Source organism: Haliotis cracherodii, unplaced genomic scaffold (genome assembly GCF_022045235.1).
Source record: "Haliotis cracherodii isolate W230 unplaced genomic scaffold, xgHalCrac1.p SCAF_8, whole genome shotgun sequence".
NCBI classification, from domain to species: domain Eukaryota; kingdom Metazoa; phylum Mollusca; class Gastropoda; order Lepetellida; family Haliotidae; genus Haliotis; species Haliotis cracherodii.
The window spans coordinates 54,297,612-54,360,318 of NW_027266341.1; the positions used below are offsets into that span (position 1 = coordinate 54,297,612).

Here is a 62,707-nt window from a genome sequence, read left to right on the forward strand (position 1 = left end):
AATTGCTGATAATGAATGATAATCATGTGAGTTACTGATTTATTTGTTTACAAAAACTTAAAGGGCAATAGCAGTTCAAATCTCAGTCCCCTTGCCGGGCTTTATTTTATGTGCCTGCATAATCACCAGATGCCAATCTGGGCTGAACACAAATGAAACCAGTCATGATTACAGGCCATAATAAGCACATTTGGAAATGGTAAAGAAAAAGCCATCCATATTTCAATACTTTCAAAGTTTTCAAAGTTTTCAAAGTGTTGCTGCCCTTCATGCAACACCAATTTTGGGGTAGGAACAGGAAAGTTTCAGTACTTCACATTTCCGAATAATTTGTTGATTTGTTGAAAAGTTCAAATGAAAGGGCTGAAGTGAATCACTAGCTGGAATCTCTCCTTAATCTCTTAGCAAAACAAGGGCAGTGCATGGACTATAACCCTTCCTTTTCAATGTCATTGGCGCATATATTTGCAAACATTTGGATCTGACATGTCTGATTTGACATGTCAGCTCAAGTAAGCCCACCGTTACAATGTCATAACAGTGAGATCCTTTGTACGCCATGGACAGTTCGGGACATATGGGGCTGCTGCTGTCATGAACATCACAGAAGCTGGTACACGAGAGAAGGAGTGAGGTGGATTTTACGCCACTTTTAGCAATATTCCAGCAATATCACGACGGGACACCAGAAATGTGCTTCACACACTGTACCCATGTGGGGAATCAAACTTGGTGCTTTGGCGTAACGAGCAAACACTTCAACCACTGGGCCACCCCACCACCCCGTATACATGAATGAACCTGATCATCACGAGTGAGTGAGTGAGTATGGTTTTACACCGCTTTTAGCAATATTCAAGCAATATCACGGCGGGAGACAACAGAAATGGGCTTCACACATTGTACCCATGTCGGGAATCGAACCAGGGTCTTCAGCATGACGAGCGAACGCTTTAACCACTAGGCAAACGACCGCCCCTGACTATCACGAAAGACCTGAAACCTTTCACGACAAATGTACTAGAATGGATGCAATGAATAGTTGATCTTAGTTAAACAATGCCAACGTCCACTCCTGTTCGTGAACAGCTGTTCACAAGTCTGCTGGGGGGACAGTCAGTAGTCCTGTCTGTCTGAACACATCTACACCTTTGTGCAGCACACACACCCGCGAGTAGCCCAGTCGAATCAGCTCCGCAGCAAACTGAAACAAGATGGATCATACTCTCATACGCCATACATTGTAAAGCATTCAGCAAACGATTCTCCACACCTATGGTCCTTGGTTTGCCAGCACTACACCCTCGATGGTGGGTTTCAACAAACATTTAAGACCTGCAGCACTTTCGACCTTACTCCCACTTCAAGCAGACACTCAAAGATCTGAACTACGGTTCAAAGTGGCATTAAACCAACCTGACTCACGCATTCACTAAGGTGGACACAAACCTATCATTCCTAAGACATTCAATCATTCAAGCTGATGTTATGTTTACTAGTGATAGACAACAGAACTCGATGCTCCAAGTAAACGTTGTTATTCGTTAGAATTATCTCCACACGCACAATCGTTCCTAAAACACTATGACAACACACAACACAATCAAAGTAACATTCTATACTTACAACTGTCAACTTCACTGATATGATTCACATGCTATCATAACTACACAAGAAACTTCCAGAATGAGAGTTATCTCCCTTGCATCACTAGGCTACTCAAACTGTGAAAGTTGGTTTGTTGTTTAACGCCGCACTCAACAATATTCCAGCTATATGATGGCGGTCTGTAAATAATCAAGTCTGGACCAGACAATCGAGTAATAATATCACGAGCATCGATCCACGCAAATGGGATCGATGACATGCATCAACCAAGTCAGCGAGTCTGACCACCCGATCCCGTAAGTCACCTCTTACGACAAGCATAGTCGCCTTTTACGGCAGCATGGATGCTGAAAACATATTCTACCCCCGATCTTCACGGGTCAACTGTCAAAGTTATGCAGCTCAGAATCTGACACTAAGTAAAACAATCAACTTGAAAATCAATAAAGTATTTCAACTTGTTGGCAAATACATGCAGCTAATGCATGTAGTGCATAGTTATCACCTATTTTCTTTTTCAAACAGTGAGGACCCGTGAAGATTCCGGGGTAGAATAGGTCTTCAGCAACCCATGCTTGCTGTAAAAGGCGACTATGCTTGTCGTAAAAGGCGACTAACGGGATCGGGTGGTCAGGCTCGCTGACTTGGTTGATGCATGTCATCCATCCTAATTGCGTGGATCGATGCTCATGATATTAATCACTGGATTGTCTGGTCCAGACTCGATTATTACAGACCACCGTCATATAGCTGGAATATTGTCGAGTGCGGCGTTAAAACAGCAAACCAGCAACAATCAAACAGTGAGATTAAACTTCTCCGAATGAGACCAAATCTATCTTAGAAAGAGAACACTGAATTCTTTCTGAAAAAGTTGACTGAGCACAGCCACTCCCCCTACATTTTAAATGGCCAGTCCCATACACTTACATTTGCAGCATTTCTGCCTCTGTTGCCGATGATGACCCTGACTTGACCCCTGCTGGCATTGAGGGCCTGTACGGCCGGGCACATGACAAGGTCACCTTCAGGGGAGAAGGCTGTATGGAAGGGAATGTTGACACTGTTTGGGATGGTCCCTCTCTTGTATCTGGGCAAGGTCAAGGTCAAGCGCAAACGATTTGGTTTCCTCCTGCACAGGCTAATAGTGAGTCTCTACCTTCTGGTCATCTACATTGCCGTCATTATCATAAACATCATCATCATCATCAGCCTTCAAATTTCAAAAGCTTGATACATAGATTTGCGTAAGTAGAAAAAACACGCAACCAGAATATTTTTGGGGTTTCTCGAGTAATTTTATACAGGCAAACTAATTGTTAGCTACAACAAGTTTTAATACAGACTTTTTACTCCCCCAATAAACTAAACCTTGCTTATCTTACTTATTGTCTTTAAATATCACTGCAACTGGCCAAAACAATCTTAGCACTACTATGATGATAATCCTATTTTGAAGTATAGGAGTTATGATCACCTCAGTGCTAAGGATCACTTTGTGGTACTGGACCCTGGATGCAAACTCTCAACATCAACATGAATGGACCGTCTCTGTGGTCTGTTGGTAGAGAGGAAGGTCCAGGGTTCGATCCCGGCTGCGTCATACCAAAAGACATTAAAAGATGGTATTTGTTGTTACCCTATCTTGCACTCAGCATTAAGGGGCTAAAGCAAGGACTGGTCGGCTCGGAGTCAGTACACTGTGTCTGAGTGGGGTATATATGTTAAACTGAGGCATGGTATCTCAGTGTGCTAGCACTGTACATCGGCATAAGTCCACACACGCACACCCTCAGTTGCATGCAAGTCGATATAAGTGCAGTAATCTTGGATTCAACATTAAACCCCATTTCACCTCTGACACCTAACCTCACCATGGATGTGTCAGTCTGTGTGTATATCGATCAGGTGAGCTTCAGGACGTTGGCGCTGTGTTACATAATCTACTGACTAAAATCTCCCACTGGACAGAAAGGATACTCCTCCACACTCCTCACATCCACCACCAGGATCATGGGCTTGCTGTTCTGCTTCTTCTTGGTGGGGCTGCGTGTCGGCGCGGAGCCCATCAGCTCCCCCAGCTCTATCAGGTCCTCCGCCGATATCCGTGATGCCTTCTCCGACTTCAACTCCTCCAAAGTCAGTGCCTCCATAGACTGTGGGCAGAATCAGCAAGGATTATAATGTCTGTGTCAATAGTGGGTGGACTGTGGGTAGAGTCAGCAAGGATTATGAGGTCTGTGTCAATAGTGGGTGGACTGTGGGTAGAGTCAGCAAGGGTTATAATGTCTGTGTCAATAGTGGGTGGACTGTGGGTAGAGTCAGCAAGGATTATAATGTCAGTGTCAATAGTGGGTGGACTGTTGGTAGAGTCAGAAAGGATTATGAGGTCTGTGTCAATAGTGGGTGGACTGTGGGTAGAGTCAGCAAGGGTAATAATGTCTGTGTCAATAGTGGGTGGACTGTGGGTAGAGTCAGCAAGGATTATAATGTCAGTGTCAATAGTGGGTGGACTGTTGGTAGAGTCAGAAAGGATTATGAGGTCTGTGTCAATAGTGGGTGGACTGTGGGTAGAGTCAGCAAGGATTATAATGTCTGTGTCAATAGTGGGTGGACTGTTGGTACAGTCAGAAAGGATTATGAGGTCTGTGTCAATAGTGGGTGGAGTCAGAAAGGATTATAATGTCTGTGTCAATAGTGGGTGGACTGTGGGTAGAGTCAACAAGGGTTATGAGGTCTGTGTCAATAGTGGGTAGAGTCAGCAAGGGTTATGAGGTCTGTGTCAATAGTGGGTAGAGTCAGCAAGGGTTATGAGGTCTGTGTCAATAGTGGGTAGAGTCAGCAAGAATTATGAGGTCTGTGTCAATAGCAGGGGTTGTACAAGATTTTACAAACTTATTTGGTTTCTATGCCAGGAGATCATGATTTTACAAGTTATAAAGGCTTATTTTTCAGTGAAATATTTGTTACAATTAGATCTACCAGTGTTTATGACCAGCATCAGATTCTCAGTATGATAACTTTAGGTTCAAGGTTGATAATTATTGTGACAAGCAAGTAACATCACATCACATCACAAACTATGATGTCATGATGGCCGACCAGCCAACTTGTTTGGCATTTGACAAGAGAGTGACTTAATAATCAAAGGCGTGATGATAATACTGTATGTGCAGTATTACAGGTGGAAATTAAAACTAACTGAAAACTTGATGTAATAAATGAATGTTATATGAGATTTGTTACAAGGTAATAATATTATAAAGATGATACAGTAAGATTGCTCTCTCTGACCAGGTCATTCTGTGGTGACTCGTTGTAATCCTGACTGTAGTAGGACAGTTTAGGACGCGAGTCGGACGACCTGGTCCGCGCGGGCCGTGCATGGTGGCGGTAGGTTGCACTCTTTGGGGTAGTACAGAAAATCTTTACTGAATCTTTCACACATCGCTCAATGTCAATCTCTGGAAGAGACACGAATATATATTATTGTAATCACAATATATACATTAAAATGGTTATGTAGTTTGAGTCTATAAAACAATAAAATATTTCATTTCCACATGTGTACCTAAAGTAAAAAACAAAATGTTCTACCTAGAGAAGAAATTGTGTATCAGCGGGGTTTGATAACATATTTTAAGTCAATCTATCCCCAGTATGAAGAAGTGCAGCTAAAAATCATGAACTAATTGTCAAATTGTATAAAATATAACATCGTCTACAAAACAGTGTGAATAAATTCCAATTTGGCAACAGGTTGCATATTGTTTTATGGCAAAGGTGAATGTGAGAAGCGTGGCAATGTTCTTTTACGTTAAACCCCATTTCACCTCACCTCAGATCTAAGGACACCCAAACAGGAGGTCACTCCAGGTGAATGTTCAAAATAAGACAATAAAGCATCGAGGCTTCTAAATTCAAGGTACAAGTGAGCAAAGCATTCACACAAGCATATCTGATTCCTCCATCGCAAAAACAAATATAATCAAGAAAATCTGAATGGGAAAAAATAAGGTAGTGCTATTATATAGTTTTGGATATTTTATATACTGTGTCATCTACATGCACAAGGGTGTAATATCAAGGGAATATGTATGTTCTGTAGCAGTTTCTTTGGCAGAGATCAAAATTTCTGAATTTTGGTGGAATGGAAATGAAGTTGAATTGTTTTGTAAAGCCGAAATCTGATTGGTTCAAGAACCCTCCCATCCTTCGTTTTAATTGGGTGGAAGTTCAATCACAGATCTTGATGCAGAGCAGTATCGTATTGTATGACTCATCGCGATATCGGTAAATCTTGTAATCCACACCCCCTGTTGGCTGTTTACTAATGAAAATCTAAGCACGATATTTCATCGCTTGATCAAATACAGGACTCATTGCTGTATGTCACGGCTACTCGTAAGTATTCATGTTAACTTTTTAATGATAGTTTGTGGAATGTTTTTGAAGTGGAATTACCCCTAACTCCATTGGATATTGGTTAGAAAACAACCCATTTGTTTAGACGAAATGATTGGCCCAACCTAGGTAGTAAGCACTAGGGCTGGGTCGAGTCCAAATTTACTACCCGGGTACCTGCCCCCTATTACCCTACCCTACCCGGGTACCCACCCCCCTATTACCCTACCCTACCCGGGTACCCACACTAGGTTTCAGGAGATGTCTCAAAATGTCCGATTGGGAACTTTTTTAGCATAGCCCTGGCAAAACGTATTTAGATACATGCATGAAACAATCTGTTCATGCACACACTGAAGTTGAATTAAGTTATATCTTTATTCAATCATATGAAAAATCAGAAGGAATGAGTGCATAGTCAGAAAGAAAAGCGAACATTAATGACTTGTAGTGTAACCATAGAGTTCCAGATAATTTTAGTCATTAGACAATATATCACATGACTAACCACGGGTCCAGGTAGTCCTGTGGGTACCCAGGTCCTACTCAGTACCCACCCGACCCGGGTACCCGAGTTACCCGTCCCAGCCCTAGTATGCACACAACCTAGGATTATGCATAATCCAAAACAGGAAGTGATGTAAAGCACATATTTCACACGTATCACACCACAAAATAGCCATGCTGTGATAATATAGAGTTGCCCTCCCTTGAGTTGCTAATGACAGGTACTTTGGTCACTGAACTCGGTAAAGAGAGTCAGCATCGATCAATCCTAATCGATGTGTCATAAAATTTGAACAAAGAAAGAGAAACATTTTGCATATGACATATTTAATAGGTTAGAAAGCGTACACCATTATAAATTAATGATAAAATACGGTACCATCCTATTGGAGCAAAAGATCTGACTTGATGTGTCATAGTACCCCAATGGTGTGAATATTCATACACTGGTTTGCCAGTCCAAACTTAATCAATAGGCTGCCGTGATGCTGCTGATATTACAACACACATAAAACACTACCACCAACCTGGCATATCCGAAAAAAGCAGGATGCATTCATTGAACCCAAATGAGAGAAGGCGATCCCTCAACTGCTGGAGGATAGCTACCCCAATGCATAGTGGGAGTGATGAGTTGCCTAGCAACAGCGTGTCCCACAGATGCATGATCTTGTGAAGTGGGAATACATCTACAAGTACAAGAAATCCATGTCAAGTACATGACATCTGAACAGTCACATGAAGTCGTCGTCATCATCATCATCATCATCATCATCATCATCATCATTTTGTCACAGAGGTGCCATATCATGTCTGTATGTTTTCATGGCTTCCGGTATATCTTATACTATACCTTTTTTTACCTCATCTTAGACAAAACTATTTTGTAAGGAAGTTGCTTTTAAATCGGGCAATAAGATGCTTGTTATTGTGACATTTTACTAATGGGGGCTATGTCTGAGAAAGGAAGACAACACAATTCTAGTACAGCATATCTACATCTCGTCTAAATGATAGTACTGTTAACTGTTGGCCATCTCAGCAGGGCTACTTACGGGCATACATTGTAAGGAACCAAGGAATGGCATACAGCTGAAACAGAAAAAGCAAACATTTCAAATCAACAAGAGTGAGTGAGTGAGTGAGTGAGTGAGTGAGTGAGTGAGTGAGTTAATACTTAACGTCACATCGGCAATATTTCAGCCATATCGTGACGAGAAGTTAGACATTAATAATACATATATTTAAACTTTATAAAACCTGTCATCGAAGGACAGTACGATAACTAGCATATCACAGATTAGATTTAAAACTAGTTGAGGCACATTTAAAAGAAGAAAGAATGAGTTGACAACACAATATGAAAATGGGCTAGAGATCGTCAGTAACTAAAGGGAGATCACCATACCAGGGACCATGGGGACTTACAGTGCCTTTGCTTCCTGCATGGACCCTGGCAGGATTTATATCATCCCTTCAGTCACTGGCGATAGTATACCAGTAAAGCCTTGTGTTAAAATGACGAAAATACTACGTCTTAAAATTCTGGCATGCATAAAAATACCTCGAATGATGTTGGACTTACGAAATCAACAAGAACAAATACAGTATATGGAAACTGATGGTAAACACAGCCATATGTCTTGATGCAGTAATAAGCCTTGATGCCATGTTACCAAAGGTAACCAACCACAGCCTTCGGTTTCATTGTATGGACAGTATGTTGACCACATCTATAGTAGTGAGTGAGTATTTTTTTACGCTGCTTTTAGCAATATTCCAGCAATATCACGGCAGGGAAACCAGAAAATGGACTTCACACATTGCACCGATGTGGAGAATCGAACCTGGCTCTTCGGCGTGACGAGTAAACGCTTTAACCACTGGGCTACCCCACTGCCCCACAGCGATAGTAGCTATATACATATGTGCCATAAAGATCTACCTATAGGCCTACGTGCCAGGCTACCCAGGTAAAAGCTGTAGGCCTACATGCCAGGTTACCTTGGTTACAGCTATATACCTACATGCCAGGTTACCCTGGCAACAGCTATAGACTTACATGACAGGTTACCCTTGTAACAGTTACATACCTATTAGCCAGGTTACCCTGGTAACAGTTATATACCTTTTAGCCAGGTTACCCTGGTAACAGCTATATACCTATTAGCCAGGTTACCCTGGTAACAGCTATAGACCTACATGCCAGGTTACCCAGGAAACAGCTATAGACCTACATGCCAGGTTACCCTGGCAACAGCTATAGACCTACATGCCAGGTTACCCCGGCAACAGCTATAGACCTACATGCCAGGTTACCCTGGCAACAGCTATAGACCTACATGCCAGGTTACCCTGGCAACAGCTACAGACCTACATGCCAGGTTACCCTGGCAACAGCTATAGACCTACATGCCAGGTTACCCTGGCAACAGTTATATACCAGCATGCCAGAATACATACATCAGGGATAAAGCCGATGCCATCCAGATGGTTGCCGAGCTCCGGGTCATGGAATGAGATGAGGTGGGTGAAGACAGCCAGGTACTCTGTGGACAGCCAACCAGGAAACACATGATACAGAGATCTATATATGTAAGAAGTCTTGAAATTACAGAACGTTTTAGTCTCTTCAACCGCCCCTATCATCAACTTACAACAAATATTTATGTATTAATATTGTAAGCCATGTTTCATATATACAGAGTGAAGGTTATCGTAACACATCAGTCACATATACCGTATTCGACATAATAAGCGCCTCGCTCTAATAAGCACCAACGATGATATTTGATATTATATTGGCTAGTTAACAATCCCAATTAGCACCCCTTCCGATTGATCAATGTACACAAGACTTTTTTATTTGTGTATAATACGCACTCGTGTGTTATATGGACCCTCAATTATGTGCAATTAAGTTCTGGAAAATATATCTATCGTGTATAATACGCACATACGTTTTACAGTTGAAATGTATAAACAGCCTTTTAATATGCATGTTCATTTTTGACTGGTTAAAAGTCACACAAGAATTCAGATGACAAATTCCATGATGTGAATCGACCCTACAACCTCACATTTCATGTTTAGCATTGTAACCCACAGATTTCCCACTAAGCCACTATGCCAAGTGATGAAAGGACGTTCAATCTTACATGTCATGACTTCAGTTGTCTGCATTCAGCACCTTTTCTCTCTCCTACTCATTTGTTTTATACAGCAACTAATGTTTTGTTTCAATATACGGTATCCTTTCTGTTATTTCTTGCATTTAGATGGTTCATAAGAAAGAAAAAACATTCCTCCTCAGTTTTGGTTGAAAATGTGAAATTTTGGAGTCATGATTTAACAATAACGTGACTACTTATTCCCCTTCCTATTTAGCTCTTATCAAAATCATGGGACTTTTCTTAAAATGAAGATTCTGATAAAATTCCACTGTTAACTGTGCCATAGGACTATGCACTTACCTTGAATAACAGCTGAGTTGTCCTTGAGGAAGAACTTGTGCAGATACTTGGGGATGAACGAAGACAGGCAGGAGAAGGCTAATGCTGGAAGACGGCCACAAAGTCAGCAGCAAGTTAACATACTAGAGATGACTACAATAACTTCAGAACAATATCCTTGGTATTTATAACTGACTAACTGATGTTTCTAACTGACATCAATATCGAAAATACATCAAAATTAACTATTAACAAATTATATGTGATTTCCTGATAGTTTTCATAAAGATAAACAGAAACAAACAGTAGAACAAAAAAGAGCACCGATGGAGTTCTGGAGCCAAAGTTACTATGTGTTTGTTTGTTGTTAACACCACACTCAGCAATATTCTAGCTGTATGATGGTGGCAGGTAGATAGTCTTGCCAATACAATCCAGTGATCGATATTGTGAGCAACAATCCATGCTGACAGGTTACGATGACACACAATCAGCCAAGTCACTGAGCCTGACCACACGACCAGCATAGGTTGCTGGGGAACAATTCTAACCCAGGGTGAGATTTGTGAGACATGTTTTGGGGTGGAGTGGGCAAGCGGTCAAAAGTGCCAGGTGCTGAGATCGTATCCCGCTAGTGACCGGGTTGTTATTCAGCCTTGGGACCAACAATGTTTACAGGTCTTTACAGTGTTGTCACTACCCCTAGTGTACAGTACATACACCCTGTGCACTCAAAAGATCCACTTGTCCAATGGTAGGTGACCAGATGGTGGAAACGAATACATACATACAAATGAAACACAAGTGTCAAAACTTGTGGTGTCACTCTTGACTTAGTTCAAATGTGCCTCTGTTCACCCAGCAGGGAATGGGTACCTATTATGTGAGGTGAATGTAAAAACCTTCTAGCGCCCCTAGGTAGCTTGGGTTGTATATACTCCCCAGGGAGTTGAGAATGATAACTGAAACTAGTCGGGGAACAAACATGACCGCATTTGAGCAGAAGCTGGTACCTGGATACCTGCTGTATATAATAATAATAATAATAATAATAATAATGATAATAATAATACTGTATTCGACATAATAAGCGCCCCGCTCTAATAAGCGCCCACGGCGATATTTGTTAATATATTGGCTAGTGAACAATCCCAATTAGCACCCCTTCCGATTGATCCATGTACATAAGACCTCTTTATTCGTGTATAGTACGCACTTGTGTGTTATATGCACCCTTAATTATGGGCAATTAAATTCTGGAAAAATATATCTGTCGTATATAAACATTTCAGGCTGTCACCAAAATACTATTCTAATAAGAGCCCCCTGTTTCTAATTTTGAGAGCGCCCTGGGCGCTTATTACGTCGAATACCGTAATAATAATAATAATAATAATAATAATATGTTTACCTTCATTGTTGAAGTTGAGGGCCAGGAAGGGGGCACACAGGGAGTCCAGCCCCTGCCAGTAGACATACTCCGGATGACTAACAACCCACGCCTTGAGGATGCGGCGGAACTTGGTGTGAGCTGCTGGTGACGACAGGAGTTCATGGTACTGGTGACAGCGCGGAATGTCAACCTCGATCTGTGGAAGGAATTAAACAAATGAGAACAGAGACTATTGGATGAAGGCAGTGTGTGAACTATGTGTGTCAGCAATATTTCAATAACATATCAATGGCCTGTAAAAAAATCAACTTTTGGCCAGGCAAACCTGTGATATCAGCCAGGGTGCTGTACAAAACAACCTCAGCACTAAGTCGTAAGCCGTAAGTCTATGTTAAGGTATGGGAGTTCCGATCCCCTTAGCACTAAGATCGCTTTGTACTAGGGCTGGGACGGGTAACTCGGGTACTCGGGTCGGGTGGGTCCTAAGTAGGACCCGGGTACCAATAGGACTACCCAGACCCGTGGTTAGTCACGCGAGATATTGTTTAATGACAAAAATTATCTAAAACTCTATGGTTACACTATAAGTCACTAATGTTCCCATTTCTTTCTGACAATGCACCCATTCCTTCTGACTTTTATATGTTTGAATAAATATAACTTCATGCAGTAAACTTCAGTGTATGCATGACCAGATCCTTTTACACGTGTATCTAAATACATTTTGTCGGGGCTACACTCAAACTTTTCCAAATCAGACAGTTTGTACCTATCTCTAAATATCTACAGTGGGTACCCGGGTAGGGTCGGGTAATAGGGTGGTGGGTACCCGGGTTGTAAATTTGGACTCGCCCCAGCCCTACTTTGTACAACGGCTCCCAGGTCCACAACTATTCCACATTATTCAGCTCTTATAAATATGGAGTACTGACACCCTGTTCTGCCCTGAATTTTGTACATGTGTTAGGGATGAAAGTGATGCCATTGGGAATTTAAATAAGCTGAAATGGTAAAAAACTAAATATATGTGACTAAATGCTTCTCACAAAAGAGCTGGAATATGAGAGAATCTGCTCAACATCCTGTAGCCAGTTCCAGTCTGGGTGTAAAAATGTAAGAAGTGCCATACATGAACCTGACATATGACTACATGATTTTTTGGTTTGTTTGTTGTTTAACGCCTCAGTCAGCAATATTCCAGCTATATGACGGCGGTCTGTAAATAATCGAATCTGGACCAGACAATCCAGTGATTAATATCATGAGCATCGAATGAGCATATGGATTGATGACACGCATCAACCAAGTCAGCGAGCCTGTTTGCCCGATCCTGTTAGTCGCCTTTTACGACAAGCATAGTCACCTTTTATGGCAAGCATGGGTTGCTGAAGACCTATTCTACCCCAGAATCTTCACGAGTTTATGACTACATGACTAAAAATATCTATTCAGTTATTGAGGGGCGGTGGGGTAGCCTAGTAGTAAAGCGTTCACTTGTCACGCCGAAGACCAGGGTTCGATTCCCCACATGGGTACTAAGCCCTTTTCTGGTGTTCCCCGCCATGATATTGGTGGAACATTGCTAAAAGCGGCGTAAAACCTTACTCACTCACTCACTCACAAGAAATCCAATTATCAGATGAACTAACTGGGTGACTTGAACCGATCTTGCTTGATAAGGGACTGCCAACAGAACTAAGTCTATCCTCCCTTTGAACTTCCCCAGTGATTACTGTGGATCTGTGTGTGGCAGAACTCACCTGTCTGTCTGTGGCTGTCGGGGTCTCTTTGTCGATGGAGTCATACAGGGCCTCGATGTCACCCTGGGTGGCAAGTAGAGGAGTTATAGCATGTAAACAGGAGCATTTGGCATTGAGATGAGATGAAATGTTTTAAAGTTGCGTTCAAGATCATTTCACTTATATAGCGATGCAGATGTGTGTGGCCGCTTGTACAAGTCCAGACCATGCTGAAGTTTTACATGGGCACCTCACTCAGACACATTATACTAACTTCAAGTAGACCAGACCAAACACCAGGAATGGTAACAGCAAGTACCATCTTTTAATATCTTTTTGAATGGTATGACCAGGGGATCAAACCACTGACTTTCCAATCTACAGGCAGATAACCAAGGCGGTTCAGCGTGTTGGTTTGCTTGTTGTTTAACACCACACTCAGCAGTATTCCAGTTATGTGACAGCAGTCTATAAATAATCAAGTCTGGACCAGACAATCCAGCGATTGACATCTTGAGCATCGATCTACACAATTTGGATATGATGACATGCATCAACCAAGTCAGCGAGCCTGACCACCTGATCCCATTAGTCGCCTCTCACGACATGCATAGTCACCTTTTAAAGCAAGCATGGGTTGCTGAAGACCTATTATAACCCGGATCTTGTTGGGTCCAGGTCAGCATGTAAACAGGATCATTAAAGTCTAAGAAATACCATGGAGACATACAGCACCTTGTAACATGACACAGATCATCATCAGGATCATCGACAAGAGCTTTTCCTACCTCCACCTCCAGGAGAGCGGCCCAGACGTGTGCACGGACGAGGGGAGGGATGTCCACCCGGGCTTCCTGCCAGATGTGTGGCCGCTTGTACGGGTACGCCTTGAGTAGCCTCTCATACAGGATGATGCGGTGAAACTGGGGAGCATCATTCATAACTCATCTCAAACAATAAATTCTAAATATGCATCCAGTATCTTCTGTCTTATATAAACTTGGCGTGTCTTAATTTCAGTCGCTTAGGATTATATTTGTCTTCCTTGGCAAAATATTTACCCATCTGCCCTTTCAAGGCTGTGCCACTCATGCCCTCCGTTTTCCAATGGAGTAAAGTTAAAATACTTATGGGACATTCTTCATTAAACAGAATCACTCACTGAACAAAACAAGACAGTCTGAGATTTTTAAGAAAATGAATGGGAATTTATGGATCCAAATCACACCCCTGCATGGAATGATTGTCACATAACTCATAACTCAATCAAACAGTGACATTTATATTAAACTTCACAAAGAAATAATGCCATCATACTTCTAACATCAAGGCATCATGCTTTGCATTACACTCAAATATATACTACTCAACATCCCATAGGGATATTTCTGAACACTTAAGGCTTAAAAAAATAAAAGAATTGGTTCTCAGGCATTGACTTTTGAGTGCAGGCATGGTTTTTTTTGGTTTTTTTTGTTCAGACTAGTATGTAACCAAACAAACAGTTGTGTACCATCAACCTACATAGAGAAGCATACAAATACCTATTGCCGCCATGATCTTAACACAAGATGTGCAGTAAAGCAGTGTTGGGTGGCATGTATTCCCTGCATAGTAAGTTTGTGAGTGAGTGAGTGAGTATGGTTTTACGCCGCTTTTAGCAATATTCCAGCAATATCACGGCGGGGGACACCAGAAATGGGCTTCACACATTGTACCCATGTCGGGAATCGAACCCGGGTCTTTAGCATGACGAGCGGACGCTTTAACCACTAGGCTACCTGCCCGCCCAAGTTTGTGATTGAGTAGGTGAGGTTAAACAAGGTTTGGACTGTATTTCAGCCTGCGTGTCTTAATGTGGAAGGTATTCCTACAGCAAACATTTTACAATTTAACACATGAGCATGGCTGTCAAATCAAGGAGTGAGTGAGTGAGTTGGGTTTAACGCGGCTTTTAACAGTATTCCAGTTATATCGCGTCGTTACAGCTTAATGTGGGAGGAAAGCCTGAAGTGATGCAGGTCTCGGACGTTTACCACTTCGGTGAAACCCACGAGCACGGGTATGGTGCTGATAAACCTAGAAACATAATCAGGGCGAACCGGAATTCGAACCCACAATCATAGGTTTTCTGGCGCGCCCAAGGGATGCAACTCTGCACAGCGAATCCACCAGTGCCCCCGTCAGATCAAGGATCATAACCAGGCAACATTTCGGAGCCCCTTCACAAGATACGCTCTCACCTTCAAACATGATAGTCCTGTACATGCTGTTCTTACTAATGATTACACTGAGAACTCCACTGCCCTCAAACTACATTATATTGTTAATGAAATTATCTGAACTAAATTGTCACCTGATACTCCACATCCTTCTCACGGATTACGAGAGGGAGGCTGGCAGTGTCAGTCAGGTCACCGCTACTTGGGGACGTCGGCAACCCAGCAGATGTCGTGCTTGACCTGACAAAACAATTACATGTCTTGTACATCAAGTATGACAGGTGAGGTGAAATGGGGTTTTACGTCGCATTCAAAATTATTTCACTCACATAGCAACCTGCATCCACCATGAGTGTGGCTGCTTGTTTTAGTCTGCTTGTTTTATAGTGCTAGCCCACTGAGATACCATGTCCCAGTTTAACATGAATACCCTACTCAGACACAGTTTACTGACTCCGAGCCGACCAGTCTGTGCTTTATCCTCTTAATATGAATGTCAGGCAGGGAATAACAAGTACCATCTTTAAATATTCTTTTGATACGATGCAGCCAGGGGATTGAATAAAGTCACCACAATTTGGTGTTTGTCTTGTACCACTTATTGATGTCTCCATGTTGTCACTGTGGTTACAGCAAGAGATATGAGGTTCTCTTTTCACATCTATCACTGTAAATACTTCAACATTGTACAAGGTTGAAACTATCTGAATACTTCACAATGATATGCTGTTTGTTGTTTAACGCATCACTCAGCAATATTCCAGCTATATGACTGCAGTCTGTAAATAACCGAATTTGGACCTGGCAATCCAGTGATTGATATAATGAGCATCAATCCACTCAATTGGGATACAATGACATGCATCAACCAAGTCAGCGAGCCTGACCACCTGATCCCGTAAGTCGCCTCTTACGACAAGCATAGTTGCCTGTTGTGGCAAGAATGTGTTGTGGAAACCTATTCTATCCCGGATATTCGCAGGTCCACAATGACATGCACAAAGATGTGTACAAGACAACTTACTCATCTTCCAGCAGGGGGTAATAAGCTGTCTCCTCGATGTCCTTGAGTCTCTGTGGCAGAAATAATGATTGATTCTAGAATCTAAAATGATTTAATCACAACAGATGTATGGAAACCTTGGCCTTCATTAATCCCTCATTTACAAACCTTGGTAGAACTGCAGGAAAATAATCTGTATTTCTTAAATATGATGGAGACAATATTCATAAAAATTCAACTTTTCCTTGTTTCTTGAGGTTGAAATAACAACATTATGATCTGTCTAAAAGCTTTTTTAATAATTTTCACACTGTATTAGAAATACAACCTTGCTTCTTATTTTACTTCAGCTAATGTTCCTTACACTATCATCACCTACATCTCAGAGTTATCTCCCTTACACTACCTAAATTTCTGAGTTATCTACTTTACACTATCAATACCTAAGAGTTATCTCCCTTACAGTACCTACATTTCAGAGTTATCGCAACACCATCAACATTTCTGAGTTATCTCCCTTATACTACTTTTGGGGTTATCTCCCTTAAACTATCTACATTTCTGAATTATCTCCCTTCTACTATTACCACCTACATTTCGGAGCTGTTCCTGTGACAAGATGATGATGGTGTTGTCAAGAAGTTCTGCGTCGTCCCTCGGCTGGCCGTACACTTCCCCCTCGGGACTCACATAGCTGAACACAGAGAGGTACAGACTTTATTATTACCTACCATACAATCTAGCTTCACCAGTCAGTGTTTCCATACAATACAAAATGTTGGCTTGCCAGTACAGACGTCGTGACGTCGGAAGTGATATGCTTGTCATGTCGCAACTGAACCTGTTTGCACTTGGAGTTACCATACTGAGAGTCATTTGGTGGTCACAAAATCAATCTAATATCACAGAAAAAATATTTCACTGAAAAAAGATCTTTGTAACCATGGTAACTTTAGTCTCTGTGAAATCATTATGTTTTATAACCTATACAAAAACACATACTTAGAAAAATAGTTTGACGTCACAAGAATACTTTATTACCTTTATAGGTGGGTTATAAAAATTAGCATCAGTTATGAAGGCCTTTTCATTGGGGTCGCCTTATAGGGGGTGGTCGTTTTATAGACTGCAATATACGGTATTTCTTCATATCCACACAATGATGTTCCTCCTGATTAACACTAAACATACTCTCCTTTCATATCCCAGCAATACACATTTTTCTTTTTTAATGTCACAGGAACGTTTTTCTTACCATGGCAGTAAAGTGATGGGAGGGTTGGTCTTGATGAGGCCGGCTTTCCGCAGCGCCATCTCCAGGTCTCCCCCTGCGAGTCGCCACAAATAGTATACCTCCTCCATGCTTCTCTCCGACAAATGGTCGTCACATAAATCTACAGAATTCAGTCAAAAGGACACATTTCAACATGCATCAGAAACATCACATGGGCTACATGATACATCATTTCTCATGTTGCATAAAAATAAGTTTGCTATGATCATATATAGAATGTCAAACCTAAAACTCAGAAATACATTGAAGTGTCCACAGAGAATTAATGCTATGATCGTGATAGTAGTCCATGGTACAACATTCATTCACTTGGGACAGAGGAGCGGTGGGATAGTCTAGCGATTAAAGCATTTGCTCGTCACGCTGGAGACCCGAGTTCGATTGCCCACATGGGTATAACATGTGAAATCAATTTCTGGTGTCACCTGCGATGATTCTGTTGGAATATTGCTAAAAGCGGCGTAACACCACACTCACTCACTCACTCACTCACTCACTAGGGACAGATAATTGATAATCCCTCATATTTTTCTAAAATTAATGAATCTTAGAATATAAAGCAGCAACACAGACCATTCATGTTACCATCCTCATTGAGCACTGGCAACTCCAGGTCGGCACATCGCAGGTGGGCAGTGAACAGAGGGTAGCCATTCTTGTACGGGACCTGTAGCCAAGACAACACAAGTCAAGCACCATACAACAACATTATACTGTGGCCTCTATATCTTATATTGACTTTAACCTACCCTAACACAACTAACCCTAAGGACTGATTTGTTTGTCAGTTTGTTTGTTGTTTAATGCAGCACTCAGCAATATTCCAGCTATATGACGGCGGTCTGTAAATAATCGAGTCTGGACCAGACAATCCAGTGACTGACATCATATGCATCTATCCACGCAATTGGGATGCCATGGCATGCATCAACCAAGTCAGCTAGCCTGACCACCCGATCCTGTTAATCGCCTCTTACGACAAGCACAGTCGCTTTTTATGGCCAGCATGGGTTGCTGAGGACCTATTCTACCCCGGATCTTCATGGGTCCCTACGGATTCAGGAGGACTGCAACACCAGTAAGGCGAGAGCCACAACCAGCAGTCAGTTCAATGTAATATAACTGCACCCCTAAATTCATATGTGTCTTGGTCATTGATCTTGATCTATCAATATCTGTTTGTGTTATTGCCTGAAATGTGCCTCACACAAGTCTCAACTTGGTCATATTGCCATTGACCTTACTATGGGGGAAAATGTTTCCTAGGTCAGATATTTGCCCTGAATATTCACCTCTTTCAAGCGTAAATCTCGTAGGAATGGATGCTTTCTTAAATCAGTTGGACTTGGTCTGAAAGAAAAATATGAAGTTACCTCACAGAAAAAATTGATATTATTATATCTTATGCACCAAAGGAATTAGTAATAACACTTAGAGAAGCAAGCATGTAGGACTGGGATCGGTAATTCAGGTACTTGGGTCGGGTGGGTACTGAGAAGGACCCAGGTACCCACAGGACTACCCAGACCCATGGTTAATCATGTGATATGTAGTTTACAGTAAAAAAATCACTATATCTCAATGGTTACACACAAGATACTATTGTTTGCATTTCTTTCTGAGTATGCAGGGGTACTGAGGTAGCCGTTAACCCGGGTTCAATTCCCCAAATGGGTACACTGTGTGGTTTCCCTGCTGTGATATTGCTGAAATATTGCTAAAAGTGCCGTAAAACACAATCTCATTTAAATCAGATCTAAGTTCTCGCTACCGCTACCGCTGGGAGGACATCCCATTATGGGTCACGTCAGACCGAACTGTGACCGAACAATGGAATGACCAATCAGAAGGCAGCTTTCTCGTGCTTTACGGCACTAATTTCAAATTGGTGACTACGCTTCAAAACATATTTTGACAAATTCTCGATTACAAATTTGAAACCTGAACAAAAAAACATTCTTGAATGGCTAATAGATGGTCTAGAATGTAAGGATTCAGTCGTTACACCCGTAACTATCATTCGGAATACCCCATGTTAAAGTTTTCGAGGTTGCATGATTAGACATTCCGACTGTCACTTTCATAATCTGGTAAGCGACGCACTGATTGGTCGGATGAAAGGTCGTTCTGAAGTGACCCCTAAAGGGATGTCCTCAGATCCTTGTTTATCGGTTGCGAGAACTAAGGTCTGATTTTAATGAGATTGCTTAAAACCATACTCATTCACTCACTCTGAGTATGCACGCATACCATCTAACTTTCATATGTTTCAATAAGGAATAGCTTCAGTCAACTTCAGTTTATACATGACCAGATTGTTTTATATGTGTATCTAAATATTTCCAGGCTCCAGTGAAACAATTCCCAATCAGACATTTTGTACCCAGCTCTTGAGACCTACAGCAGGTACCAAGGTAGGGTCAGGCAATAGGGGCTCAGGTACCCGGATAATAAATTTGAATTCGTCCCATCCCTACAAGCATGAGTGAGTGAGTGAGTGAGTTTGATTTTACGCCGCTTTTAGCAATATTCCAGCAATATCACGGCGGGGGACACCAGAAATAGGCTTCACACATTGTACCCATGTCGGGAATCGAACCCGGGTCTTCGGCGTGACGAGCGAATGCTTTAACCACTAGGCTACCCGACCACCCCTCCCTACAAGCATGACAAGACAAAGGTTCTTAACAAACAATAAAAGGATTAGTTTCAGGTATTGATGAATTCTCACCTCTTAGATGGCAACAATGTCAAACACAGACGAAGAAAGTCTAAACCATCCTTGGAAAGTTCCTGAAAAAAGAAACAAATACATAATCTATCATTTCAAAGGAAGAAAATACATTCATCCAACTGTTAACTTGATACACATCTATTTGTATATACCAAATATCCTTGAATAATGCCTATCTTGATCAGAGCACGTGAGTTGGGCTCAAAGCTGCTTTACAAGCAGTATTCAGTTCTATCACTGCCGACCCGTAAAGACCTGAGGTAGAACAGGTCTTCAGCAACCCATTCTTGCCGTAAAAGGCGACTATGCTTGTCGTGAGAGACAACTAATGGGATCCGGTGGTCAGGCTCGGTGACTTGGTTGATGCATGCCATCGTATCCCAATTGTGTGGATCAGTGCTCATGATGTTAATCACTGGATTGTCTGGTCCAGACTAAATTATTTCCAGACCACTGTCATATAGCTGGAATATTGCTGAGTGAGGTTTTAAACAACAAACAAAATATCACTGCCTCCCACTCAGCATCATACAGCCAAAAAAGATGCAGGTTTTAGACATTGACTACTTTGGTGAAACCCATGAGCACAGATTTGGTGCAGACAAACCAAGGATCAAATCTTTCAATCCAACAATTCAAGGATCCTGCCATGCTTAATGGAAGCAACTCTGGAAAGGGATTGGTCAAGTTGACCACAAAGAATAACATATCGGTAATAATGTATTTCGACCCCTGATCTATTGTCTGAAGAAATGGGTGTATATGCTCAGTACTCACATGGAGTTTTTTCTCTATGCCCTGGTCCTGTGCTATCACATCTAGAGGGTCCATGTCTGGAAAACGCCATGTTGACAGGACATCATGGATGTATAATACAACTTACACAGTAATGTTTCAAGAACACACAAGCATTGACATAAAACATTCTGGGCTACGGAAACTCACAAACTTATAATATTGTGAAGTTTAATGATACATCCATTTAATGGTACCATTTAATGGTACATTCACATTCGACGTTCACATGTTTTTTTTATGAGACTGTCATTTAGGCGTAAACACTGTCAGACGATTTCCACATTCTTGGGAAAACCCATGGAAATTTCCTAGCATCAATAGATCCATAACATTTGTTAGTAATCATTTGGACACTTTCGTTTTTTCCCCAGGGATTTTGCATACTTTGGAAAAGATGACATGTTCAGTGACAAGACATTTGAAATCTCTCCAATCACATTGTTCATGTTGAACAAAATCAGTTAATTTTTAAAATGCGTTCAGTCATGATGTAGCAACTTCTTTGGATAACATGTATTTCCAGTGTATGCTGGTAATAATTTAGTACGCTGACATGAGGTACTCAGTGTACTCACTGGAATCTAGAAGCCTTAACACCTTCTGAAAAATGTGTTCCACTGGTAAGTTTTCCCACAACTCTTTTCCCTGAAAGATGAATAATGATTTATCTCATCAAAAGATTAAATTGAAAGTAGCAAACAGGGTATAGGGTAAATAAAACAAGGCAATGTTTCTTGGGAATCAGCGAGTCACTTTATATCCTGTGAACCAGTCACTTTTCATAAATACTCGATATTTTTCAATCTGATTCGATTGGTGAGTCACAGGTATCAAATCACAATGACCCCCTCTAACAGTTGATTTGACTGACGTCTTTTCTGAGGCAGTGTTTATACAGTTGGGTAGATTGGAATGGAGTTAGACTGGAGTTGAGAAGCCTGTACGTACACTCCAGTGTAACTACATCCCAATCTACTCAACTGTATAAATATAAACACTGTCTCCTGTATATATACTTGTCAACCATACTCTTTACCTCACTTGCATGATAAAGGTGTTAGAGCCTACACCGAAACGTCACTTCTAATTGTAATCCATATATCTTATCCTTACTCAGTACTCCAACTCTCTAAATGTCTCTCAAAGAAGCTATTATTAGGATGAAGCCCCTACCGTGAATGCCTCCATGAGGATAATGCCGAGTGACCATGTGTCCACCTTGAAGCAGGACAGAGGCTGGACACTCGTCTCACAGGTGTCGTCCGTCTCTGTGGGGCCTCCACACAGTGTCTCCGGGGCCATGTATTTGAGCTGACTGAACGGCAGAAGGATGGAAACAGTATTACAGAATCAATCGATTTGAATAAAATAATACTTTGAATATTAACAAACTGCCCTTCACCAACTTGATTATCTTCCAGCTTCTAAATGCCTATCATAGACTTGATTATCTTCCAACTTCTAAATGCCTATCATAGACTTGATTATCTTCCAACTTCTAAATGCCTATCATAGACTTGATTATCTTCCAACTTCTAAATGCCTATCATAGACTTGATTATCTTCCAACTTCTAAATGCCTATCACAGACCTGATTATCTTCCAACTTCTAAATGCCTATCACAAACCTGATTATCTTCCAACTTCTAAATGCCTATCATAGACTTGATTATCTTCCAACTTCTAAATGCCTATCATAGACTTGATTATCTTCTAAATGCCTATCATAGACTTGATTATCTTCCAACTTCTAAAAGCCTATCATAGACTTGATTATCTTCCAACTTCTAAATGCCTATCACAGACCTGATTATCTTCCAACTTCTAAATGCCTATCACAAACCTGATTATCTTCCAACTTCTAAATGCCTATCATAGACTTGATTATCTTCCAACTTCTAAATGCCTATCATAGTCTTGATTATCTTCCAACTTCTAAATGCCTATCATAGACTTGATTATCTTCCAACTTCTAAATGCCTATCATAGACTTGATTATCTTCCAACTTCTAAATGCCTGTCATAGACTTGATTATCTTCCAACTTCTAAATGCCTATCATAGACTTGATTATCTTCCAACTTCTAAATGCCTATCATAGACTTGATTATCTTCCAACTTCTAAATGCCTGTCATAGACTTGATTATCTTCCAACTTCTAAATGCCTGTCATAGACTTGATTATCTTCCAACTTCTAAATGCCTATCATAGACTTGATTATCTTCCAACTTCTAAATGCCTATCATAGACTTGATTATCTTCCAACTTCTAAATGCCTATCATAGACTTGATTATCTTCCAACTTCTAAATGCCTATCATAGACTTGATTATCTTCCAACTTCTAAATGCCTATCATAGACTTGATTATCTTCTAAATGCCTATCATAGACTTGATTATCTTCCAACTTCTAAATGCCTATCATAGACTTGATTATCTTCCAACTTCTAAATGCCTATCACAGACCTGATTATCTTCCAACTTCTAAATGCCTATCACAAACCTGATTATCTTCCAACTTCTAAATGCCTATCATAGACTTGATTATCTTCCAACTTCTAAATGCCTATCATAGACTTGATTATCTTCCAACTTCTAAATGCCTATCACAGATTTGGTCCCTTAAGCAACTTCCGTCCATCCCTAAACAGTTGAACCTATAGGAATGGCTGATGAAGGACCGATCTCTCACCCGATGGGGAATGACACGGATGTGCTGGCATCTGTCATGTAGTACATTCCATATTCTGACAGCTTCACTTTCCCCTGAAAGAGGGACACACAATATTAACGGCTAAATGATGATTAGAATAAAGAAAATATTTAAAAAATTACTGATTCTTCCTTTTTTGATAACTGAAGTTACTCCTATCAGTACTTTCTGTGAATGCAGAATAATTATGAAATAAGATCACATTTGTTAATAATCATAATCAATCATAATTAAGAAAGCAACAAAGGTGGATCCAGGATTTTGAAAAAGAATATTCACCCATGTTACTCAGTGAACAAAAAAGAACTGAAAGGAAAATGGAGACTGTGCGCCCCTTCTGAGTGAGTGAGTGAGTATGATTTTACGCCGCTTTTAGCAATATTCCAGCAATATCATGGCGGGGGACACCAGAAATGGGCTTCACACATTGTACCCATGTCGGGAATCGAACCTGGGTCTTTTGCGTGACAAGCGAACGCTTTAACCAATAGGCGACCCGACCGCTCCTCGCCCCTTCTGAAATTGCTGTGAATAATAATGAACAACAACAGATAATTTATATTTGATTAGGTTCTCCCTCAAGGCCTTATCAATAAATTTATCAATGACATGTTGTTAGGTAATTTTGATCTATGAATGCTACTGACTTGAGAGGTAAAGAGGATGTTGTGTAGAGCAAGGTTGCGGTGTGTCACACCTCGACCGTTCAGATACTCCAACCCTTGAAGAATTTCAAATATCAGTGGCGAAAGGGTGGCTTCACTGAAAAAAAAGTAAATTAGTAATGCAGAGATATTTAAAAAAAATAAAACAACTAGATCATACTACACAAAAATATTATTATAAATACCCCCGTCCCCAACCCCCGACCCCCTGGGATAAAATACTACAAGTAAACCCAACTTTAAAAATAAATAAAAACATGGTCATAGATATCCTTGTCAAATCTTTATGAAATATGTTTGCACAGACTAAAGGGTTGCATGCAATATTGTGTAATATGACAAATATAAGCTTAAATAGCAATCAAATTTTACACATCAACTCTTCATTTAATGATGCAATAAACATGGAAATTCTTATATCAGTAGAAAATGTAATCGTCAAAAAAAAAAAGATAAGAAGTAATAAAAATATCAATCAATTTTCGATCATGAACGTCGATACTACTTAATTTAGTTTATCCAATATACTCGTTAATCCGATATAATCACAAGCAACCAACACTGTCAGATTAACGGGACTTGACTGTATTAGCAGAATTAAAGACATAGTTCTTCTTACATATATTTCTTTTCATTTTTAATTTATTGATACCTTACCTGGAAAATTTCCCAGTTTGGAACACTTTGGCCAAATTTTCTGTGTAGTGTTCTGATACCACAATCAGTCTCTCTGGAACAGGGACATGTGGTCAATATAAATTCTAGTGCTGTAACACTACAGGGGTACAGTATTGTATCCCGATACACATCCCATGATACAATACATCAATTTACAACCCTGTACCGCAATACATACCTTATATTACAAGTGATATTTGTGTAAAAACAATAAAAATGATAATAGGAAGTGTTCAATAACCAGCTAACACAAATTGTTTCATATTTCCTGGTTGGCTCAATCTCATCAGATCTAAGTTCTCGCTGCTGCTAAAAAAGATCTGAGGACATCCCATTACGGGTCACATCAGAACGACATTTAGCGAACTTTGACCAACCACTGAAATTACAAACGTCAGCCAATTAGAAAGCAGCTTTCTCGAGCTTTATGGTACTTGTTCAACCTGGCGACTTCCATTTCAGAATACGCTTGAAAAATATGTTGGCACAGTTCTCCATTAAAATTTTGAAAACTTAACAAACAAACATTCCGGAATGTCTAATATATGGTTGAAATTGTATGACAGTACTTCCCATGTACTGTGCAACGCCTCCTCCGTTCAAATGTTTTACCCACGGAAGCGAGAGATAAACGATATTTGACGGAATCAGTCGTACCGGCCATAACTGTCGTTCGGAATACCCCGTGTTAACGTTTTCCTGGTTGCATGATAAAAAAACACATTCCGAATGTCACTTTCATGATCTGGTAAGCGAAGCTTTGATATGTTGGATGAAAGGTCATTCTGACGTGAACCGTAATGGGATGTCCTCAGATCTTTGTTTAGCGATAGCGAGAACTAAGACAGATGTATCATCCCAGACCTAAAATTTACCCACTTATCTCAAATTCAAGACAAAAAGACACAACGCAATCTCGAAAAATGGACTCGGTCCCAACTGTGATTTTACTATGGAGTTTCCTACCTTTAGTTCGAAGTTGTCATTTGACACATTAACAGTTTTGAAAAGCGCAGAAATGCACCTCACATAGTGGTGAGCACTTCTCCTTGTTACATGTATATCCAGCACCTTTCCTCACACATGTAACACTATTGTAAACCATACCGTGCAATTTGAACAAACTAAAGGAATCAAAGTAGCATGACACTACTCCCAATATTCAAGGAGTGAAAAATAAAGCTTGAGGTTAGAGTGACACTGTTGTTTTTGTCCATTTGATGGACTGTCACGGAGGAGTGAGGACACAAATTTCAAAGCGCTTGCTACCTTGTCTAACCTAGTTACATACACATAAGCAAGTGACTATAAATGCAAACAGACATCAGTAACTGACTTTTTCCATAAGAAACATATTCAACTTCTTGTAACCATGGTAACTACTGTACGATGATCATGTGCCACCCACTTTTTTCCTGACTTCTGATACACAAAATAAGGTAGATGTACGCCTTTTGTTAATCCTAGATTTACATTTAATTCCACTGTACATGATTTGTCACAATTCCCATTGATGATTGCCACTGAAATACACTTCAATTTGTCACCCCATACCCATGTTGTGTTCGTATTGTCCTGTGAATGCAATCGTACATACGATTGATCTTACTACTGTTACTTGATCCGGTCTGGACTTCCATGCCTTGTTTTCTCAAATGTTCTTATATATCGGTGTTATAACACAGTCCCACTAGGTTTGAGGGTTCAACTGTAAATAGGAATATTACCGTATTCGACGTAATAAGTGCCCCGTTCTAATAAACCTTCACGATGATATTTGCTAATATATTGGCTAGTGAACAATCCCAATTAGCACCCTTTCAGATTGATCAATGTATGCAGGACTTATTTATTTGTGTATAATATGCACTTGTGTGTTATATGCACCCTTAATTATGGGCAATTAAATTCTCAAGAATATATCTATTGTGTATAATACGCACAGATTCTTCTTTTAAATCATTTCAGGCTGTCAGAATAAACCACTAAATTTACAATCTTTCAACTCCATTTTTTATCTCACCAAAATTATATTCTAATAAAAGCCCCCTATTTCTAATTTTCAGAGCACCCTAGGTGCTTATTACACTTATTAATTGTGACTATGGTTTTGTGTTGCTAGCAATAGTCAAGGAATATCATGGCAGAAACACTATGAATATTGCAGTAGGCTTCAGCATTGTACAATGTGGAAAATAGAACCAACAAGTAAATGTTCCAAACACTAGGCTACCCTATCTTACCCTCATTACATAGATCTATATCGCATAGCTCCCCATAGTTACTGGACAAGACAACATATTTTGATATTATTAGCCTTGTCATGATGTATAGACATGTAAATATGTACTAACAACAAGAAATTCAATATCCACCTACCATTTTTGGTTTTAACTATATCCAGATACTTGCAAACAGCAGGATGCTCAAATGTTTTTAGGTACTGGAAGCGTCCAAGGACTTTTATGGAGTTTGGTGTGAGCGGCAGGCCATTGGCACCACATTTGTCATTTGGATGACTTGCCGCAAAGAATGTTGAAACTCCAAATTCGGCTTCACCTAACCTACTCATGGTTGTACTATGTTATGAAACTCTTGTGGATCCTGGTACAACCTGCAATCAAAGTAAAAAGAACCATCTCAATACTTTTACTGCACTTGTAACTGCCTAAAAGCTAAAATGTGTGCAAAAACCTGTAGTCTTAATATTGATATTTTCAGCATTTGTTGTCATTTAAGAATCTAAACATATATTTTTTTGAGATATAATGTGTAAACTTTTATTGAAAGACGTACAACAATTAGGTATTGACAGTTAGGTCTACTATGGATTCTGAACAAGAAAAATAGCAATGGTAAACTGAACCTCTGAACTACCTGTCTTTGAAATACACAAAAACATGAATGACCTAAGCTTACTATGACCGGCATCAGCTGACTCTGGCATGAGCTGATGCACAATAGGAGAGATAAAATAATATCTAAAAAATCACCTCCAGCGATGTGTAACAAATGACATACTTGGACAAAAACACTGTGACATTCTACGATAGTAAACAAACACAATTGAGATATCTTACACGAATAAACTTGCTCAAATGCACACATTTCAAGGTAGACAAAAAAATTCACACCCCTTTCCCGGAACTCAGTTATCTCCCTTGAATACATCTTTTGCGGAAAAGCTTAACAAAGTTTTACTTCCTGTTGAAACACGTGGGTCGAGTCAGTATACGTCCCTTTCCCAGACCAGGCCACAGCGCTACGTTTATCGAGTGGTATACATCTTGCAAGGGCACGACTCTTCCCTTTAATTACTTGCGCTCAGTGCTACTGTCATGGCGGATCTGTTTACGCATTTGTTTTCTGTCGAAGGTCGGCTTGTTGTTATATTAACGTACAGATCGCTTACTATAACTGCCAGGAAGTCTCTTAGGTGGGTTATGGTCGGTTTTATTGTGGTTGTGTCAACAGTGCGAATGCTAAAATTTGTTTGCCACCAAGTATGATTAAAATCGATATGGCTCAAGACATATCTTTTAGCATATTATGTTATCCACGCGTGCCTCTTAGATCCTTTGGGTTAGTTGTGTCAGATTTGTTTATTTGTTGTTGTTTAACGAAGCACTCACCAATATTTCAACTAAATGACGGCGGTCTGTAAATAATCGAGTTTGCTCATGTATTGTCATTTAAGCCATTAACAATAAGCGGTACTGAACATTTCAACCAAACCTTGTGAAATCATTTCATACCACACGTTATTATTTTTTGTGTATCATGCACAATTTTAGACAAGGGGATGTGTTGAAAGTCTCTATGTTCTAACAATCATATGTTGAGTTTGTGTTCTGTTTCCAAAATAGAAAACACTACCATTTAACACTGCAATTAAATCCAGTCTGACATTTTGTTACCTACTCTTGAGACTTGCAGTGGGTACCCGGGTAATAGGGGATCGGCTAACCGGGTAGTAAATTTGAACTCGTCCCAGCCCTACTGCAACTATATCACAAAATAAATGCCTCATTAACTGCAAACTGTGAAAAGTTTTATTGTGGCATGGTACTTAGTTTTAAGGCTTAATTTCATTTCATCTGTGCTTTAAACTTAAATTTATAAATAAAGCGTGTGTGACAGTGTTAATGCACTTTTTACACTTCCAAATACAAGGAATAAAATCTGGTATTCAAGTTTCAGTGAATGTTACTTTTGTTTGAAATACAGTCAAACTCAATTGGGTTTCTGTCACTTGCAGAACTTCAACAATGGATCATAACAAGCATGACAAATATTACAGAACATCCTTAATATCAGAACTCGGGTATTTATCATATCTAGCTTGTGACAATTTTAACATGATATTCTCGTTTCATATTTGTCAACTGAATAATGTGTTATAGTTCACAAGAAAATTAAGTTAGCCAGTCAGGCAACCTTAATGTTATTTTCATGAGCCCTACTTGAAATTAATGGTTTCTTAACCATAAAAGGTCGGGGATTTAATCTTTCCGAGGACATATTCTAGTGTGACTTGAAAACTACAGCATAGATTCTTCTCAAACTTTGTGTATCAATAGGACAGGTGCTGTGTGAGGTTCGATTTCAATTTTTGGATTTTCTGAAAAAATACAACTGTTTTTCATTGGGTTACTTATATTTTTTCTACTTAAACATTTTAAGCACTGCATGCATTCTTTTGAATTTTAGGGAACAGTTACCATACTAAAATAGAGGAGGTGCAGTGCAAAGTTTGATAAGTGGAATATCTCAGAAAATATAACGGTATCTTGTTTCATGTTTTGAACTTAGAAATATTTTTATACCCCTGACCTAAAACCTTCAAAAGGGCAGCGCATCATATTTAGGACATAAACATACTGTGTTTTCAATGTAGAGCTAGGTTACCTGTAGATTTAACCATGCTAAATTGAATTTGGAACCAAAAGCGCAGCATGAGGTTTCAAATATTAAATCTCCATTCTACCACGACTAAATGAAATGCCAACTCTTTTGTATTACAAAAATATATTGAGTGAAGTGGCATGGGTTGAGTCCAGTATTTTGAGTGGGTTGTTGATCTGAATTTACGGAATCCCTGACAACAGCCTGTAAACACAATATGGTGCTCTATATGTCCAGCAGTTCCTTTACACTGTAATACTTCACACAAACTTATCATACCCGTGAAGACCCCCCGGGGTAGATTAGGTCTTCAACAACCTATTCTTGTCATTGATATCATGAGCATCAATCCACACAATTGGTATCGATGACATGCTTCAACCAAGTCAGCGAGCCTAACCACCCGATCCCATTGGTCGCCTCTTATGACAAGCATAGTCGTCTTTTAGGGCAAGAATGGGTTGCCCAAGACCTATTCTGCCCTGGATAATCACGGGTCAACTGTTATCATGTCATATTGCTCACTGTGCTGCGAAACATATGCAACGTCGTACAAAAGTGCCAAAATAGCAAGCTCTCTGTTGACCTTTAAAGTTTGAAATATATTCTCTTTGCAGATTTCTGTCATGTTCTCTGCATGAAAATATTTCCCACACATCCTTTGAATCATCGTACAACCGCATCGTTTATGACTCCTACTAGAACGTCTACAAATTATTATATAAAAGAAACATCGCTGTGTGTTTTCCAATATCAATTAAACAGGAAAAAGGGACAACTACAGACTTTTCATATTGCTTGGATATAGCATTTGGGTAAATAATCGTCGCTAACCCCACAACCGTCGTAAGATATTTATTATTCTTACTATGTATGACTCCTACTGGACCTTCCACACATTATTATATAAAAGAAACATCCCTGTGCGTTTTCCAATAACAATTAAATGGGAGACGAACACTGGTCGGGGAAAGGGACAACTACACACTTTTCATATTGCTTGCATATAGCGCGTGGGTAAATAGTGGTTACTACCTCCACAGATGTTGTAATATATATATTAGTTTTACTATGCATGACCCCTGCTGGTCACTTTACACATTATTATATAAAAGAAACATCCCTGTGTGTTTTCCAATATCAATTAAATGGGAGACGAACACTGGTCGCGGAAAGGGACATCTACAGACTTTTCATATTGCTTGGATATAGCGCGTGGGTAAATAGTGGTCACTATCTGCACAACTGTTGAAATATAATGATTATTTTTACCGTTTATGACTCCTACTGGTCACTCTACACATTTTTATATAAAAGAAACATCGCTGTGTGTTTTCCAATATCAATTAAACGGGAGACGAACACTGGTCGCGGAAAGGGACATCTACAGACTTTTCATATTGCTTGGATATAGCGCGTGGGTAAATAGTGGTCACTACCTCTACAGATGTTGAAATATAATGATAATTTCTACTATTTATCACTCCTACTGGTCACTCTTCACATTATTATATAAAAGAAACATCCCTGTTAGTTTTCCAATATCAATTAAACGGGAGACGAACACTGGTCGCGGTAAGGGACATCTACAGACTTTTCATATTGCTTGGATATAGCGCGTGGGTAAATAGTGGTCACTACCTGCACAACTCTTGTAATATATCTATTAGTTTTACTATGCATGACCCCTACTGGTCACTCTACACATTATTATATCAAAGAAACATCCGTATGTGTTTTCCAATATCAATTAAATGGGAGACGAACACTGGTCGCTGAAAGGGACATCTACAGACTTTTCATGTTGCTTGCATATAGCGCGTGGGTAAATAGCGGTCACTACCTCCACAGATGTTGTAATATATATATATTATTTTTCACTATCCATGACCCCTACTGGTCACTCTTCACATTATTATATAAAAGAAACATCCCTACGCGTTTTCCAATATCAATTAAACGGGAGACGAAGACTGGTCGCGGAAAGGGACATCTACAGACTTTTCATATTGCTTGCATATAGCGCGTGGGTAAATAGTGGTCACTACCTGCACTACTGTTGAAATATAATGATTATTTTTACTATTTATGACTCCTACTGGTCACTCTTCACATTATTATATAAAAGAAACATCCCTGTGTGTTTTCCAATATCAATTAAACGGGAGACGAACACTGGTCGCGGAAAGGGACATCTACAGACTTTTCATATTGCTTGCATATAGCGTGTGTAAATAGTGGTCACTACCTCCACAGATGTTCTAATATATATACATTATTTTTCATTATCCATGACCCCTACTGGTCACTCTTCACATTATTATATAAAAGAAACATCCCTACGCGTTTTCCAATATCAATTAAACGGGAGACGAAGACTGGTCGCGGAAAGGGACATCTACAGACTTTTCATATTGCTTGGATATAGCGCGTGGGTAAATAGTGGTCACTACCTCCACAGATGTTGTAATATATATATATTAGTTTTACTATGCATGACCCCTACTGGTCAATCTACACATTATTATATCAAAGAAACATCCCTGTGTGTTTTCCAATATCAATTAAATGGGAGACAAACACTGGTCGCGGAAAGGGACATCTACAGACTTTTCATATTGCTTGTATATAGCGCGTGGGTAAATAGTGGTCACTACCTGCACAACTGTTGAAATATAATGATTATTTTTACTATTTATGACTCCTACTTGTCAGTATACACATTATCATATCAAAGAAACATCCCTGTGTGTTTTCCAATATCAATTAAACGGGAGACGAACACTGGTCGCGGAAAGGGACATCTACAGACTTTTCATATTGCTTGCATATAGCGCGTGGGTAAATAGTGGTCACTATCTGCACAACTGTTGAAATATATATATATCAGTTTTACTATGCATGACCCCTACTTGTCACTCTACACCTTATTATATAAAAAAAACATCCCTGTGCGTTTTCCAATATCAATTAAATGGCAGATGAACACTGGTCGCGGAAAGGGACGTCTACAGACTTTTCATATTGCTTGGATATAGCGCGTTGGTAAATAGTGGTCACTACCTGCACAACTGTTGAAATATAATGATTATTTTTACTATTTATGACTCCTACTGGTCAGTATACACATTATCATATCAAAGAAACATCCCAGTGTGTTTTCCAATATCAATTAAACGGGAGACGAACACTGGTCGCGGAAAGGGACATCAACAGACCATTAATATTGCTTGGATATAGCGCGTGGGTAAATAGTGGTCACTACCTCTACAGCTGTTGAAATATAATGATTATTATTACTATTTATGACTCCTACTGGTCACACTTCACATTATTATTTTAAAGAAACATCCCTGCGCGTTTTCCAATATCAATTAAACGGGAGACGAAGACTGGTCGCGGAAAGGGACATCTACAGACTTTTCATATTGCTTGCATATAGCGCGTGGGTAAATAGTGGTCACTATCTGCACAACTGTTGAAATATAATGATTATTTTTACTATTTATGACTCCTACTGGTCACTCTACACATTATTATATAAAAAAACATCCCTGTGCGTTTTCCAATATCAATTAAATGGCAGATGAACACTGGTCGCGGAAAGGGACGTCTACAGACTTTTCATATTGCTTGGATATAGTGCGTTGGTAAATAATGGTCACTACCTGCACAACTGTTGAAATATAATGATTATTTTTACTATTTATGACTCCTACTTGTCAGTATACACATTATCATATCAAAGAAACATCCCAGTGTGTTTTCAAATATCAATTAAACGGGAGACGAAGACTGGTCGCGGAAAGGGACATCTACAGACTTTTCTTATTGCTTGGATATAGCGCGTGGGTAAATAGTGGTCACTATCTGCACAACTGTTTAAATATAATGATTATTTTTACTGTTTAGGACTCCTACTGGTCGGTATACACATTTTTATATAAAAGAAATATCGCTTTGTGTTTTCCAATATCAATTAAACGGGAGACGAAGACTGGTCGCGGAAAGGGACATCTACAGACTTTTCATATTGCTTGCATATAGCGCGTGGGTAAATAGTGGTCACTACCTGCACTACTGTTGAAATATAATGATTATTTTTACTATTTATGACTCCTACTGGTCACTCTTCACATTATTATATAAAAGAAACATCCCTGTGTGTTTTCCAATATCAATTAAACGGGAGACGAACACTGGTCGCGGAAAGGGACATCTACAGACTTTTCATATTGCTTGCATATAGCGTGTGTAAATAGTGGTCACTACCTCCACAGATGTTCTAATATATATACATTCTTTTTTATTATCCATGACCCCTACTGGTCACTCTTCACATTATTATATAAAAGAAACATCCCTGTGTGTTTTCCAATATCAATTAAACGGGAGACAAACACTGGTCGCGGAAAGGGACATCTACAGACTTTTCATATTGCTTGCATATAGCGTGTGTAAATAGTGGTCACTACCTCCACAGATGTTCTAATATATATACATTATTTTTCACTATCCATGACCCCTACTGGTCACTCTTCACATTATTATATCAAAGAAACATCCCTACGCGTTTTCCAATATCAATTAAACGGGAGACGAAGACTGGTCGCGGAAAGGGACATCTACAGACTTTTCATATTGCTTGGATATAGCGCGCGGGTAAATAGTGGTCACTACCTCCACGGATGTTGTAATATATAAATATTAGTTTTACTATGCATTAACCCCTACTGGTCAATCTACACATTATTATATCAAAGAAACATCCCTGTGTGTTTTCCAATATCAATTAAATGGGAGACGAACACTGGTCGCGGAAAGGGACATCTACAGACTTTTCATATTGCTTGGATATAGCGCGTGGGTAAATAGTGGTCACTACCTGCACTACTGTTGAAATATAATGATTATTTTTACTATTTATGACTCCTACTGGTCACTCTTCACATTATTATATAAAAGAAACATCCCTGTGTGTTTTCCAATATCAATTAAACGGGAGACGAAGACTGGTCGCGGAAAGGGACATCTACAGACTTTTCATATTGCTTGCATATAGCGCGTGTAAATAGTGGTCACTACCTCCACAGATGTTCTAATATATATACATTATTTTTCATTATCCATGACCCCAACTGGTCACTCTTCACATTATTATATAAAAGAAACATCCCTACGCGTTTTCCAATATCAATTAAACGGGAGACGAAGACTGGTCGCGGAAAGGGACATCTACAGACTTTTCATATTGCTTGGATATAGCGCGTGGGTAAATAGTGGTCACTACCTCCACAGATGTTGTAATATATATATATTAGTTTTACTATGCATGACCCCTACTGGTCAATCTACACATTATTATATCAAAGAAACATCCCTGTGTGTTTTCCAATATCAATTAAATGGGAGACAAACACTGGTCGCGGAAAGGGACATCTACAGACTTTTCATATTGCTTGTATATAGCGCGTGGGTAAATAGTGGTCACTACCTGCACAACTGTTGAAATATAATGATTATTTTTACTATTTATGACTCCTACTTGTCAGTATACACATTATCATATCAAAGAAACATCCCTGTGTGTTTTCCAATATCAATTAAATGGGAGACGAACACTGGTCGCGGAAAGGGACATCTACAGACTTTTCATATTGCTTGGATATAGCGCGTGGGTAAATAGTGGTCACTACCTCCACAGATGTTGTAATATATATATATTAGTTTTACTATGCATGACCCCTACTGGTCAATCTACACATTATTATATCAAAGAAACATCCCTGTGTGTTTTCCAATATCAATTAAATGGGAGACAAACACTGGTCGCGGAAAGGGACATCTACAGACTTTTCATATTGCTTGTATATAGCGCGTGGGTAAATAGTGGTCACTACCTGCACAACTGTTGAAATATAATGATTATTTTTACTATTTATGACTCCTACTTGTCAGTATACACATTATCATATCAAAGAAACATCCCTGTGTGTTTTCCAATATCAATTAAATGGGAGACGAACACTGGTCGCGGAAAGGGACATCTACAGACTTTTCATATTGCTTGGATATAGCGCGTGGGTAAATAGTGGTCACTACCTGCACAGCTGTTGTAATATATCTATTAGTTTTACTATGCATGACCCCTACTGGTCAGTATACACATTATTATATAAAAGAAACATCCCTGTGTGTTTTCCAATATCAATTAAACGGGAGACAAACACTGGTCGCGGAAAGGGACATCTACAGACTTTTCATATTGCTTGCATATAGCGCGTGGGTAAATAGTGGTCACTACCTGCACAACTGTTGAAATATAATAATTATTTTTACTATGCATGACTCCCACTGGTCAGTATACACATTATCATATCAAAGAAACATCCCTGTGTGTTTTCCAATATCAATTAAATGGGAGACGAACACTGGTCGCGGAAAGGGAACTCTACAGACTTTTCATATTGCTTGGATATAGTGCGTGGGTAAATAGTGGTCACTACCTTTACAACTGTTGAAATATAATGATAATTTTTACTATTTATGACTCCTACTGGTCACTCTTCACATTATTATATCAAAGAAACATCCCTGCGCGTTTTCCAATATCAATTAAACGGGAGACCAGCATTGGTCGCGGAAAGGGACATCTACAGACTTTTCATATTGCTTGGATATAGCGCGTGGGTAAATAGTGGTCACTACCTCTACAGCTGTTGAAATATAATGATAATTTCTACTATTTATCACTCCTACTGGTCACTCTTCACATTATTATTTTAAAGAAACATCCCTGCGCGTTTTCCAATATCAATTAAACGGGAGACGAGCACTGGTCGCGGAAAGGGACATCTACAGACTTTTCATATTGCTTGGATATAGCGCGTGGGTAAATAGTGGTCACTACCTCAACAGCTGTTGTAATATATATATTATTTTTTACTCTTTATGACCCCTACCGGTCACTCTTCACATTATTATATAAAAGAAACATCCCTGTGTGTTTTCCAATATCAATTAAACGGGAGACGAACACTGGTCGCGGAAAGGGACATCTACATACTTTTCATATTGCTTGCATATAGCGCGTGGGTAAATAGTGGTCACTACCTCCACAGATGTTCTAATATATATACATTATTTTTTACTATCCATGACCCCTACTGGTCACTCTTCACATTATTATATAAAAGAAACATCCCTACGCGTTTTCCAATATCAATTAAACGGGAGACGAAGACTGGTCGCTGAAAGGGACATCTACAGACTTTTCATATTGCTTGGATATAGCGCGTGGGTAAATAGTGGTCACTACCTCCACAGATGTTGTAATATATATATATTAGTTTTACTATGCATGACCCCTACTGGTCAATCTATACATTATTATATCAAAGAAACATCCCTGTGTGTTTTCCAATATCAATTAAATGGGAGACAAACACTGGTCGCGGAAAGGGACATCTACAGACTTTTCATATTGCTTGGATATAGCGCGTGGGTAAATAGTGGTCACTACCTGCACAACTGTTGAAATATAATGATTATTTTTACTATTTATGACTCCTACTGGTCACACGTCACATTATTATATAACAAAAACATCCCTGCGCCTTTTCCAATATCAATTAAACGGGAGACGAACACTGGTCGCGCAAAGGGACATCTACAGACTTTTCATATTGCTTGGATATAGCGCGTGGGTAAATAGTGGTCACTACCTCTACAGCTGTTGAAATATAATGATAATTTCTACTATTTATCACTCCTACTGGTCACTCTTCACATTATTATTTTAAAGAAACATCCCTGCGCGTTTTCCAATATCAATTAAACGGGAGACGAAGACTGGTCGCGGAAAGGGACATCTACAGACTTTTCATATTGCTTGCATATAGCGCGTGGGTAAATAGTGGTCACTATCTGCACAACTGTTGAAATATAATGATTATTTTTACTATTTATGACTCCTACTGGTCACTCTACACATTATTATATAAAAAAACATCCCTGTGCGTTTTCCAATATCAATTAAATGGCAGATGAACACTGGTCGCGGAAAGGGACGTCTACAGACTTTTCATATTGCTTGGATATAGTGCGTTGGTAAATAATGGTCACTACCTGCACAACTGTTGAAATATAATGATTATTTTTACTATTTATGACTCCTACTTGTCAGTATACACATTATCATATCAAAGAAACATCCCAGTGTGTTTTCAAATATCAATTAAACGGGAGACGAAGACTGGTCGCGGAAAGGGACATCTACAGACTTTTCTTATTGCTTGGATATAGCGCGTGGGTAAATAGTGGTCACTATCTGCACAACTGTTTAAATATAATGATTATTTTTACTGTTTAGGACTCCTACTGGTCGGTATACACATTTTTATATAAAAGAAATATCGCTTTGTGTTTTCCAATATCAATTAAACGGGAGACGAAGACTGGTCGCGGAAAGGGACATCTACAGACTTTTCATATTGCTTTGATATAGCGCGTGGGTAAATAGTGGTCACTACCTGCACTACTGTTGAAATATAATGATTATTTTTACTATTTATGACTCCTACTGGTCACTCTTCACATTATTATATAAAAGAAACATCCCTGTGTGTTTTCCAATATCAATTAAACGGGAGACGAACACTGGTCGCGGAAAGGGACATCTACAGACTTTTCATATTGCTTGCATATAGCGTGTGTAAATAGTGGTCACTACCTCCACAGATGTTCTAATATATATACATTCTTTTTTATTATCCATGACCCCTACTGGTCACTCTTCACATTATTATATAAAAGAAACATCCCTGTGTGTTTTCCAATATCAATTAAACGGGAGACGAACACTGGTCGCGGAAAGGGACATCTACAGACTTTTCATATTGCTTGCATATAGCGTGTGTAAATAGTGGTCACTACCTCCACAGATGTTCTAATATATATACATTATTTTTCACTATCCATGACCCCTACTGGTCACTCTTCACATTATTATATCAAAGAAACATCCCTACGCGTTTTCCAATATCAATTAAACGGGAGACGAAGACTGGTCGCGGAAAGGGACATCTACAGACTTTTCATATTGCTTGGATATAGCGCGCGGGTAAATAGTGGTCACTACCTCCACAGATGTTGTAATATATAAATATTAGTTTTACTATGCATTAACCCCTACTGGTCAATCTACACATTATTATATCAAAGAAACATCCCTGTGTGTTTTCCAATATCAATTAAATGGGAGACAAACACTGGTCGCGGAAAGGGACATCTACAGACTTTTCATATTGCTTGGATATAGCGCGTGGGTAAATAGTGGTCACTACCTGCACTACTGTTGAAATATAATGATTATTTTTACTATTTATGACTCCTACTGGTCACTCTTCACATTATTATATAAAAGAAACATCCCTGTGTGTTTTCCAATATCAATTAAACGGGAGACGAAGACTGGTCGCGGAAAGGGACATCTACAGACTTTTCATATTGCTTGCATATAGCGTGTGTAAATAGTGGTCACTACCTCCACAGATGTTCTAATATATATACATTATTTTTCATTATCCATGACCCCAACTGGTCACTCTTCACATTATTATATAAAAGAAACATCCCTACGCGTTTTCCAATATCAATTAAACGGGAGACGAAGACTGGTCGCGGAAAGGGACATCTACAGACTTTTCATATTGCTTGGATATAGCGCGTGGGTAAATAGTGGTCACTACCTCCACAGATGTTGTAATATATATATATTAGTTTTACTATGCATGACCCCTACTGGTCAATCTACACATTATTATATCAAAGAAACATCCCTGTGTGTTTTCCAATATCAATTAAATGGGAGACAAACACTGGTCGCGGAAAGGGACATCTACAGACTGTTCATATTGCTTGTATATAGCGCGTGGGTAAATAGTGGTCACTACCTGCACAACTGTTGAAATATAATGATTATTTTTACTATTTATGACTCCTACTTGTCAGTATACACATTATCATATCAAAGAAACATCCCTGTGTGTTTTCCAATATCAATTAAATGGGAGACGAACACTGGTCGCGGAAAGGGACATCTACAGACTTTTCATATTGCTTGGATATAGCGCGTGGGTAAATAGTGGTCACTACCTGCACAGCTGTTGTAATATATCTATTAGTTTTACTATGCATGACCCCTACTGGTCAGTATACACATTATTATATAAAAGAAACATCCCTGTGTGTTTTCCAATATCAATTAAACGGGAGACAAACACTGGTCGCGGAAAGGGACATCTACAGACTTTTCATATTGCTTGGATATAGCGCGTGGGTAAATAGTGGTCACTACCTGCACAACTGTTGAAATATAATAATTATTTTTACTATGCATGACTCCCACTGGTCAGTATACACATTATCATATCAAAGAAACATCCCTGTGTGTTTTCCAATATCAATTAAATGGGAGACGAACACTGGTCGCGGAAAGGGACATCTACAGACTTTTCATATTGCTTGGATATAGCGCGTGGGTAAATAGTGGTCACTACCTGCACAGCTGTTGTAATATATCTATTAGTTTTACTATGCATGACCCCTACTGGTCAGTATACACATTATTATATAAAAGAAACATCCCTGTGTGTTTTCCAATATCAATTAAACGGGAGACAAACACTGGTCGCGGAAAGGGACATCTACAGACTTTTCATATTGCTTGCATATAGCGCGTGGGTAAATAGTGGTCACTACCTGCACAACTGTTGAAATATAATAATTATTTTTACTATGCATGACTCCCACTGGTCAGTATACACATTATCATATCAAAGAAACATCCCTGTGTGTTTTCCAATATCAATTAAATGGGAGACGAACACTGGTCGCGGAAAGGGAACTCTACAGACTTTTCATATTGCTTGGATATAGTGCGTGGGTAAATAGTGGTCACTACCTTTACAACTGTTGAAATATAATGATAATTTTTACTATTTATGACTCCTACTGGTCACTCTTCACATTATTATATCAAAGAAACATCCCTGCGCGTTTTCCAATATCAATTAAACGGGAGACCAGCATTGGTCGCGGAAAGGGACATCTACAGACTTTTCATATTGCTTGGATATAGCGCGTGGGTAAATAGTGGTCACTACCTCTACAGCTGTTGAAATATAATGATAATTTCTACTATTTATCACTCCTACTGGTCACTCTTCACATTATTATTTTAAAGAAACATCCCTGCGCGTTTTCCAATATCAATTAAACGGGAGACGAACACTGGTCGCGGAAAGGGACATCTACAGACTTTTCATATTGCTTGGATATAGCGCGTGGGTAAATAGTGGTCACTACTTCCACAGATGTTGTAATATATATATTAGTTTTACTATGCATGACCCCTACTGGTCACACTACACATTATTATATCAAAGAAACATCCCTGTGCGTTTTTCAATATCAATTAAATGGGAGACGAAGACTGGTCGCGGAAAGGGACATCTACAGACTTTTCATATTGCTTGCATATAGCGCGTGGGTAAATAGTGGTCACTCCCTGCACAACTGTTGAAATATAATGATTATTTTTACTGTTTATGACTCCTTCTGGTCACTCTACACATCATTATATAAAAGAAACATCGCTTTGTGTTTTCCAATATCAATTAAACGGGAGACGAGCACTGGTCGCGGAAAGGGACATCTACAGACTTTTCATATTGCTTGGATATAGCGCGTGGGTAAATAGTGGTCACTACCTCAACAGCTGTTGTAATATATATATTATTTTTTACTCTTTATGACCCCTACTGGTCACTCTTCACATTATTGTATCAAAGAAACATCCCAGTGTGTTTTCCAATATCAATTAAACGGGAGACGAACACTGGTCGCGGAAAGGGACATCTACAGACTTTTCATATTGCTTGGATATAGCGCGTGGGTAAATAGTGGTCACTACCTCTACAGATGTTGAAATATAATGATTATTTCTACTATTTATGACTCCTACTGGTCACACTTCACATTATTATATCAAAGAAACATCCCTATGTGTTTTCCAATATCAATTAAACAGGAGACGAACACTGGTCGCTGAAAGGGACATCTACAGACTTTTCATATTGCTTGGATATAGCGCGTGGGTAAATAGTGGTCACTACCTCTACAGCTGTTGAAATATAATGATTATTTTTATTATGTATGACTCCTACTGGACCATCTACACATTATTATATCAAAGAAACATCCTTGTGTGATTTCCAATATCAATTAAACGGGAGACCAGCATTGGTCGCGGAAAGGGACATCTACAGACTTTTCATATTGCTTGGATATAGCGCGTGGGTAAATAGTGGTCACTACCTCTACAGCTGTTGAAATATAATGATTATTTTTACTATGTATGACTCCTACTGGACAATCTACACATTATTATATAAAAGAAACATCCTTGTGTGATTTCCAATACAATTTAAACGGGAGACAAACACTGGTCGCGGAAAGGGACATCTACAGACTTTTCATATTGCTTGCATATAGCGCGTGGGTAAATAGTGGTCACTACCTGCACAACTGCTGAAATATAATGATTATTTTTACTGTTTATTACTCCTACTGGTCAGTATACACATTATTATATAAAAGAAACATCGCTGTGCGTTTTCCAATATCAATTAAACGGAAGACGAACACTGGTCGCGGAAAGGGACATCTACAGACTTTTCATATTGCTTGGATATAGCGCGTGGGTAAATAGTGGTCACTACTTCCACGGATGTTGTAATATATATATTAGTTTTACTATGCATGACCCCTACTGGTCACACTACACATTATTATATCAAAGAAACATCCCTGTGCGTTTTCCAATATCAATTAAATAGGAGACGAACACTGGTCGCGGAAAGGGACATCTACAGACTTTTCTTATTGCTTGGATATAGCGCGTGGGTAAATAGTGGTCACTATCTGCACAACTGTTTAAATATAATGATTATTTTTACTGTTTAGGACTCCTACTGGTCGGTATACACATTTTTATATAAAAGAAATATCGCTTTGTGTTTTCCAATATCAATTAAACGGGAGACGAAGACTGGTCGCGGAAAGGGACATCTACAGACTTTTCATATTGCTTGGATATAGCGCGTGGGTAAATAGTGGTCACTACCTGCACTACTGTTGAAATATAATGATTATTTTTACTATTTATGACTCCTACTGGTCACTCTTCACATTATTATATAAAAGAAACATCCCTGTGTGTTTTCCAATATCAATTAAACGGGAGACGAACACTGGTCGCGGAAAGGGACATCTACAGACTTTTCATATTGCTTGCATATAGCGTGTGTAAATAGTGGTCACTACCTCCACAGATGTTCTAATATATATACATTCTTTTTTATTATCCATGACCCCTACTGGTCACTCTTCACATTATTATATAAAAGAAACATCCCTGTGTGTTTTCCAATATCAATTAAACGGGAGACGAACACTGGTCGCGGAAAGGGACATCTACAGACTTTTCATATTGCTTGCATATAGCGTGTGTAAATAGTGGTCACTACCTCCACAGATGTTCTAATATATATACATTATTTTTCACTATCCATGACCCCTACTGGTCACTCTTCACATTATTATATCAAAGAAACATCCCTACGCGTTTTCCAATATCAATTAAACGGGAGACGAAGACTGGTCGCGGAAAGGGACATCTACAGACTTTTCATATTGCTTGGATATAGCGCGCGGGTAAATAGTGGTCACTACCTCCACAGATGTTGTAATATATAAATATTAGTTTTACTATGCATTAACCCCTACTGGTCAATCTACACATTATTATATCAAAGAAACATCCCTGTGTGTTTTCCAATATCAATTAAATGGGAGACAAACACTGGTCGCGGAAAGGGACATCTACAGACTTTTCATATTGCTTGGATATAGCGCGTGGGTAAATAGTGGTCACTACCTGCACTACTGTTGAAATATAATGATTATTTTTACTATTTATGACTCCTACTGGTCACTCTTCACATTATTATATAAAAGAAACATCCCTGTGTGTTTTCCAATATCAATTAAACGGGAGACGAAGACTGGTCGCGGAAAGGGACATCTACAGACTTTTCATATTGCTTGCATATAGCGTGTGTAAATAGTGGTCACTACCTCCACAGATGTTCTAATATATATACATTATTTTTCATTATCCATGACCCCAACTGGTCACTCTTCACATTATTATATAAAAGAAACATCCCTACGCGTTTTCCAATATCAATTAAACGGGAGACGAAGACTGGTCGCGGAAAGGGACATCTACAGACTTTTCATATTGCTTGGATATAGCGCGTGGGTAAATAGTGGTCACTACCTCCACAGATGTTGTAATATATATATATTAGTTTTACTATGCATGACCCCTACTGGTCAATCTACACATTATTATATCAAAGAAACATCCCTGTGTGTTTTCCAATATCAATTAAATGGGAGACAAACACTGGTCGCGGAAAGGGACATCTACAGACTGTTCATATTGCTTGTATATAGCGCGTGGGTAAATAGTGGTCACTACCTGCACAACTGTTGAAATATAATGATTATTTTTACTATTTATGACTCCTACTTGTCAGTATACACATTATCATATCAAAGAAACATCCCTGTGTGTTTTCCAATATCAATTAAATGGGAGACGAACACTGGTCGCGGAAAGGGACATCTACAGACTTTTCATATTGCTTGGATATAGCGCGTGGGTAAATAGTGGTCACTACCTGCACAACTGTTGAAATATAATGATTATTTTTACTGTTTAGGACTCCTACTGGTCGGTATACACATTTTTATATAAAAGAAATATCGCTTTGTGTTTTCCAATATCAATTAAACGGGAGACAAACACTGGTCGCGGAAAGGGACATCTACAGACTTTTCATATTGCTTGCATATAGCGCGTGGGTAAATAGTGGTCACTACCTGCACAACTGTTGAAATATAATAATTATTTTTACTATGCATGACTCCCACTGGTCAGTATACACATTATCATATCAAAGAAACATCCCTGTGTGTTTTCCAATATCAATTAAATGGGAGACGAACACTGGTCGCGGAAAGGGACATCTACAGACTTTTCATATTGCTTGGATATAGCGCGTGGGTAAATAGTGGTCACTACCTGCACAGCTGTTGTAATATATCTATTAGTTTTACTATGCATGACCCCTACTGGTCAGTATACACATTATTATATAAAAGAAACATCCCTGTGTGTTTTCCAATATCAATTAAACGGGAGACAAACACTGGTCGCGGAAAGGGACATCTACAGACTTTTCATATTGCTTGCATATAGCGCGTGGGTAAATAGTGGTCACTACCTGCACAACTGTTGAAATATAATAATTATTTTTACTATGCATGACTCCCACTGGTCAGTATACACATTATCATATCAAAGAAACATCCCTGTGTGTTTTCCAATATCAATTAAATGGGAGACGAACACTGGTCGCGGAAAGGGAACTCTACAGACTTTTCATATTGCTTGGATATAGTGCGTGGGTAAATAGTGGTCACTACCTTTACAACTGTTGAAATATAATGATAATTTTTTACTATTTATGACTCCTACTGGTCACTCTTCACATTATTATATCAAAGAAACATCCCTGCGCGTTTTCCAATATCAATTAAACGGGAGACCAGCATTGGTCGCGGAAAGGGACATCTACAGACTTTTCATATTGCTTGGATATAGCGCGTGGGTAAATAGTGGTCACTACCTCTACAGCTGTTGAAATATAATGATAATTTCTACTATTTATCACTCCTACTGGTCACTCTTCACATTATTATTTTAAAGAAACATCCCTGCGCGTTTTCCAATATCAATTAAACGGGAGACGAACACTGGTCGCGGAAAGGGACATCTACAGACTTTTCATATTGCTTGGATATAGCGCGTGGGTAAATAGTGGTCACTACTTCCACAGATGTTGTAATATATATATTAGTTTTACTATGCATGACCCCTACTGGTCACACTACACATTATTATATCAAAGAAACATCCCTGTGCGTTTTTCAATATCAATTAAATGGGAGACGAAGACTGGTCGCGGAAAGGGACATCTACAGACTTTTCATATTGCTTGCATATAGCGCGTGGGTAAATAGTGGTCACTCCCTGCACAACTGTTGAAATATAATGATTATTTTTACTGTTTATGACTCCTTCTGGTCACTCTACACATCATTATATAAAAGAAACATCGCTTTGTGTTTTCCAATATCAATTAAACGGGAGACGAGCACTGGTCGCGGAAAGGGACATCTACAGACTTTTCATATTGCTTGGATATAGCGCGTGGGTAAATAGTGGTCACTACCTCAACAGCTGTTGTAATATATCTATTATTTTTTACTCTTTATGACCCCTACTGGTCACTCTTCACATTATTGTATCAAAGAAACATCCCAGTGTGTTTTCCAATATCAATTAAACGGGAGACGAACACTGGTCGCGGAAAGGGACATCTACAGACTTTTCATATTGCTTGGATATAGCGCGTGGGTAAATAGTGGTCACTACCTCTACAGATGTTGAAATATAATGATTATTTCTACTATTTATGACTCCTACTGGTCACACTTCACATTATTATATCAAAGAAACATCCCTATGTGTTTTCCAATATCAATTAAACAGGAGACGAACACTGGTCGCTGAAAGGGACATCTACAGACTTTTCATATTGCTTGGATATAGCGCGTGGGTAAATAGTGGTCACTACCTCTACAGCTGTTGAAATATAATGATTATTTTTATTATGTATGACTCCTACTGGACCATCTACACATTATTATATCAAAGAAACATCCTTGTGTGATTTCCAATATCAATTAAACGGGAGACCAGCATTGGTCGCGGAAAGGGACATCTACAGACTTTTCATATTGCTTGGATATAGCGCGTGGGTAAATAGTGGTCACTACCTCTACAGCTGTTGAAATATAATGATTATTTTTACTATGTATGACTCCTACTGGACAATCTACACATTATTATATAAAAGAAACATCCTTGTGTGATTTCCAATACAATTTAAACGGGAGACAAACACTGGTCGCGGAAAGGGACATCTACAGACTTTTCATATTGCTTGTATATAGCGCGTGGGTAAATAGTGGTCACTACCTGCACAACTGCTGAAATATAATGATTATTTTTACTGTTTATTACTCCTACTGGTCAGTATACACATTATTATATAAAAGAAACATCGCTGTGCGTTTTCCAATATCAATTAAACGGAAGACGAACACTGGTCGCGGAAAGGGACATCTACAGACTTTTCATATTGCTTGGATATAGCGCGTGGGTAAATAGTGGTCACTACCTCCACGGATGTTGTAATATATATATTAGTTTTACTATGCATGACCCCTACTGGTCACACTACACATTATTATATCAAAGAAACATCCCTGTGCGTTTTCCAATATCAATTAAATAGGAGACGAACACTGGTCGCGGAAAGGGACATCTACAGACTTTTCATATTGCTTGGATATAGCGCGTGGGTAAATAGTGGTCACTACCTCAACAGCTGTTGTAATATATCTATTATTTTTTACTCTTTATGACCCCTACTGGTCACTCTTCACATTATTGTATCAAAGAAACATCCCAGTGTGTTTTCCAATATCAATTAAACGGGAGACGAACACTGGTCGCGGAAAGGGACATCTACAGACTTTTCATGTTGCTTGGATATAGCGCGTGGGTAAATAGTGGTAACTACCTGCACAACTGTTGAAATATAATGATTCTTTTTACTGTTTGTGACTCCTACTGGTCACACTTCACATTATTATATCAAAGAAACATCGCTTTGTGTTTTCCAATATCAATTAAACGGGAGACGAGCACTGGTCGCGGAAAGGGACATCTACAGACTTTTCATATTGCTTGGATATAGCGCGTGGGTAAATAGTGGTCACTACCTCAACAGCTGTTGTAATATATCTATTATTTTTTACTCTTTATGACCCCTACTGGTCACTCTTCACATTATTGTATCAAAGAAACATCCCAGTGTGTTTTCCAATATCAATTAAACGGGAGACGAACACTGGTCGCGGAAAGGGACATCTACAGACTTTTCATATTGCTTGGATATAGCGCGTGGGTAAATAGTGGTCACTACCTCCACAGATGTTCTAATATATATACATTATTTTTCATTATCCATGACCCCAACTGGTCACTCTTCACATTATTATATAAAAGAAACATCCCTACGCGTTTTCCAATATCAATTAAACGGGAGACGAACACTGGTCGCGGAAAGGGACATCTACAGACTTTTCATATTGCTTGGATATAGCGCGTGGGTAAATAGTGGTCACTACCTCCACAGATGTTGTAATATATATATATTAGTTTTACTATGCATGACCCCTACTGGTCAATCTACACATTATTATATCAAAGAAACATCCCTGTGTGTTTTCCAATATCAATTAAATGGGAGACAAACACTGGTCGCGGAAAGGGACATCTACAGACTTTTCATATTGCTTGTATATAGCGCGTGGGTAAATAGTGGTCACTACCTGCACAACTGTTGAAATATAATGATTATTTTTACTATTTATGACTCCTACTTGTCAGTATACACATTATCATATCAAAGAAACATCCCTGTGTGTTTTCCAATATCAATTAAATGGGAGACGAACACTGGTCGCGGAAAGGGACATCTACAGACTTTTCATATTGCTTGGATATAGCGCGTGGGTAAATAGTGGTCACTACCTGCACAGCTGTTGTAATATATCTATTAGTTTTACTATGCATGACCCCTACTGGTCAGTATACACATTATTATATAAAAGAAACATCCCTGTGTGTTTTCCAATATCAATTAAACGGGAGACAAACACTGGTCGCGGAAAGGGACATCTACAGACTTTTCATATTGCTTGCATATAGCGCGTGGGTAAATAGTGGTCACTACCTGCACAACTGTTGAAATATAATAATTATTTTTACTATGCATGACTCCCACTGGTCAGTATACACATTATCATATCAAAGAAACATCCCTGTGTGTTTTCCAATATCAATTAAATGGGAGACGAACACTGGTCGCGGAAAGGGAACTCTACAGACTTTTCATATTGCTTGGATATAGTGCGTGGGTAAATAGTGGTCACTACCTTTACAACTGTTGAAATATAATGATAATTTTTACTATTTATGACTCCTACTGGTCACTCTTCACATTATTATATCAAAGAAACATCCCTGCACATTTTCCAATATCAATTAAACGGGAGACCAGCATTGGTCGCGGAAAGGGACATCTACAGACTTTTCATATTGCTTGGATATAGCGCGTGGGTAAATAGTGGTCACTACCTGCACAGCTGTTGAAATATAATGATAATTTCTACTATTTATCACTCCTACTGGTCACTCTTCACATTATTATATAAAAGAAACATCCCTGTGTGTTTTCCAATATCAATTAAACGGGAGACGAAGACTGGTCGCGGAAAGGGACATCTACAGACTTTTCATATTGCTTGGATATAGTGCGTTGGTAAATAGTGGTCACTACCTGCACAACTGTTGAAATATAATAATTATTTTTACTATGCATGACTCCCACTGGTCAGTATACACATTATCATATCAAAGAAACATCCCTGTGTGTTTTCCAATATCAATTAAATGGGAGACGAACACTGGTCGCGGAAAGGGAACTCTACAGACTTTTGATATTGCTTGGATATAGCGCGTGGGTAAATAGTGGTCACTACCTCTACAGCTGTTGAAATATAATGATTATTTTTACTATGTACGACTCCTACTGGACCATCTACACATTATTATATAAAAGAAACATCCTTGTGTGATTTCCAATATCAATTAAACGGGAGACCAGCATTGGTCGCGGAAAGGGACATCTACAGACTTTTCATATTGCTTGGATATAGCGCGTGGGTAAATAGTGGTCACCACCTCTACAGCTGTTGAAATATAATGATTATTTCTATTATGTATGACTCCTACTGGACCATCTACACATTATTATATAAAAGAAACATCCTCGTGTGATTTCCAATATCAATTAAACGGGAGACCAGCATTGGTCGCGGAAAGGGACATCTACAGACTTTTCATATTGCTTGGATATAGCGCGTGGGTAAATAGTGGTCACTACCTCTACAGCTGTTGAAATATAATGATTATTTTTACTATGTATGACTCCTACTGGACCATCTACACATTATTATATAAAAGAAACATCCTTGTGTGATTTCCAATACAATTTAAACGGGAGACAAACACTGGTCGCGGAAAGGGACATCTACAGACTTTTCATATTGCTTGTATATAGCGCGTGGGTAAATAGTGGTCACTACCTGCACAACTGCTGAAATATAATGATTATTTTTACTGTTTATTACTCCTACTGGTCAGTATACACATTATTATATAAAAGAAACATCGCTGTGCGTTTTCCAATATCAATTAAACGGAAGACGAACACTGGTCGCGGAAAGGGACATCTACAGACTTTTCATATTGCTTGGATATAGCGCGTGGGTAAATAGTGGTCACTACTTCCACAGATGTTGTAATATATGTATTAGTTTTACTATGCATGACCCCTACTGGTCACACTACACATTATTATATCAAAGAAACATCCCTGTGCGTTTTTCAATATCAATTAAATGGGAGACGAAGACTGGTCGCGGAAAGGGACATCTACAGACTTTTCATATTGCTTGCATATAGCGCGTGGGTAAATAGTGGTCACTCCCTGCACAACTGTTGAAATATAATGATTATTTTTACTGTTTATGACTCCTTCTGGTCACTCTACACATCATTATATAAAAGAAACATCGCTTTGTGTTTTCCAATATCAATTAAACGGGAGACGAGCACTGGTCGCGGAAAGGGACATCTACAGACTTTTCATATTGCTTGGATATAGCGCGTGGGTAAATAGTGGTCACTACCTCAACAGCTGTTGTAATATATATATTATTTTTTACTCTTTATGACCCCTACTGGTCACTCTTCACATTATTGTATCAAAGAAACATCCCAGTGTGTTTTCCAATATCAATTAAACGGGAGACGAACACTGGTCGCGGAAAGGGACATCTACAGACTGTTCATATTGCTTGGATATAGCGCGTGGGTAAATAGTGGTCACTACCTCTACAGATGTTGAAATATAATGATTATTTCTACTATTTATGACTCCTACTGGTCACACTTCACATTATTATATCAAAGAAACATCCCTATGTGTTTTCCAATATCAATTAAACAGGAGACGAACACTGGTCGCGGAAAGGGACATCTACAGACTTTTCATATTGCTTGGATATAGCGCGTGGGTAAATAGTGGTCACTACCTCTACAGCTGTTGAAATATAATGATTATTTTTATTATGTATGACTCCTACTGGACCATCTACACATTATTATATCAAAGAAACATCCTTGTGTGATTTCCAATATCAATTAAACGGGAGACCAGCATTGGTCGCGGAAAGGGACATCTACAGACTTTTCATATTGCTTGGATATAGCGCGTGGGTAAATAGTGGTCACTACCTCTACAGCTGTTGAAATATAATGATTATTTTTACTATGTATGACTCCTACTGGACAATCTACACATTATTATATAAAAGAAACATCCTTCTGTGATTTCCAATGCAATTTAAACGGGAGACAAACACTGGTCGCGGAAAGGGACATCTACAGACTTTTCATATTGCTTGCATATAGCGCGTGGGTAAATAGTGGTCACTACCTGCACAACTGCTGAAATATAATGATTATTTTTACTGTTTATTACTCCTACTGGTCAGTATACACATTATTATATAAAAGAAACATCGCTGTGCGTTTTCCAATATCAATTAAACGGAAGACGAACACTGGTCGCGGAAAGGGACATCTACAGACTTTTCATATTGCTTGGATATAGCGCGTGGGTAAATAGTGGTCACTACTTCCACGGATGTTGTAATATATATATTAGTTTTACTATGCATGACCCCTACTGGTCACACTACACATTATTATATCAAAGAAACATCCCTGTGCGTTTTCCAATATCAATTAAATAGGAGACGAACACTGGTCGCAGAAAGGGACATCTACAGACTTTTCATATTGCTTGCATATAGCGCGTGGGTAAATAGTGGTAACTACCTGCACAACTGTTGAAATATAATGATTCTTTTTACTGTTTGTGACTCCTACTGGTCACACTTCACATTATTATATAAAAGAAACATCGCTTTGTGTTTTCCAATATCAATTAAACGGGAGACGAGCACTGGTCGCGGAAAGGGACATCTACAGACTTTTCATATTGCTTGGATATAGCGCGTGGGTAAATAGTGGTCACTACCTCAACAGCTGTTGTAATATATCTATTATTTTTTACTCTTTATGACCCCTACTGGTCACTCTTCACATTATTGTATCAAAGAAACATCCCAGTGTGTTTTCCAATATCAATTAAACGGGAGACGAACACTGGTCGCGGAAAGGGACATCTACAGACTTTTCATATTGCTTGGATATAGCGCGTGGGTAAATAGTGGTCACTACCTGCACAGCTGTTGTAATATATCTATTAGTTTTACTATGCATGACCCCTACTGGTCACTCTACACATTATTATATAAAAGAAACATCCCTGTGTGTTTTCCAATATCAATTAAACGGGAGACGAACACTGGTCGCGGAAAGGGACATCTACAGACTTTTCATATTGCTTGCATATAGCGCGTGGGTAAATAGTGGTCACTACCTGCGCAACTGTTGAAATATAATAATTATTTTTACTATGCATGACTCCCACTGGTCAGTATACACATTATCATATCAAAGAAACATCCCTGTGTGTTTTCCAATATCAATTAAATGGGAGACGAACACTGGTCGCGGAAAGGGAACTCTACAGACTTTTCATATTGCTTGGATATAGCGCGTGGGTAAATAGTGGTCACTACCTCTACAGCTGTTGAAATATAATGATTATTTTTACTATGTATGACTCCTACTGGACCATCTACACATTATTATATAAAAGAAACATCCTTGTGTGATTTCCAATATCAATTAAACGGGAGACCAGCATTGGTCGCGGAAAGGGACATCTACAGACTTTTCATATTGCTTGCATATAGCGCGTGGGTAAATAGTGGTCACTACCTCTACAGCTGTTGAAATATAATGATTATTTTTACTATGTATGACTCCTACTGGACCATCTACACATTATTATATAAAAGAAACATCCTTGTGTGATTTCCAATATCAATTAAACGGGAGACCAGCATTGGTCGCGGAAAGGGACATCTACAGACTTTTCATATTTTTTGGATATAGTGCGTGGGTAAATAGTGGTCACTACCTCTATAGCTGTTGAAATATAATGATTATTTTTACTATGCATGACCCCTACTGGTCACTCTACACATTATTATATCAAAGAAACATCCCTGTGCGTTTTCCAATATCAATTAAACGGGAGACGAACACTATATTGCTTGGATATAGCCCGTGGGTAAATAGTGGTCACTACCTCCACAACTGTTGAAATATAATGATTATTTTTACTATTTATGACTCCTACTGGTCAGTATACACATTATTATATCAAAGAAACATCCCTGTGCGTTTTCCATTATCAATTAAACGGGAGACAAACACTGGTCGCGGAAAGGGACATCTACAGACTTTTCATATTGCTTGGATATAGCGCGTGGGTAAATAGTGGTCACTACCTGCACAACTGTTGAAATATAATGATTATTTTTACTGTTTATGACCCCTACTTGTCACTCTACACATTATCATATAAAAGAAACATCCCTGTGTGTTTTCCAATATCAATTAAACAGGAGACGAACACTGGTCGCGGAAAGGGACATCTACAGACTTTTCATATTGCTTGCATATAGCGCGTGGGTAAATAGTGGTCACTACCTCAACACCTGTTGAAATATAATGATTATTTTTACTATGCATGACTCCTACTGGTCAGTATTCACATTATCATATAAAAGAAACATCCCTGTGCGTTTTCCAATATCAATTAAACGGGAGACGAACACTGGTCGCGGAAAGGGACATCTACAGACTTGGATATAGCGCTTGTATATAGCTTCGATATAGCGCGTGGGTAAATAGTGGACGCTACCTCAACAGCTGTTGTAATATATTTATTATTTTTACTATGTATGACTCCTACTGGTCATTCTACACATTATTATATAAAAAAACAACATCCCTGAGTGTTTTCCAATATCAATTAAACGGGAGACGAACACTGGTCGCTGAAAGGGGCAACTACAGACTTTTCATATTGCTTGCATATAGCGCGTGGGTAAATAGTGGTCACTACCTCAACAGCTGTTGTAATATATATATATTATTTTTTACTATGCATGACCCCTACTGGTCACTTTACACATTATTATATCACAGAAACATCCCTGAGTGTTTTCCAATGTCAGTAACATGTGAGACGAACATTTTTCATATTACTTGTATATAGCGAGACGGTAAATAAATGTCATTACCTCCACATGCAACTGTTGTAATCTATTTATTATTTTTGATGTGTATATCTGATGGGAATCTACACAGTATTATGTGTTATTGTGACATGCCAGTAGACTAAATATATATGAAAGATCATTTTATTATTCTGATTGTGTAGGTAGCGATGAGGATTTTCACACTTCTAGCTTGGTTATTCTTGTCTATTATGCTGTGAAGAATGATCTTTCCGTGGCTTAACTATGTAAAAAAATATATTATGCCATGTGTGGGAGTAGCGGCGATAATTTTCCTACACCTTATAGTAGACTAGACAATCAGTCCGTACTTGTCCCTTTCCCAGACCCAGGGAGCCGTCATTACAACGTCCGTGTCTACACTAGTATTTAGACACAGGACCGTGTGCAGTCTGCAATTGTCCCTTTCCTAGACCAGTGTTCGCCTCCCATTTAATTGTGTAGAAATAAGCCAGGTTATTCTTGCATATGATACTCTGTAGAATGGCCTGTCCGTGGCTTAAAGATGTAAAAATAATTTATTATACCACTTGTGGGGGTCGCTACACTATCAGTCTGTAACTGTCCCTTTCCCAGACCAATGTTCGCCTCCCATTTAATTGTGTAGAAATAAGCCAGGCTATTCTTGTGTATTATACTGTGTAGAATGGCCTGTCCGTGGCTTAAAAATGTAAAAATAATTTATTATACCACTTGTGGGGGTCGCTACACTATCAATCTGTACTTGTCCCTTTCCCAGACCCAGCCAGCCTTAATCACTGCGTCCGTGTCTATATTTAGACACAGGACCGTGTGCAGTCTGCAGTTGTCCCTTTCCCAGACCAGTGTTCGCCTCTCGTTTTGTTAATATGGAAACACACACAAGGAGGCTACTTTTATATAATAATATGTAGAGAGACCATTCAGTGTCGTAAATATAAAAATAATAATTGTATTATTCTAGTTGTGGGGTATCGGCGATGATTTCCCCACACCCCATACAAAGCAATATGAACAGTCTGTACTTGTCCCTTTCCCAGACCAATGTTCGCCTCCCGTTTAATTGATATGGAAATAAGCCAGGTTATTTTTGTGTATTATACTGTGTAGAACCGCATGTCTGTGGCGTAAAGATGTCAAAATAATAGTATTATACCACTTGTACGGGTCGCTACACGATCAGTCTGAACTTGTCCCTTTCTCAGACCCAGCCAGCCTTCATCACTGCGTCTGTGTCTATATTTAGACACAGGACCGTGTGCAGTCTGCAATTGTCCCTTTCCCAGACCAGTGTTCGCCTCCCATTTAGTGAATATGGAAAACACATTTCCTCTTATATAATGTGAACTGTGACATGCCATTGGACTAACTATATAATAAATCATTGAAATATACCACTTGTGGGGGTAGCGATGAGGATTTTCAAACCACCTTATCAAGGCAATATGAAAAGTCTGTTGTTGTCCCTTTCCGCGACCAGTGTCCGTCTCCCATTTAAATGATATTGGAAAACACACAGGGATGTTTCTTTTATATAATAATGTGTAGACGGTCCAGTAGAAGTCATACATAGTAAAACTAATACATATATTACAACAGCTGTAGAGGTAGTGACCACTATTACCCAAACACTATATCCAAGCAATATGAAAAGTCTGTAGTTGTCCCTTTCCGCGACCAGTATTCGTCTCCTGTTAAAATTATATTGGAAAACACATAGGGAAGTTTCTTTGATATAATAATGTATAGATGGTCCAGTAGGAGTCATATATAGTAAAAATAATCAATATATTACAACAGCTGTGGGGACAGCAACGATTATTTACCCACACGCTATATACAAGTAATATGAAAAGTCTGTAGTTGTCCCTTTCCGCGACCAGTGTTCGTCTCCCGTTTAATTGATATTGGAAAACGCACAGGGATGTTTCTTTGATATAATAACGTGTAGATGGTCCAGTAGGAGTCATACATAGTAAAAATAATAGATATATTACAACAGCTGTGGAGGTAGTGACCACTATTTACCAACATGCTATATCCAAGCAATATGAAAAGTCTGTAGTTGTCCCTTTCCGCGACCAGTGTTCGTCCCCCATTTAATTGATATTGGAAAACACACACGGATGTTTCTTTTATATAATAATGTAAAGACGGTGAAATAGGTGTCATATATAGTAAAAATAATATATATATTACGACAGCTGTGGAGGTAGTGACCACTATTACCCAAACGCTATATCCAAGCAATATGAAAAGTCTGTTGTTGTCCCTTTCCGCGACCAGTGTTCGTCTCCTGGTTAAATTATATTGGAAAACACATAGGGAAGTTTCTTTGATATAAAAATGTATAGATGGTCCAGTAGGATCCATATATAGTAAAAATAATCAATATATTATAACAGCTGTGGGGATAGCAACGATTATTTACCCACACGCTATATACAAGTAATATGAAAAGTCTGTAGTTGTCCCTTTCCGCGACCAGTGTTCGTCTCCTGTTAAAATTATATTGGAAAACACATAGGGATGTTTCTTTTATATAATAATGTATAGATGGTCCAGTAGGAGTCATACATCGTAAAAATAATAGATATATTACAATAGCTGTAGAGGTAGTGACCACTATTACCCAAACGCTATATCCAAGCAATATGAAAAGTCTGTAGATGTCCCTTTCCGCGACCAGTGTTCGTCTCCAGGTTAAATTATATTGGAAAACACATAGGGAAGTTTCTTTGATATAATAATGTATAGATGGTCCAGTAGGAGTCATATATAGTAAAAATAATCAATATATTACAACAGCTGTGGGGACAGCAACGATTATTTACCCACAGGCTATATACAAGTAATATGAAAAGTCTGTAGTTGTCCCTTTCCGCGACCAGTGTTCGTCTCCCGTTTAATTGATATTGGAAAACGCACAGGGATGTTTCTTTGATATAATAACGTGTAGATGGTCCAGTAGGAGTCATACATAGTAAAAATAATAGATATATTACAACAGCTGTGGAGGTAGTGATCACTATTTACCAACATGCTATATCCAAGCAATATGAAAAGTCTGTAGTTGTCCCTTTCCGCGACCAGTGTTTGTCCCCCATTTAATTGATATTGGAAAACACACAGGGATGTTTCTTTTATATAATAATGTGTAGACGGTCCAGTAGGAGTCATACATAGTAAAAATAATCATTATATTTCAACAGTTGTTGAGGTAGTGACCACTATTTACCCACACGCTATATCCAAGCAATATGAAAAGTCTGTAGATGTCCCTTTCCGCGACCAGTGTTCGTCTCCCGTTTAATTGATATTGGAAATCACACAGGGATGTTTCTTTTATATAATAATGTGTAGACGGTCCAGTAGGAGTCATAAATAGTAAAAATAATATATATATTACAACAGTTGTGCAGGTAGTGACCACTATTTACCCACACGCTATATCCAAGCAATATGAAAAGTGTGTAGTTGTCCCTTTCCGCGACCAGTGTTCGTCCCTCATTTAATTGATATTGGAAAACACATAGCGATGTTTCTTCTATGTAACAATGTGAAGAGTGACCAGTAGGAGTCATACATAGTAAAAATAATCAATATATTCCAACAGTTGTGGAGGTAGTGACCACTATTTACCCACACCGTATATCCAAGCAATATGAAAAGTCTTTAGTTGTCCCTTTCCGCGACCAGTGTTCGTCTCCCCTTTAATTGATATTGGAAATCACACAGGGATGTTTCTTTTATATAATAATGTGTAGACAGTTCAGTAGGAGTCATACATAGTAAAAATAATAGATATATTAAAACAGCTGTAGAGGTAGTGACCACTATTACCCAAACGCTATATCCAAGCAATATGAAAAGTCTGTAGATGTCCCTTTCCGCGACAAGTAATTAAAATTATATTGGAAAACAGATAGGGATGTTTCTTTTATATAATGATGTGTAGATGGTCCAGTAGGAGTCATACATAGTAAAAATAATCAATATATTACAACAGCTGTGGGGTTAGCAACGATTATTTACCAACATGCTATATACAAGTAGTATGAAAAGTCTGCAGTTGTCCCTTTGCGCGACCAGTGTTCGTCTCCCATTTAATTGATATTGGAAATCACACAAGGATGTTTCTTCTATATAATAACGTGAAGATGGTCCAGTAGGAGTCATACATAGTAAAAATAATAGATATATTACAACAGCTGTGGAGATAGTGACCACTATTTACCCACATGCTATATCCAAGCAATTTGAAAAGTCTGTAGTTGTCCCTTTCCGCGACCAGTGTTCGTCCCCCATTTAATTGATATTGGAAAACACACAGGGATGTTTCTTTTATAATAATGTGAAGAGTGACCAGTACGAGACATAAATAGAAGAAATTATCATTATATTTCAACGCCTGTAGAGGTAGTGACCACTATTTACCCACGCACTATATCCGAGCAATATGAAAAGTCTGTAGTTGTCCCTTTCCGCGACCAGTGTTCGTCTCTCATTTAATTGATATTGGAAAACACACAGGGATGTCTCTTTTATATAAAAATGTGTAGATGGTCCAGTAGGAGTCATACATAGTAAAAATAATAAATATATTAAAACAGCTGTAGAGGTAGTGACCACTATTACCCAAACGCTATATGCAAGCAATATGAAAAGTCTGTAGTTGTCCCTTTCCGCGACCAGTGTTCGTCTCCTGGTTAAATTATATTGGAAAACACATAGCGATGTTTCTTCTATGTAACAATGTGAAGAGTGACCAGTAGAAGTCATACATAGTAAAAAAAAATCAATATATTTCAACAGCTGTGGAGGTAGTGACCACTATTTACCCACACGCTATATGCAAGCAATATGAAAAGTCTGTAGTTGTCCCTTTCCGCGACCAGTGTTCGTCTACCATTTAATTGATATTGGAAATCACACAGGGATGTTTCTTTTATATAATAATGTCTAGACGGTCCAGTAGGAGTCATACATAGTTAGAATAATAAATATATTATGACAGCTGTGGAGGTAGTTACCACTATTTACCCACAAGCTATATGCAAACAATATGAAAAGTCTGAAGTTGTCCCTTTCCACGACCAGTGTTCGTCCCCCATTTAATTGATATTGGAAATCACACAGGGATGTTTCTTTTATATAACAACTTGTAGATGGTCCAGTAGGAGTCATACATAGTAAAAATAATCATTATATTTCAACAGTTGTGCAGGTAGTGACCACTATTTACCCACGCGCTATATGCAAGCAATATGAAAAGTCTGTAGTTGTCCTTTCCGCGACCAGTGTTCGTCTCCTGGTTAAATTTTATTGGAAAACACATAGCGATGTTTCTTCTATGTAACAATGTGAAGAGTGACCAGTAGCAGTCATACATCGAAAAAATTATCAATATATTACAACATCTGTGGGGATAGCAACGATTATTTACCCAGACGCTATATACAAGTAATATGAAAAGTCTGTAGTTGTCCCTTTCCGCAACCAGTGTTCATCTCTCATTTAATTGATATTGGAAATCACACAGGGATGTTTCTTTTATATAACAACTTGTAGATGGTCCAGTAGGAGTCATATAGAGTAAAAATAATAAATATATTACAACAGCTGTGGAGGTAGTGACCACTATTTACCCACAAGCTATATGCAAACAATATGAAAAGTCTGTAGTTGTCCCTTTCCACGACCAGTGTTCGTCCCCCATTTAATTGATATTGGAAAACACACAGGGATGTTTCTTTTATATAATATTGTGTAGACGGTCCAGTAGGAGTCATACATAGTAAAAATAATCATTATATTTCAACAGTTGTGCAGGTAGTGACCACTATTTACCCACGCGCTATATGCAAGCAATATGAAAAGTCTGTAGTTGTCCTTTCCGCGACCAGTGTTCGTCTCCTGGTTAAATTTTATTGGAAAACACATAGCGATGTTTCTTCTATGTAACAATGTGAAGAGTGACCAGTAGCAGTCATACATCGAAAAAATTATCAATATATTACAACATCTGTGGGGATAGCAACGATTATTTACCCAGACGCTATATACAAGTAATATGAAAAGTCTGTAGTTGTCCCTTTCCGCAACCAGTGTTCATCTCTCATTTAATTGATATTGGAAATCACACAGGGATGTTTCTTTTATATAACAACTTGTAGATGGTCCAGTAGGAGTCATATAGAGTAAAAATAATAAATATATTACAACAGCTGTGGAGGTAGTGACCACTATTTACCCACATGCTATATCCAAGCAATATGAAAAGTCTGTAGTTGTCCCTTTCAGCGACCAGTGTTCGTCACCCATTTAATTAATATTGGAAAACACACAGGGATGTCTGTTTTATATAATAATATGTAGACGATCCAGTAGGAGTCATATAGAGTAAAAATAATAGATATATTAGAACAGCTGTTGAGGTAGTGACCACTATTTATCCACATGCTATATCCAAGCAATATGAAAAGTCTGTAGTTGTCCCTTTCCGCGACCAGTGTTCGTCTCTCATTTAATTGATGTTGGAAATCACAAAGCGATGTTTCTTTTATATAAAAATGTGTAGATGGTCCAGTAGGAGTCATACATAGTAAAAATAATAAATATATTAAAACAGCTGTAGAGGTAGTGACCACTATTACCCAAACGCTATATGCAAGCAATATGAAAAGTCTGTAGTTGTCCCTTTCCGCGACCAGTGTTCGTCTCCTGGTTAAATTATATTGGAAAACACATAGCGATGTTTCTTCTATGTAACAATGTGAAGAGTGACCAGTAGAAGTCATACATAGTAAAAAAAAATCAATATATTTCAACAGTTGTGGAGGTAGTGACCACTATTTACCCACACGCTATATGCAAGCAATATGAAAAGTCTGTAGTTGTCCCTTTCCGCGACCAGTGTTCGTCTACCATTTAATTGATATTGGAAATCACACAGGGATGTTTCTTTTATATAATAATGTCTAGACGGTCCAGTAGGAGTCATACATAGTTAGAATAATAAATATATTATGACAGCTGTGGAGGTAGTTACCACTATTTACCCACAAGCTATATGCAAACAATATGAAAAGTCTGAAGTTGTCCCTTTCCACGACCAGTGTTCGTCCCCCATTTAATTGATATTGGAAAACACACAGGGATGTTTCTTTTATATAATATTGTGTAGACGGTCCAGTAGGAGTCATACATAGTAAAAATAATCATTATATTTCAACAGTTGTGCAGGTAGTGACCACTATTTACCCACGCGCTATATGCAAGCAATATGAAAAGTCTGTAGTTGTCCTTTCCGCGACCAGTGTTCGTCTCCTGGTTAAATTTTATTGGAAAACACATAGCGATGTTTCTTCTATGTAACAATGTGAAGAGTGACCAGTAGCAGTCATACATCGAAAAAATTATCAATATATTACAACATCTGTGGGGATAGCAACGATTATTTACCCAGACGCTATATACAAGTAATATGAAAAGTCTGTAGTTGTCCCTTTCCGCAACCAGTGTTCATCTCTCATTTAATTGATATTGGAAATCACACAGGGATGTTTCTTTTATATAACAACTTGTAGATGGTCCAGTAGGAGTCATATAGAGTAAAAATAATAAATATATTACAACAGCTGTGGAGGTAGTGACCACTATTTACCCACATGCTATATCCAAGCAATATGAAAAGTCTGTAGTTGTCCCTTTCAGCGACCAGTGTTCGTCACCCATTTAATTAATATTGGAAAACACACAGGGATGTCTGTTTTATATAATAATATGTAGACGATCCAGTAGGAGTCATATAGAGTAAAAATAATAGATATATTAGAACAGCTGTTGAGGTAGTGACCACTATTTATCCACATGCTATATCCAAGCAATATGAAAAGTCTGTAGTTGTCCCTTTCCGCGACCAGTGTTCGTCTCTCAT

At 38.7% G+C, this 62,707-nt stretch overlaps 1 protein-coding gene across 1 annotated transcript; it reads right to left on the minus strand.

Moving 5' to 3' along the window:
• Window positions 1–244: 244 nt before the first annotated feature.
• LOC139449974 (TBC domain-containing protein kinase-like protein) lies at window positions 245–28,361 on the minus strand. The gene is made up of 26 exons (XM_071231587.1): window positions 28,290–28,361; window positions 27,589–27,823; window positions 25,189–25,261; window positions 24,514–24,628; window positions 23,846–23,919; window positions 22,328–22,469; window positions 21,730–21,799; window positions 21,134–21,189; window positions 20,354–20,415; window positions 18,915–18,972; window positions 18,196–18,289; window positions 17,584–17,722; window positions 16,923–17,022; window positions 16,350–16,399; window positions 15,460–15,565; window positions 13,892–14,026; window positions 13,125–13,187; window positions 11,383–11,560; window positions 9,993–10,076; window positions 8,983–9,068; window positions 7,575–7,611; window positions 7,047–7,208; window positions 4,903–5,072; window positions 3,589–3,764; window positions 2,539–2,698; window positions 245–1,204 (listed from the first exon to the last, which is right to left on the minus strand). The coding sequence occupies exons 2-26, from the start codon at window positions 27,779–27,781 to the stop codon at window positions 1,094–1,096; spliced, it is 2,694 nt and encodes an 897-aa protein (XP_071087688.1). The 5' UTR covers window positions 27,782–27,823; window positions 28,290–28,361; the 3' UTR covers window positions 245–1,093.
• Window positions 28,362–62,707: the final 34,346 nt, after the last annotated feature.

Excerpts from the sequence above, each read along its gene's own strand:
- LOC139449974 (XM_071231587.1), bottom strand. The coding sequence starts at position 27,781 with ATGAGTAGGTTAGGTGAAGCCGAATTTGGAGTTTCAACATTCTTTGCG. Across the intron at positions 25,262-27,588 it reads TATAGTTAAAACCAAAAATG|AGAGACTGATTGTGGTATCA; the intron begins GTAGGTGGATAT and ends TCCCTGTTCCAG. Across the intron at positions 17,023-17,583 it reads CCCATCACTTTACTGCCATG|CTATGTGAGTCCCGAGGGGG; the intron begins GTAAGAAAAACG and ends CTCTGTGTTCAG.